The sequence below is a fragment of the Lethenteron reissneri genome, chromosome 68 (assembly GCF_015708825.2).
Source record: "Lethenteron reissneri isolate LAM-NWPU_2019-01 chromosome 68, ASM1570882v1, whole genome shotgun sequence".
In the NCBI taxonomy this organism is placed as follows: domain Eukaryota; kingdom Metazoa; phylum Chordata; class Hyperoartia; order Petromyzontiformes; family Petromyzontidae; genus Lethenteron; species Lethenteron reissneri.
The window spans coordinates 6978007-7050095 of NC_083846.1; the positions used below are offsets into that span (position 1 = coordinate 6978007).

General features: G+C 50.3%; 2 protein-coding genes across 10 annotated transcripts; one reads left to right on the plus strand and one right to left on the minus strand.

Moving 5' to 3' along the window:
- Positions 1–11031: 11031 nt before the first annotated feature.
- On the minus strand, positions 11032–31931 carry SCT (secretin). Of its 3 annotated transcripts, none has more exons than XM_061578926.1 (5): positions 31658–31931; positions 22247–22354; positions 20085–20189; positions 12669–12809; positions 11032–11313 (listed from the first exon to the last, which is right to left on the minus strand). In XM_061578926.1, exons 2-5 carry the CDS (start codon positions 22345–22347, stop codon positions 11163–11165), a joined length of 498 nt encoding a protein of 165 aa, XP_061434910.1. In that variant the 5' UTR covers positions 22348–22354; positions 31658–31931; the 3' UTR covers positions 11032–11162. The 3 variants fall into 3 exon arrangements, with proteins under 3 accessions (XP_061434910.1, XP_061434911.1, XP_061434912.1); XM_061578927.1 differs by lacking the exon at positions 31658–31931 and adding an exon at positions 22622–22886; XM_061578928.1 differs by lacking the exon at positions 22247–22354.
- Positions 31932–39081: 7150 nt separating this feature from the next.
- On the plus strand, positions 39082–59423 carry LOC133360270 (uncharacterized). 7 transcript variants are annotated; one of them, XR_009757240.1, is made up of 13 exons: positions 39085–39422; positions 42163–43697; positions 46124–46196; positions 48064–48163; positions 49704–49814; positions 50982–51115; positions 51526–51681; positions 52924–52987; positions 53223–53326; positions 54891–55006; positions 56194–56293; positions 58382–59190; positions 59233–59423. XR_009757240.1 is itself a non-coding variant. In XM_061578902.1 (12 exons), exons 1-12 carry the CDS (start codon positions 39183–39185, stop codon positions 58427–58429), a joined length of 2763 nt encoding a protein of 920 aa, XP_061434886.1. In that variant the 5' UTR covers positions 39084–39182; the 3' UTR covers positions 58430–59423. The 7 variants fall into 7 exon arrangements, 5 of the variants coding, with proteins under 5 accessions (XP_061434887.1, XP_061434889.1, XP_061434886.1 ...); XM_061578902.1 differs by having other exon boundaries at positions 39084–39422; positions 46142–46196; positions 58382–59423; XM_061578901.1 differs by having other exon boundaries at positions 58382–59423.
- Positions 59424–72089: the final 12666 nt, after the last annotated feature.

Sequence of the window (72089 nt, forward strand, 5' to 3'; positions counted from 1 at the left end):
CTACACTATACACTACACTACACTATACACTACACTATACACTACACTATACACTACACTATACACTACACTACACTACACTATAATTGTAAATGTTGTAGTGGGTTTACTCTCCAACCACACAGCCGGTTAGTGGTGTACTAGTATACTACACTATACACTACACTATACACTACACTATAATTGTAAATGCTGTAGTGGGTTTACTCTCCAACACACAGCCGGTTCGTGCTGAACTCGTCAGTAATTGGCCACGTTTCGGTCACGGAACAAACCCTTCACTCGTTGGCTGAGTCGGGTGGTGGTGGCAGCGGCGGCTCTAACGACACAACGTTTATATGCACGCGTTTGAATGTTAGCGGGCGTCTTGTGTAACAGGTGCTATAGGCTGCGGGCCACGGGCGAATGCCTGGCACGTGAATCAAGAAAGAGAAACGACCCCACGCATGAAAGTTTCCAAAGTTTCCGATTGTGTTGAGTCAGCTGAGAACTCGGGAGTCCCGGCGCCAGGGCTCTTGATGGTGGCACGAGAGTCGGGCAGCCTGCTGCCAGTGGGGGACAAGCGGGTGGAGGGGTGGTAGGGGTGGTGATCGCTGCTGTGTCTGTGCGCGTACGTGTGTCTGTGCGTGCGTGTGTCTGTGTGCGTGTGTCTGTGTGCGTGTCTGTGTGTGTGGTTGTACGTGTGTGTGTGTGTGTGTCTGTGTGTGCGTGCGAACCCAATCGAGTAAAGTTTGCAGAGTCTATTTTCGATTTCGGTCCCAAAAGAAATAAAAAACGTGGACCTCTGACGCCGGTGGGACACGACGTGGTCTGGGTTTGAGTGGTGGTCACGATCAGCACCAGGGGGTCACGATCAGCACCAGGGGGTCACGATCAGCACCAGGGGGTCACGATCAGCACCAGGGGGTCACGATCAGCACCAGGGGGTCACGATCAGCACCAGGGGGTCACGATCAGCACCAGGGGGTCACGATCAGCACCGGTGGTTCTGTGCTCGCCCCAGCGAACTTTTACCTCTGGTTCAGGCGCGGACAAATGCGGGCTTTGCTGTTAAGAATATTTAGTTTCCCTTCCAGAATCAGAATATTGTACTTATACTGCGGGAGAGAATCCGATGAGCTGGAAAGCTCTTTTCCCCACAGATGTCCAGCAGTGGGCACGGGGTAAGAGCTTCACAACGACAATACACACAATACACACAAACACGAGAGCAGTGTTGCTGCTGCTAGTGCAGCAGCGACGACCATGATGATGACGACGATGATGACGATGAGGACGATGATGATGATGATGACATTTTTTTTTAGACCCAAGAGCCCCCCCCCCCCCCCGTAACGAATGTTCATTTAGTTGTTGTAGTGCTGTGATTGATGGTGGCTTTGTTTTTGAAATCTTAGAACGTTTTGCTTCTTTTTTTGCGTTGTTGTGAGTGGTTATTCAAGAGGAAACCACCACCACCACCACCTTGCTGTTTGTTTTGCTGGTGATGTCTCTTCCACTTGGCAAGGGGATTTGTGCCGATCCGGAACACGCAAAGTGTTTTTTTGCGTTGATTTTGAAATTGAATAAAAATCACGAAATATGAACGCTTCGCTCCGTGTGTGTGCGTACGTGTGTGTGTGCGTATGTGTGCATGTGTGTGCGTGTTTTTGTGTGCGTGCGCGTGTGCGCGTGTGCGTGCTTGCCAACTGTGCCAACTAGCACAGTAGGGGTACCGCTGGTGGTGCATCTACCGGTCATCTCAGTCAGCCAACCCATGGCACCTGCTGGGTCTGTCCCCGTGACCTCCACCTGCACCTAGCCTGGCACAGTAGGGGTACAGCTGGTGGTGCATCTACCGGTCATCTCAGTCAGCCAACCCATGGCACCTGTTGGGTCTGTCCCCGTGACCTCCACCTGCACCTAGCCTGGCACAGTAGGGGTACAGTTGGTGGTGCATCTACCGGTCAACTCAGTCAGCCAACCCATGGCACCTGCTGGGTCTGTCCCCGTGACCTCCCCCTGCACCTAGCCTGGCACAGTAGGGGTACCGCTGGTGGTGCATCTACCGGTCATCTCAGTCAGCCAACCCATGGCACCTGCTGGGTCTGTCCCCGTGACCTCCACCTGCACCTAGCCTGGCACACTAGGGGTACCGCTGGTGGTGCATCTACCGGTCATCTCAGTCAGCCAACCCATGGCACCTGCTGGGTCTGCCCCGAGACCTCCTCATGCACCTAGCCTGGCACAGTAGGGGGGTACAGCTGGTGGTGCATCTACCGGTCATCTCAGTCGGGCAACCCATGGCGCCTGCTGGGTCTGCCCCGAGATCTCTTACTGTCAGCATCGAGCCTTCGACACTTCACGTGGTAGCCTCAAAGTGCACCTAGCCTGGCACCGTAACTTAGTGGTGAACGGCGGCTGTTGGTGTTGTGCGTGTCGCGGTTAGGAACGGGCGACCCGAGATCGATTCCCACTCAGGGCCAACACCGGGGACGATTATCCGAACCGATCACGGGCCTCCCCTAGGTCGACTCAACCTCAAAATGAATTCCTGGTGCGGTGTGCACTAAACATCTCCACTGGGGAGACAAAGGTTGCCGCGCGTGGTGGTGTCCACCCACCCCTTCGTGTGCCGTGCCGGCCTTCATAGGTGCTGCGACTCGCGAACAGCACTTGCCCCTACAGTCTGTTCCAGGCTGCACGGGGGATCTTTGTCTGGCTTTCATAGGTACTGATTCTCGCTAACAGCACTTGCCCCAACAGTCTGTTCCAGACTGCACGGGGGATCTTTGTCTGGCTTTTATAGGTACTGATTCTCGCCAACAGCACTTGCCCCAACAGTCTGTTCCAGACTGCACGGGGGATCTTTGTCTGGCTTTCATAGGTACTGATTCTCGCCAACAGCACTTGCCCCTACAGTCTGTTCCAGGCTGCACGGGGGATCTTTGTGTGATCCACCAACCCCTCTCCGTTGGGGCACTGGGACAGAACGGCGAATCCGACTCGACGGAGTGCAGGGGAATATGCCGCCTCGTGGGAATGAGTTCACTTGTACATGTGTAATAAAAGACTCCGTCAGGCACTTCTGGTCTCCGCTTGTCTTTTATTTAGGTTCTTCTCCGCACCCCCCACTGGCCTCCTCTCGGACCAGTGTTGCCTCACGTGCGCCCCGCGCACGCTCCCTCTCGCGTGCCACGCACGCTCTCTCTCTCTCTCGCGTGCTCCACACGCTCCTGCGTTAGCTCCTCTATTCCTGCACTCCGCACACCGCTGGCCGATGGCATGCTGAGGTCCTTCGGCCACGTGGCCGATGGCGCGGATCTTTCCTCACCACCCAACGTGGCTCAGCCTCTTAACTTCCCCCGACTGCCCCAATCTCTTCCGGGCTCCCACTTATATACATTCCCCCCACGTGACCCTGACTCCTCCCCCTTCCGGATCCTCAGATCCGGCCTTCCCATACTACCCCGCTGGCTCCGCCCCCATTCAATTCGCCTCCCATTGGAGCCGAGGTGAACGGTGGTCCCTCCCACGCGCCCCGCAGACCAGGCTCCGCCCCCCAATACCCCGGGCCGTGTGATTGGACCCGAGCCCAGTAACAAGCCCATTTACGCTCGCATTACACATGTATTGCATCGATCACAGTCAAATAACAACACAGCAGCAGCAGTAGCCCCGTATCCGCCGTCAGCGGTGCAGCGGAGATCCGTGCACGGAGCCTTATGCCCCTCGGGTTTTTTTTTTGTGTTGTCTTAGTCTGGCTGTATGAGCCTCGGTGAGTGACACTAAACCCTTTGGGAGCCTTAGTGTGGCTCTATGAGCCTCTGTAACTGACACTGAACCCTAGGGGGGGCTTAGTGTGGCTCTATGAGCCTCGGTGATTGACACTGAACCCTAGTGGGGCCTTAGTCTGGCTCCATGAGCCTCGGTGTTTGACACTGAACTCTATGGGAGCCTTAGTGTGGCTCTATTAGCTTTTGTGATTAACACTGAACCCGAGGGGGGCCTTCGTCTGGTTCTATGAGCCTCTGTAAGTGACATTGAACCCGAGGGGAGCCTTAGGGTGGCTCTATGAGCCTCGGAGATTGACAATGAACCCTAGGGGAGCCTTAGTCTGGCTCCATGAGCCTCGGTGGAGCCACCTAGCACAGTGTGGATACAAATACATCAGCACCCGCGAGGGGAGAGACAAAGACGGCCGGGAGGGCCTCTCCGCACCTCCTCGAGGAGCTCTCCATTACAGGAGGTGGTCCCTGCCAACTTTCACAGCAGTCGTGCGGTGTTGCCGGCCGCTGTGTACGCACGTGTCGGTGTGTGTATGTGGTGAACTTCTTTTGCACCATACGTAGCCAAACCGTGCTTAGTCGGAGGACAACAAACTAAACACAACAACAAGGAGCAGTTCTAAAGAAATCCGTTCTCAATGTAGTATCGTGTAGTGTATCGTGTATTGTGTAGTAGTGTATAGCGTAGTGCATAGTTGTGTATAGTGTAATGTAGCATATAGTGTAGTGCATAGTGTATTGTACAGTTGTGTAATCTATAGTAGCGTACAGTGTAGTATATAGTAGTGTAGTGTGTATAGTGTAGCAGTTTAATGTATAGTGTAGCATATAGTGTAGCACATAGTGTAGCGTAAAGTGTATTGTGTCGTTGTGTAGTCTATATTAGTATACAGTAGTTTGTGTGCGTGTACGGTGAATTTCTTTCACACCGTACGCAGCTATACCGCACTCAGAAGGAGGTGACCAGGGGGGGGGGACAACAAACTAAACACAACATCAACGAAGTTACAAAGAAATTTGTTTACGATGTAGTATAGTGGTGTAGTGTATAGTGTAGTGTATAGTAGTATAGTATATAGTAGTGGAGTACGTAGTAGTGAAAAGTGTAAGGTAGCGTAGAGTGTAGCGTACAGTGTATTGTATAGATGTGTAGTCTACAGTAGTGTATAGTCGTGTGTAGTGTAGATTAGTGTATCTCATATAGTGCAATGTGTATAGTGTAGCAGTGTAATGTTTAGTGTAGCATATAGTGTTGTGTGTAGTGTATTTGTAGTTGATTCAACTGAGTCGCAGACATGCTTTTGGAGGCTAACACATTAATTTAACACCAACACACGGGATAACTGTCCCTTAACAGGAGAACAACCTATGGTGGTGACCACCAGGCTAACTACACTAATTACAACGTAACTGCTACTATGGACTAGGACCACAGCTCGGGTCCAAGTCCACGTGTTGGAGACTCGGAGAACGTAGGACGTAGACGAAGGTTTCTTCAGGATGAACAGCAGCAGCGCTCCCTCTGGGGGACCCGGCTGAGATCCTCTGCGGCGTGGCCGGCTCCGCCCTTGGCCACGCAGACATTCCAGAACCCTCTAGCAGGATCTCAACCCAGATCCCGTGACCACCCCTAGCCCCCACTTGGGGCCCCTGTGTAGTCTTAACTGGTCACGTGTCCCCTCGGGTCAACCAGAGTGCATGGCCCTCAATAACCCCTTCCCTCCGGTTGGCACTCTCACACATAGGCCTCGGCAAGGTAAGGTAATTTACCCTTTTTACTGGGTAAAAGGGTAAAGGGTAAATATGTCGACATGCCAAGGGGTAAGGTAAAGGGTAGGGTAAAGGTAGCTCGGAAGAAATACCCGGCAGGGTAAAGATAGCGCAAAGTATTACCCGGTAAATACGGTGCCTTGTTAACCGCTAAAAGCTCCGTCGCGCAGTCCGTGGCCTACATTTAATAAGTAATATTTTTAAAAACTTGATTAGAAACACGCTTTTATGAAATGTACGAGTAATGCCAGAACTCCACGACTCCAGGAAGTGGCCCCGAAGCTTGCCATAACGTAAGGGACCGTGGTGATTTAGAGCCAACGTGAGTTGACCGTGGATAATTATACCCAAGCTGAAACATAAAATATGCAAAATAGTTTTTTAAAAAATATATTTTTTATGATAGAATATAGTATTGTCATCAGTATGACATAAGTATACCAAGTTTGCAGTCGATACGACATTAGGAAGTGGTTTAAAATTGAGTTTCAAGATTTGAGGATACAACAACAATAACGACAGAGTGAGTTAAAAGAAAGAGTGTAAAATTGGAATAATCGAGAGTATTATATATATGCATGAAGCGCTCTACCTAGCATTTACCGCTATAAACCTTGTTCATGTGTAGTAGTTCCCCAGTAATTACCCTGTAATCGGGTAATGTGTATGGGGTAAGGGTAAAAGGTAGGGTAAAGGTAAGCTCGTTGCTTTTTACCTTTTACCTTACCTGCTAAAGGGTAAAAGGTAGGGTAGAGTGATTGTATTGTGGTAAGGTAAAAGGTAGGGTAAAGGTAGGCTCGTTGTTTTTACCTTTTAACTTTTACCTTACCTTGCCGAGGCCTACTCACACCCGATCCTCTAGGGCTGGCTTTGCACGCCAAGCGTGATGCCTTCCAGCGCTATCGATCAGCGCTCACCGAACCCATCTAGGGCCGGTACTGCACCCACATCCTCGTGGTGTCCGCGATGTCGCGACACCGCACGGCGTGCCTCTCTCGGGCCGGCATTGCACAGTGACATCCCGCGATGTCACTACATACTGTATAGTTGTGTAGTCTATAGTAGTGTAGTGCATAGTGCTTTGTATGTGTGTACGTTGGATTTATTTCGCACCACCATACGTAGCCAAACCACGCGCAGTCGGAGGTGCCCATGGGGAAGGACAACAAACTAAACACCACAACAACAAGTAGCAGTTCTAAAGAATTGAGTTCTCAATGTAGTAGCGTGGTGTAGTGTTATAGTGTAGTGTATTGTGTAGTGTATAGTGTAGTGTATAGTAGTGTAGTGTATAGTCGTGTAGTGTGTAATAGTGTATAGTGTAGCAGTGTATTGTGTAGTGTAATGTATAGTATCGTGTATAGTGTGCTGTTTAGTAGTGTAGTGTGTAGTGTAAAGCAGATTGCGTGTGTGTACATTGAACTTCTTTCGCACCACCGTACGTGCCGGGGGAGAAGGACAACAAACTAAACACAACAACAACAACATGTAGCACTTCTAAAGAAACGAGTTTGCGTGATCCCAAATGAAATTTATTTGCGATTCCATGTTTTCAGTATTGGGACGTGTTGGCCAAGAAGCCTGTTACCTATCTACCTAATGAGAAAGAGGTTCAACGTTCGGTCACGAAAATTATTCCACTAAAATGTCCCAAGACCGCGATGATCATGACAAACCCGGTCTCGGCGCACGCCATGGTGGCTGGGAGATGTTAACTCCCTCGCCTGATATACAGGAGGTCGTGGGTTCGATCCCGACCATGGCAATTCCTGCTGCTGTATATTTGGAGTTTGTATGTCTCTCTCCCTCTCATCATCATCACGGTGGCTAGGAGATGTTAACTACCTCGCCTGGTATACAGGAGGCCGTGGGTTCAATCCAGACCCTGACGATGCCTGCTGCTGTGTATTTGGAGTTTGCGTGTTTCTCGCTTTCTCTCCCCGTGGTGGCGTGGATTTTTCTCCGGTTTTTCCCTCCAGATTTAGAATCAATATCACGCGTTTAGCGTATTATGCCTGCTGTTATACATTTCCGCGTGATGATAAGCCACTTCATTGGGATATTACTTGTGATAGCCAAGTCGCTTCTGCGAAAGAACTACAAAGATAAATGCGGCCTTATCTGGTAAAATGAAATTCGTTTTAAATTTAGTTTTAAATGACAAAACGCCTACAATTATAAAAAAAAGAAAAACGATTTCACGCAAGCAGCTAATTGAAGTATAGTTGACACTCGATTATCTGCGTGCGCCATTTAACGATTTGTGGATTAACCACGCACGCAAAAAATTTTACATAAATTAACAACTCGTAGATTTTCCCTTTAGACCAAAAATAAGAATCTAAAAACAGTGATGCGTTGTTAGTCTTGGAAATGTTTACGACAAATCACGTGCTTAAACCGAACAAAATATGTGTGTACTCAAATTAATGCGACGTGATCGCCTCTACAGTACAGTGGTTGCAGTATCTTTACAATAGTGGGTGGGGTTTGATTGATGTCTCATTGGCTGTGGCTCTGCTGCTGTCATCCACTGAGTGGAGCCAGAGTCTTCTGCTGAGCGGGAGCCAAGAAAATATTTTATTCTAATAAAGCATTTTTATTATTAAAAAAATAGTTTATTCTAATAATGATCATCACTGAGGATGCGCATCATCATCGATCGGTCGATCGGTCGACGATCATTTCGTATCCGTTCTGAATCGAAAGAGTAACAATCGAGATCGTCGGCTGTGCTTCACTTTGAGCAATCCCTCCGATCGTTTATTTTTTGTGGTTTTTAACTTTACGAAACTGTGCGATGGCAGACAAAGGGAAGCGCCGTGTTGTTGCAACCTTAAAGCAGAAAATACACATTTTGCACACCTTTTTAGGTGAATGAGTGTGTTTGGACTTTTGTAATGAAACAAGATGAACGCATTCTTTACGACACATTTGTTTTGTACATTAACAAAGTAAATTTCCTTAACCTAAACATAATTTATGCCTATACAGTCGAACCCCCTTTAACGAACACCCCTGTTAACGACTAACGCTTAACGATGGGATTCCATAGAGCCCAATGTGTAGTGTATAGTGTAGTGTATAGTAGTGTATAGTGTAGTGTATAGTGTAGTGTATAGTGTAGTGTATAGTATAGTGTATAGTATTGTAGTGTATAGGAGTGTATAATAACGTAGTATATTAGTGTAGTGTATAGTAGTGTATATTAGTGTAGTGTATAGTGTAGTGTATAGTATTGTAGTGTAAAGTAGTATAGAGTAGAACCCCTGTTACCGAACACCACTGTTAACGAATAATCGCTTAACGACGGGCCTCTGTAGAGCCCAATGTGTTAACTTACTGACCATTCCCCTGTTAACAATGGGCTGTCGTAGGTACAGTAAATATTAATTAATACAGTGGTTAACCATCATTAGACCTCCTTTGCCAGTACCAAAATATAATAATAGGGTTTTCCCCCTTTTTTTCTGGAAACAAAACTGAAACCTTTTTACAAGGATTCATGTCTGCATTAACCACAATACTTGCAGTCAAATGCAAACAAAAACACACTATGATAATATATGCATTGTCCTTGAAGCTGATTGGTCCACACCAAGGAAAGCCGTCCCTTGGTGTGGACCAATCAGTTTCAAGGACAATGCATATATTATCATAGTGTGTTTCGATTTAAAGCTTACGTGACTGCAGGGATTCATCTTCTTGGTTCTTTCGGTAAAGTCACGTAGAAGGGAAGTACTAAATTAATAAAAATATTTTATTTTATTATGTTTTATTTTTATTATTTTATTACTTCCCTTCTACGTGACTTTACCGAAAGAACCAAGAAGATCATAGTGTGTTTTATTTGCATTTGACTGCAAGTATTGTGGTTAATGCAGACATGAATCCTTGTCAAAAGGTTTCAGTTTTGCTGCCAGAAAAAAAGGGGGAAAACCCTATTATTATTATAATAGTGATTAACCACTACATAATTGTGTCTATTAATAATGTTGTGAGTATAATTATGTATTGATAGCCATTAATGTAAATATTATATAGTACGTTTTTTTGGGTGAAAAGGGGTCACTTTCGATGCTATCGCAACGAAGTAAGCTTTTAACCGTGCATTTCCTCTACCTCGCTTAACGACCAAATCACTTAACAGGCGGTCCATCTCTAAACCTTCATACTCAGCTTGCCCTCAGAGGCTAACCTCCTTGTTTCTGATGACGTCCACTTGTGTTGCGATCGAAACGTCGTGATATTTGTATTCACTTCATTCTATTATTTAATGATTATTATTTTTTCTATCTACGTGACTTTACCGAAAGAACCATAGAATAAGAAGGTAAATCATAAAAAAACACAAATTAACCAAGGGGCACGTGCAGTTTCAAATTACGTCATTTCATCAGCCCCCTGTGTGTTTATGAACATCAAACATAAACAATGTTTAAGATGACCACCGGTGTAGGGCGATTTCACCGAAGTTGCCGTGTCACCCGTGTAGCTCCTGCCGGGCGAGAGCCGCGGCCGCCTGGCTCACCACGAGTCTCTCTCTCTCTGTGCCGCCACTGCCTCCAACAACAGCGCCATGCTCACGAAACTTTCCGCCTAACGCAATTTCACCCCTCCACCAAAATGTAAATCATCATCAAGAGTGGAGACTAAATTTGAATTAACGATTCGTCTTGACGACGACCCCTCTCATCCTCCTCCCCCACCCCGTAACATCCGTGACCTTTGTGACAAAACTTTTGATGGTGGTGGTTGGTGGTGGTGGTGATTGGTGGTAGTTGGTGGTGGTTGGTGGTGGTGGTGGTTGGTGGTAGTGGTGGTGGTGGTTGGTGGTGGTGGTGATTGGTGGTAGTTGGTGGTGGTGGTGGTGGCTGGTGGTGGTGGTGATTGGTGGTAGTTGGTGGTGGTGGTGGTGGTTGGTGGTAGTGGTGGTGGTGGTGGTTGGTGGTGGTGGTGATTGGTGGTAGTTGGTGGTGGTGGTGGTGGCTGGTGGTGGTGGTGATTGGTGGTAGTTGGTGGTGGTGGTGGTGGCTGGTGGTGGTGGTGATTGGTGGTAGTTGGTGGTGGTGGTGGCTGGTGGTGGTGGTGATTGGTGGTAGTTGGTGGTGGTGGTGGTGGCTGGTGGTGATTGGTGGTAGTTGGTGGTGGTGGTGGTGGCTGGTGGTGGTGGTGATTGGTGGTTGGTGATTGGTGGTGGTGTGTGATTGGTGGTGGTTTGTGATTGGTGGTGGTGGTTGGTGGTGATTGGTGTTGGTTGGTGGTGGTATTTGGTGGTGGTTGGTGGTGGTTGGTGATTGGTGGTGGTTTGTGATTGGTGGTTGGTGGTGATTGGTGATTGGTGGTTGGTGATTGGTGGTGGTTGGTGGTGGTATTTGGTTGTGGTTGGTGGTGGTGGTTGGTGATTGGTGATTGGTTGTGGTGGTTGGTGGTGGTGGTGGTTGGTGGTGGTGGTGGTTGGTGGTTGTGGTGGTTGGTGGTGGTGGTTGGTGGTGGTGGTTGGTGGTGGTGGTTGGTGGTGGTGGTTGGTGGTGGTTGGTGGTGGTGGTGGTTGGTGGTGGTGATTGGTGGTGGTGGTTAAGTTGCAAGCGGAAGCTGCGGTGACTGTTTCTCTTGCTTGGGGCTCTACACGTGGCCCCGCGCGGCGGGGGAGGCTGCCCCGGGCGCCGCAGCCTCACGGGCCCCGCGGAGCGGCTCGCCGCCTCCCGCGTGGCGCCCCTCGAGCGAGGCGAGCACCTGGCGGGACAAGCCGTCGGCAAATACCGCCACAAAATCCCTGTGGGGGGGGGGCACGGTGGGGGGGGGGACACGGTGGGGGGGGGGGACACGGTGGGGGGGGGGGACACGGTGGGGGGGGGGACACGGTGGGGGGGGGGGGACATGGTGGGGGGGGGACACGGTGGGGGACACGGTGGGGGGGGGGACATGGTGGGGGGGGGACACGGTGGGGGGGGGGGATACGGTGGAGGGGGGGGACACGGTGGGGGGGGGGGGACACGATGGGGGGGGGACACGGTGGGGGGGGGGGGACACGGTGGGGGGGGGGTCACGGTGGGGGGGGGGGACGGTGGGGGGGGGGGACACGGTGGGGGGGGGGGGACACGGTGGGGGGGGGGGACGGTGGGGGGGGGGGACACGGTGGGGGGGGGGACGGTGGGGGGGGGGGACACGGTGGGGGGGGGACACGGTGGGGGTGGGGACACGGTGGGGGGGGGGGGATACGGTGGGGGGGGGGGACACGGTGGGGGGGGGATACGGTGGGGGGGGGGGGACACGGTGGGGGGGGGGACACGGTGGGGGGGACACGGTGGGGGGGGGGACACGGTGGGGGGGGACACGGTGGGGGGGGGGGGGACACGGTGGGGGGGACACGGTGGGGGGGGGACACGGTGGGGGGGGACACGGTGGGGGGGGACACGGTGGGGGGGGGGGGGGGCGGTGGGGGTCTAAGTGGAGTGGTGGTGCAGTGGTTAGCGCGCCGCTGCGCACAGCACCCGTCCATGACCGAGGCTCCATTCACGCCTCACGGTCAGCAACAACTGGTGACGATTCTCTGAACCGGTCCCTGGGCCTCTTCCCCTAGGTCGACTCGGCCTCAAATGAGTACCCGGTGCGGTGTGTGTAGTAAACATCGCTACCGGGAAGACAAAGGCGGCCGGGCGTGGTGCTGCCCCCCCCTCCCCTCGTGTGGCGTTCCGGCCTTCATCGGTGCTGCTGCTCGCTAACAGCACTCGCCCCTACAGTCTTGTAAGGGGCCGTCCATAAATGACGTCACGCGATTTTTGACCCCCCCCCCCCTCGTCACACGGCGTCACAAAAAGTCAGGCCCCCCCCCCCTCTCAAATATGACGTCACAAAGCTCTTCCCCCCCCCGCCCCCCAAAATATAAAACTGCTTCAAATCGCTGTAAACTCTCGTCATTGTAGTGCGTCTCTAATGTGGCGCTGCACTCTGATGTTGTCGGAGAACACATTCAAAGTTGCGCATTTTCAATGTGACGTCACATTTCTCAAACCCACCCCCTCCCTCGTCACACATCGTCACAAATGCCTGACCCCCCCCCCTCCCTAAGTGCGTGACGTCATTTATGGACGGTCCCTAAGGCTACACGGGGGATCTTTGTCCGCTTACCCGTCTCGGCTGGGCTCATCGTTGAGTACCACGTCTGTCCGTGGGGGCACCTGGCCCCCACCCTTCCAGCCCCCCCCTTCCCCTCTTCGTGCCGCGTGGCCCAGAGGCTCCTCCTCATCCTCATCATCGTCCATGCCCTTTCTGTGTGGAGGAAAACACACAGCAGAGAGACGGAGGAGGAGTGCGTGAGCTGCGAGTGATTGAGTGTGTGAGCTGTGAGTGTGTGAGCTGTGAGTGTGTGTGAGTGTGTGTGAGATGTGAGTGTGTGAGTGTGTGAGTGTGAGATGTAAGTGTGTGAGTGTGTGTGTGAGTGTGTGAGATGTGAGTGTGTGAGTGTGTGTGTGAGTGTGTGAGATGTGAGTGTGTGAGATGTGAGTGTGTGAGCTGTGAGTGTGTGAGTGAGTGTGTGTGAGTGTGTGAGTGAGTGTGTGAGTGAGTGAGCTGTGAGTGTGTGAGCTGTGAGTGTGTGAGCTGTGAGTGTGAGATGTGAGTGTGTGAGCTGTGAGTGTGTGAGTGAGTGTGTGAGATGTGAGTGTGTGAGATGTGAGTGTGTGAGTGAGTGTGTGAGTGTGTGTGCGGCAAAACAACCTCCTACCTCCTTGCGGTGCCGGACGGGCAACACTGTCGTGGGCAGTGCTGTGGGGGGAGGGCCAATGCCCATTGGCCTTTCCCCTCATGGCGTCTGTGTCCACCACAGTGGCTAAACGGGGGCTCTGGACGGGTGCGAGGGGCTGGTAACCCCTCCACCTTCAATTAATTACCACGAAACCACGAATTAAACATAAACCTGTAACTAATAAGCTTGTGCCGGAGGCCCCGGAAGGTCAGGCTTTTATGACGTCTCCTGGCCAAACCCCATTTGGCGGAGCCAGGAGATTGAATCTTCACCCTCGGGGCTCCTCCAGAAACAACGAAAAACCATTGCGGATGGCCACGTGGAATGTTCGAACGCTCACTGCGGAGGAGAGGCTCCTTTGTCGGGAGCTGGACCGGTACCGCCTGGATCTCTGTGGCATTCAGGAGGTCCGGTGGACCGGTTCTGGTTCCTGCCACCATGAGGGGTGGACAGTCCTCCACTCGGGGCAGGAGACTGCCAAACAACAGGGTGTGGCTCGTCTTCTGAACAAAAGAATGAAGGGGGCGTGGGAGCGTGGCGGTGAGGTGTGGGAAGTTGTAGGCCCCAGGATACTTTGGGCTCGCCTTCCCATCAACCGGAGGCGAGGAGTGGTGGTCGTGGTTGCTTATGCCCCCACCAAAGAAGAACATCTGTGGAGGGATGCAGGCAAAGCCGATGAGTCAGATGCCTTCTATGACCTCCTGTCACAGGTGCTGGCTAAAGTGGCCACTCGGGACAGAGTCATCTTGTTGGGTGACTTCAATGCCCGAGTTGGTCATGATGCTGGCACCTGGTCTGGAGTGATTGGAAGGCATGGGCCAGATCAGCTCAATACCAACGGTAGGAGGCTGCTAGATTTTTGAGCAGCCCATGGGCTTGTAATTACCAACACGCTCTTCCGGCATCGGCGCATCCACACAACATCATGGATGCATGCCGGGTCCAAGCAAGAACATCTGCTGGACTACATAGTGACGGACCAGCGGATGCGAGCCCATGTCCTTGACACCAGGACCTACCGTGGAGCTGATCTGCCCTCTGACCATCGACTAGTCATCTGTAAGATGCGCCTGCCATTCTTCCACTCCGGTGGTGGGTGTACACCCAGGACCCCATTCCAACCAAAAGTGGCCTGGTCTCAGTTAGCTGATGAAAGTTGCAAGTGAGAATTTCATCATCGCTTGCAGCTGGGGTTGGCATTGTCCCCCACTCCACCTGATGTCGAGGGTAGGTTTAAGACTGTGACTCATGCAGCTGCAATGGCTGCTTTGGGTACGCGGTCCAGACCTCCCCAGAAACCCTTGCTGACAGAGGAGGTGTTCAGGTTTATTGAGAAAAAGCGACAAGCCCACTCTCATCGGCTACAGCATTCCACGTCAGAGAATGAGGAGGTTTACCGCAGCCGTCGCTCAGAGGTTCGGAGAGCCGTAAGGCGCTACAAGGATGGGTGGTGGTCGCGGGTTGCTAAAGAGATGGAGTCTGCCTCAGTGGCCAGCGATCACAAATCACTATTTAACTCCATCAAAAAAGTAACCTGCAGCGCCACACCTATTACCATCATTAGGGGAAAAAACGGTGATCCAATCTCCGACCCCCAGGAACAGGTTTGCAGATTTGCTGAGCATTTCTGTGAGGTCCTGGGGGAGGGAAAATCTCTCAGCCAGGAAAACATCATGGCACAAAGTGGGGATAACCCTGCTGAGGCTGCGGTGCCTGAAATATTAGAAGAGGTCACCCCCTGTGAGTGACTGGCTGAGGTGCCATCTGTTGAGGAAGTACTGAAGGCGATCCGGAGTCTGAGACCAGGAAAGGCACCGGGCAGAGATGATCTCCCAAGCGAAATGCTGAGGGAGGGTGGCGTTTGTGCACAGACTGCCCTATATTACATCATAACAACAGTCTGGACCACTGGAGGGGTACCGCAGGATTGGAAGGATGCCCTGGTGGTCCCCCTCTTTAAGAAGGGGGACCGCACAGACTGTAACAACTACAGGGGCATCTCACTCCTCAGTGTGCCGGGAAAGATCCTGGCAAGGATTATTCAACATCGCCTTGCTAGGCACGCTGAGGAGAGGCTTGCGGAACCCGAATGCGGTTTCAGGAAAGGGCGGTCCTGCACAGATGCCATATTTTCTGTCCGTCTGCTACAGCAGAGGTGTAGGGAATTCCAACAAGACCTACATCTCTGCTTTATTGACCTGGTCAAGGCCTATGATACCATCAGTAGGCCTAGGCTCTGGGTTGTTCTTCGTGCTTTCGGAGTCCCTGACCCTCTGCTCACGATCATTAAGGACCTTCATGATGGTGAGCGGGCCCGGGTAAAACTACGTGGCCGGGAGTCGGAGCCTTTCCCTGTACACCTTGGGGTGCGACAGGGATGTCCTCTGGCTCCCACATTATTTTACATCTCTTTCGACTGCGTAGTTCGTGAAGCCTTCAATAGCTGTACTGGGGGAATTTCCATTTGGTACAGATATAATGGGAGGCTGATCGACGCCCGGGTGTGATCAAGGGATGGCTCCCTATTGGTCAACCACGTTATGTATGCCGATGATTTGGTAATAGCTGCTCATTCAGAAGAGGAGTTGGAGACGCTGCTGCTGAGACTGGAGCGTGCCAATAAGAGGTGGGGCCTTATCATCAGCCCTACCAAATTAAGCACCTGCCTGGGTATTTTGTACCATCGGACACTCCACCCCCACAACTCCCAATCGGTGATGGGGCAGTTGTGGAGAGAGTGGAGAGTTTCCCATACCTGGGCAGTGTGCTTATGACCGGCTCCAGTTTATCAGCAGAGGTCTCACTCCGAATCAGTCGAGCGGCAATATCTTTTCATCGGTTGTGTAACGCTGTGTGGAAGCTACCTGGTCTATCTCGCCGCACGAAGCTTCAGGTCTTCTCGGCCACGGTCATTCCCTCCCTTCTCTACGCTTGCGAAATGTGGACCCGCCTAATGGAGCATGTTCGCCGGTTGGAAACATTTAGGCTGGCCTGCCTAAGATCCATCATGGGTTTGACCAGGCTGGATTGTGTGAAGAGCTCACAGATCCTTGAAAGATCTGGGCAAAGTCCCATCGGTGAGCTCCTCCGGCAGGCAAGGCTGCGTTGGCTGGGTCATGTAGCCCGCATGCCCAGCCACCGCATGCCTAAACAGCTTTTGTTTGGCCGGATTGAGGGGGCTAAACGGGCGCGGCACGGGCTAGAGAAAAAGATGGAGTAATGTGGTACAGGAGGACGTGGAGTTGAGTGGACTTGCCGATGACTGGTACCAGCGGTGTCAAGATCGGCCTCAGTGGAGGAGGTTCGTGAAGGACGCTACTGGGCAGTTGGAGGCAGTCGCCCTCCAACAACAATGGAGGGCGGAGGAGCGAGGCTCACAACAACGAGCGGAGCGCCGGGTGGCTAAAGCACAGCAAGTTGGCACAGTAGGGGGCACAGGTGGTGCATCAACCAGTCATCTCAGTCAGTCGACCCGTGGCACCTGCTGGGTCTGCCCCGTGACCTCCTGCCAGCGGGCGTTCGACACTTCACGTGGCCTCAAGGTGCACTTGGCCTGGCACAAGCATCGTGGTGACGTCACCGCCACTTAGTGGCGAATGACGGTTGTTGTTGTTGTGTGAGTGTGTGAATGTGTAAGTGTGTGAGCTGGGAGTGTGTGTGTGTGTGAGCGTGTGAGTGAGTGTGTGAGTGAGTGAGCTGTGAGTGTGTGTGTGTGAGCTGTGAGTGTGTGAGTGTGTGAGCTGTGAATGTGTGAGCTGTGAGTGTGTGAGATATGAGTGTGTGAGTGTGTGAGATGTGAGTGTGAGTGTGTGAGATGTGAGTGAGTGAGTGTGTGAGTGTATGACCGTGTGAGTGTGTTAGTAGAGTGTGTGTGAGTGAGTGAATGTGTGTGTGTGTGAGCTGTGAGTGTGTGTGAGTGTGTGTGAGTGAGTGTGTGAGCTGTGAGTGTGTGTGTGAGTGTGTGAGTTAGTGTGTGTGTGAGTGAGTGTGTAGGGGTGTTAAAGAGAGGGTCCGTTATGCATGGCAGCCTATGGAAAACAAACACAGTGGGCGGGGCTACGTAAGTGCACGAGGAGGTGCCCTCTACGACGTCCGAGCCAGACACCCTGGGGGGGGCTGGTTCGAACGTTATGATCCCCCGGGGCCCCACCCCTCAGGGAGGGGTTGGGTATAAAAGGGGATGTTCAAAGGGCTCAAGTTAGTTATGTTTAAGCTAAGGGAAGAAGACTGAAGACGTCTTAGATAGAGCCCTGGACTCCCCTGGTTCGATGTCCTTTTCAGGGCCGGACAGGACTGAGCCAGCGGCGTGGTCCCGAAAGCCAGAGCCGGTGCTCTTGTAAGAGCTGGTCTGGAACTCCGGGTACCGGGCCCGACTTACCAGTGTCGGGCCAGTTAGCCTCCCCTAGCCCATTAGTGGAGGATTCGGGGCTAGGACAGAGTTAGCTAGGGGTGTATCCCGAGTTATACGGGTGAGGGGGCCGATACCCCCTCGAGTGTGTATATGCCCACTGTCGTATTGTGAATAAATATACGTGTGCCTCAACCTCGGCGTCAAGCGTCCTCACCGGTACTTCAAGTGTGTGTGTGAGTGTTTGTGTGTGAGTGTGTAAGTGAGTGTGTGAGTGTGTGAGCTGTGAGTGTGTGTGTGAGTGTGTAAGTGTGTGAGTGTGTGAGTGTGTGTGTGAGCATGTGAGTGTGTGAGTGAGTGTGAGTGAGCTGTGAGTGTGTGAGTGAGTGAGTGTGTGAGTGAGCTGTGTGAGTTGTGAGTGAGCGAGTGAGTGTGTGTGTGTGAGTGAGTGTGAGTGAGCTGTGAGTGTGTGATTGAATGTGTGAGTGAGCTGTGAGTGTGTGTGTGAGTGTGAGTGAGTGTGTGAGTGAGTGAGTGTGTGAGTGAGTGTGTGAGCTTTGAGTGTGTGAGCGTGTGAGTGTGTGTGCTGTGAGTGTGTAAGTGTGTGAGTGAGTGTGTGAGCTGTGAGTGTGTGAGTGAGTGTGTGAGTGTGTAAATGTGTGAGTGTGAGCTGTGAGTGTGTGAGTGTATTAGTAGAGTGTGTGAGCTATGAGTGTGTGAGTGAGTGTGAGTGAGTGAGTGTGTGAGCTGTGAGTGTGTGAGTGTATTAGTAGAGTGAGTGAGTGTGAGTGAGTGTGTGAGCTGTGCGTGTGTGAGTGAGTGTGAGTGAGTGTGTGTGAGTGTGTTAGTAGAGTGTGTGTGAGCTGTGAGTGTGTGAGTGAGTGTGTGTGTGAGTGAGTGTGTGAGTTGTGTGAGTGAGTGTGTGAGCTGTGAGTGTGTGAGTGAGTGTGAGCTATGAGTGTGTAAGTGTGTGAGTGAGTGTGTGAGTGTGTTAGTAGAGTGTGTGTGAGTGAGTGTGTGTGAGTGTGTGAGTGAGTGTGAGTGAGTGTGTGAGTTGTGTGAGTGTGTGAGTGAGTGTGTGTGAGTGTGTTAGTAGAGTGTGTGAGCTGTGAGTGTGTGTGTGAGTGTGTGAGTGAGTGTGTGAGTTGTGTGAGTGTGTGAGTTGTGTGAGTGTGTGAGTGAGTGAGTGTGAGAGTGTGTGAGTGAGTGTGTGAGCTGTGAGTGTGTGAGCTGTGAGTGTGTGAGCTGTGAGTGTGTGAGTGAGTGTGTGAGTGTGAGTGTGTGAGTGAGTGTGTGAGTGAGTGTGTGTGAGTGAGTGAGTGAGTGTGAGTGAGTGTGTGTGTGAGTGAGTGAGTGTGAGTGTGTTAGTAGAGTGTGTGTGAGCTGTGAGTGTGTGAGTGTGTGAGAGTGTGAGTGAGTGTGTGAGTGTGTGAGTTTGTGAGTGAGTGAGTGTGTGAGTGTGTTAGTAGAGTGTGTGTGAGTGAGTGTGAGTGAGTGTGTGAGCTGTGCGTGTGTGAGTGAGTGTGTGTGTGAGTGAGTGTGAGTGTGTTAGTAGAGTGTGTGTGAGCTGTGAGTGTGTGAGTGAGTGTGTGAGCTGTGCGTGTGAGTGTGTGTGTGAGCTGTGAGTGTGTGAGTGTTAGTAGAGTGAGTGTGAGTGAGTGTGTGAGCTGTGCGTGTGTGAGTGAGTGTGAGTGAGTGAGTGTGTGTGTGAGTGAGTGTGAGTGTGTTAGTAGAGTGTGTGTGAGCTGTGAGTGAGTGTGTGAGTGAGTGAGTGTGAGTGAGTGTGTGTGTGTGAGTGTGTGAGTGAGTGTGTGTGAGTGTGTGAGTGAGTGTGTTAGTGAGTGTGTGAGCTATGAGTGAGTGTGAGTGTGTTAGTAGAGTGTGTGTGAGCTGTGAGTGTGAGTGAGTGAGTGAGCTGTGAGTGTGTGTGTGAGTGAGTGTGAGTGTGTTAGTAGAGTGTGTGTGAGCTGTGAGTGTGTGAGTGAGTGTGTGAGTGTGAGTGAGTGTGTGAGTGTGTGTGAGAGTGTGTGAGTGAGTGAGTGTGTGAGTGTGTGAGTGAGTGAGTGTGTGAGTGAGTGTGTGAGTGTGTGAGTGTGAGTGAGTGTGTGTGAGAGTGTGTGAGTGTGTGAGTGAGTGTGTGTGAGCTGTGAGTGTGTGAGTGAGTGTGAGTGAGTGAGTGTGAGTGAGTGTGTGAGCTGTGAGTGAGTGTGTGTGAGTGTGTGAGTGAGTGTGTGAGTGAGTGTGTGAGTGTGTGAGTGAGTGTGAGTGAGTGAGTGTGAGTGAGTGAGTGTGTGAGCTGTGAGTGAGTGTGTGTGTGAGTGTGTGAGTGAGTGTGTGTGTGAGTGAGTAAGTGTGTGAGCTGTGAGTGAGTGAGTGTGTGAGTGAGTGTGTGAGTGTGTGAGCTGTGTGTGTGTGTGAGTGTGTGAGCCTTGACCAGGGAGGGGAGTCTCACTCGGGTCTCATCCTCATGATGTCCATCGCGTATCTCTGGACGAGTCGAGCGCTCTGCAGGCGGCTCAGCTCGCTCGTGAACATCCCGTCCACGTGTCTCTGTGGCCTGAACAACAACAACAACCACAACATCAACCACAACAACCACATCAACCACTGGCCTGAACAACAACAACAACCACAACATCAACCACAACAACCTCAACCACAACCACAAATATACATCAACAACAACCACGAGAAAACATCAACAACCACAAGAAAACATCAACAACAACCACAACAACAGTCGCACACAGATGCGTGGGAGAGAAATCAAGGTACCAGGATCGTCTCACATGCAAGAGTGAGTGAATGAATGGGTGGGTGGGTGAGTTAGTGGGTGAGTGAGTGAGATGGTGGGTGGGTGAGTTAGTGGGTGGGTGATAGAGATGGTGGGTTAGTGAATGCGTGGGTTGGTGGGTGAGTTAGTGGGTGAGTGAGTGAGATGGTGGGTGGGTGAATGAGTGGGTGGGTGATAGAGATGGTGGGTTAGTGAATGCGTGGGTTGGTGGGTGAGTTAGTGGGTGAGTGAGATGATGGCTGAGTGAGATGGTGGGTGGGTGAATGAGTGGGTGGGTGATAGAGATGGTGGGTGAGTGAATGAGTGGGTGGGTGGGTGAGTTAGTGGGTGAGTGAGATGGTGGCTGAGTGAGATGGTGGGTGAATGAGTGGGTGGTAGACAGAGTGGGTGGGTGAGTTAGTGGGTGAGAGAGATGGTGGGTGAGTGAATGAATGGGTGGGTGAGAGAGATGGTGGGTGAGAGAGATGGTGGGTGAGTGAGTCAATGGCTGAGTGAGATGGTGGGCGACTGAATGAGTGGGTGGGTGGGTGAGATGGTGTTGGGTGAATGAGTTGAGCGAGATGGTGGGTGAGTGAGATGGTGGGGGAGTGAATGAGTGGGTAGGTGGTGAGTAAGTGGGTGAGAAATATGGTCGGTGGGAGAATGAGTTTGTGGGTGGATGAGTTAGTGGGCGAGATAAACGGTGGGTGGTTCGGTGAATGAGTTGAGTGAGATGGTGGGTGAGTGAATGAGTGGCTGGGTGGGTAAATGATTGAGTGCGGCGATGATTGAATGAGTTAACGTTTATTTTGTTTAACCGGTTGTGAGAATTCAAGAGAGCAGGGTCGAGTCCCGTTCACCAGAGTGACTGAGGGCGGCCTTGAAATGCTGCCCTGCGTGTGGCACAATCCCCAACTGAGTGAAATGTCGGTGTCATTTAAAAAAAAAACCCCACAATGATGACAAATTTGGGACCTCAATGCCGGCACACAATGGCCTGCATGCTCGTGACAATGACGAATGGCGCAAACACTGAGAACTTCGCGAGCGTCACTCGCTCCCAGCGCTTGCCCCAGCAGTCCGGTGGAGGCCCCACGGGCGATCTTTGTGAGCGCCACGCTGCACTACGAACCCGGCGACCAGAAGTTCGATTCCCACTCACGGCCACCAACACCGGTGACGATTATCTGAACCAGTCTTGCGCCTCCCCTAGGTCGACTCAGCCTCAATTGAGTACCAGGTGTTGTGTGCAAACATCGCCACTGGGGAGACAAAGGCGGCCGGGCGTGGTGATGGCCACCCATCCCCCCTCGTGTGCCGTGCCGTGCTCCGGCGCGGAGGTGCTCGCTAACAGCACTTGCCCCAAACATTCTATCTAAGGCTATACGGGGATCGTTGTCTTTGTGTGTTCGTGGGAGGGGTGGCGCAATGGTTAGCGCGCTGCGCTTAGAATCCAGTGACACGAGTTAAATTCCCGTTCACGGCCAACATCAGTGACGAATATCTGAACCGGTTTTGGACCTCCCATAGGTCGACTCAGCCTCGAATAAGTACCCTGTGCGGTGTGTAAAACGTCGCCACTGGGGAGACAAAGGCGGCCGGGCGTAGTGTTGGCCACCCACCTCCGTGTGTTGCAGTGCCGCCCACCTCCGTGTGTTGCAGTGCCGCCCTTCATAGGTGCTGCTCCTCGCTAGCAGCACTTACCCCAACAGTTTGTTCAGGCTACACGGGGGGATCTTTGTCTGGCTTTCATAGGTACTGATTCTCGCTAATAGCACTTGCCCCAATAGTCTGTTGAGGCTACACGGGGGATCTTTATCTTTGTTGTGTTCGCACGTTACCGCTCAGCTCCAGGAATGGCTGCTGAGTCTCCCGTCTGGTTCACAATCATCAGCATCATCAGCAGCATCGTCATCACCAGGCCAGCCGGGCGTCTTGCCATACTTCACCTAAAAGGGAGAGAGGAAAGAGAGAGAAGGGGGGAGGTGTAGTTATGGGTGTCTCTATTGGCTGAATGGAGAAGTTACTTATTGAAGTCTCTATCTGTAGTGAGTCCAACTTTAGAGGCAACACTTTTATTGTAACATCAACCCGTTCACACAAAGGGGAAACTGCCCCTTCACCAGATACAGCCCAGGGTGGTGACCACCCAGCTAACTACGCCATACTGAGGGGTTACAGCTACGAAGGGTCAGACCCTCACTCGGGTCCCCCACCACGTGTTGATGCCTCGTAGGACGTGGAGCTTCCAGCTTGTAGACGTGGAGCTTCCAGCTTGTAGGTGTTGAGCTGCAGCTGGTGGACGTGGAGCTTCCAGCTTGTAGACGTGGAGCTGCAACTTGTAGACGTGGAGCTTCCAGCTTGTAGACGTGGAGCTGCAGCTGGTGGACGTGGAGCTTCAGCTGGTAGACGTGGAGCTGCAGCTGGTGGACGTGGAGCTGCAGCTTGTAGACGTGGAGCTGCAGCTGGTGGACGTGGAGCTTCAACTTGTAGAATGCGGCGACCCCGTCCCTCTCAGGGACCCGCCTTTTATCCTCCTGGTCGGGGCTACTCCGCCCTCGGCCCCGCCCACCTTCTCGAGCCTTCCAGCTTCCTCTCGATCCCCCTCCAGAGCTCTCCCTGGACACGTGATCAACCCCTAGCCCCCCCCCCCCCCACCTGGGGCCTTCTCTGTGGACACTCCAGATCACGTGTCTACGGGGTCGACCAGAGTGCCATGGCCCGGGGCAGCCCTGCCCCTGGGCTGACACCAGAGGTGTGGACTCGAGTCATGTGACTTGGACTCGAGTCAGACTCGAGTCATGAATTTGATGACTTCAGACTCGACTTGGACTTGCATAACAATGACTTTGTCCCACCTCTGGCTGACACTCTCCCGCTCCCCCGGTGGGAGCCCGCACCGCACGCCGTGCGTGGTGCCCGCGCTTTCCCAGCGCTCACCAAGCCCCACTAGGGCCGGCACGACACCCGCCTACGGGGTGCACGCGATGACGGCGCGTCGCACGCCGCGCTAGAGCCGGCCTCACGCAGCAACCCACCCAGTGCTGCCCGCGACGTAGGAACATCACACAGTGACATCCCCGATGTCACTACACATCACTACACATCACTACACACCACTACACATCACTACACATCACTACATATCTGTAGTGACATGAAATGTTGTCTCTCTATAGTCAGCGCCAGCCGCGATTTCACACGTGCTGCTGAGCGCCGGGTAATGGAGGGACACGTGACTGGGAGCCGGGGACACGTGACTGGGAGCCCGGGACACGTGACTGGGAGCCGGGGGCTCCGAACTTGATGCATCAGGGGGCGGGGGGAGGGGCGAGCCCACGTCCAGGGAATGAAGGGGGAGCCCTGACTGGGATCGGGGTCCGTTGTGGGGATCGGCCTGGAGTCCCGCGTCTCTTCGTCTTCGCTCGTCGCTCCTCGTTCGTGGGTTGAGTGTCGCCTGACATCGTGTGTCAGGCAGCTGCGTGCCGGCTGGCCCGTTCGCTACACTAACGCGCACGTACATAGCGAACAGATAGACAGCTAGCTATAGAACCCGAGTTGTAAGGGTTGTGTTTATTAAAAGTATTGCCTCCAACTACATTGTGTGAGCCTCTGTATAAAACACACTACATACATTTGCATGTGAAATGTGGTGCTATTGGTTTGCTATACGGTGTATGCGCTGAGGTAAAGTGCGGATAATCTCTTCCAAGAGGTTACGGTGGCTAGGAGATGTTGACTACCTCGCCTGGTATACAGGAGGTCGTGGGTTCGATCCCGACCCTGACGCCTGCTGCTGTATATTTGGAGTCTGCGTCTCTCTCTCTCATCATCATCACGGTGGCTAGGAGATGTTAACTACCTCGCCTGGTATACAGGAGGTCGTGGGTTCGATCCCGACCCTGACGCCTGCTGCTGTATATTTGGAGTCTGCGTCTCTCTCTCTCATCATCACGGTGGCTAGGAGATGTTAACTACCTCGCCTGGTACACAGGAGATCGTGGGTTCGATCCCGACCCTGACGCCTGCTGCTGTATATTTGGAGTCTGCGTCTCTCTCTATCCCCGTGGCCGCGTGGATTTTTCTCCGGGTCCTCCGGTTTTCCCCCTCCGCATCTCGAGTCAACGTCACTGCGTCTAGAGTATTTTGGCTGCTGCTGCTGCTATAAATTCCCACGTGGTGGTGGTCATGATGATGGTAAGCCCACTTTGTTGAGCTGCAATACTTTGTGATCTAGCCTGTGTATCTTCTGAAGAACAGCTACACAGCTCAGTAGGGCCTTACAACTGGTAAAACATACATTTAAAAATCTTAGTTTTACATCCGGGCAACGTTGGGCGAAACTCCTCTCCACAGGGTCTCTCCGGAGCTGCCCTCTTCCTTCTGACAGCAGTGGCGTGGGCCCAGCAATTGCGGGGCTGCGCCCTCACCGGTCACCCAGTGAGCATGGGGACCACCACCATGTATGGGGCTTTGTTTGGATGATGTAACATTCATTGCTTACGTCAGACACCAGATGAGATCATCTCTACCGTTTAGTTTGAAATCAAACCATATACGGGCAGATTACTTAATATCCTCTCGAGGAGAGGGGGTAGAGAGAGAGGGGGGTAAGGAGAGCAGAGCGTGAAATGTTTTGTGAAATATTTCATTTAAAAGAGGAGGGGGGAGGTTACATAAAGCAAAGCATAAAAAAACGAAATGATGAATGAAGCAAAGTGCCGACTACACCGAGCATCTTCTTGTTTCCTCTGATCTTACGGAGAGCGAGGAGGGGGTGGGTATAAAGAGAGAGGGGGGGGGGGGAGAGATGGGAGAGAGAGGGAGGGAGAGATGGGACAGCCAGAGAGAGAGTGGCGAGAACGAGACGGGGGGAGGGGGAGAACGAGATGGGGAGAGAGATGAGTGAGGGATAAATAATGATTGGAGACTGATAGATGGGAGAGAGAGGGAGGGGAGAGAGATGGGACAGCGAGAAACAGGAGATGAAGGGGAGAGGTGGGAGAAATATAGAGACGGCGGAGAGATGAGAGAGGAGAGTGGTGGGAGGGATCGTGATGGCAGACTAATAGATACTTTAATTGGTAGGAACCTCCTGGTTACACCAGCCCGCAGGGGATTATTGTGTTCGTCCGTCCGTCGTGCATCCAAAAATTGGAGGGGTGGGGCTGGGTGGAGAGGGGAGGGTGGGGAGGGGCTGGGTGGGGCTGGGTGGGGGTGGGAGGGGTGGGGCTGGGTGGGGAGGGGCTGGTCACCCCGTGGTGCCCTTATACAACTCAACGTTTAACCTACTCACGCCGGCTTGTGCCCGCCCTCACAGTCGGGCATATTGCGGAATACACCACGCCGCTGTTGACCCTGCAGGCCATTGACCGAGCAACCCAACGTTCCTACCAGCTCCCTCCGCAGGAATGTGTTAGAGCTGACGATACTGATTATACAGATGATGATGACGATGAAGAAGATACAGATTATTAAATATTCTTATGCTACTACTGATTATACAGATGCTGATTATGATGATACGGATGATGCTACTGATGATCACACAGATGATGCTTATACAGTAATGATGATACCAATGATTACACAGATGAAGATAGCGATGATTACACCGGCGATACTGACGATAATGATGACACACGTGATGCTATTGTGAAGATGTACAAAAACTAAACTAAGCTATTTTTAATTTTGCCAGGCAAGGCTCCACTGAGCTTTGTAATTCTTTTTCAGAAGCAACTTGGCCACATATGATAGCTCAACGAATTGGGGGCTTATCATCATCATCACGTGGAAATCTATAGCAGCCAAATATTATCAACAAGCGTTGATTCTACATGTGGATACAATAACTGGAGGAACTTGAGAACAATCCAAGCGACCATGGAGAGAGAGAGCAAGAGAGACGCAATCTCCAAATATAAGCGCGCAACTTTATCTATCTATGATGAGAGAACGAGGCGATTCGGTGTTGATTCGCAGAACCGACAAGGCCCCTACCGACACGACTTTGCCATTTGTTTTGCGATGTTTTGCTACAACGACAATTTCCTATTATCCCCGTACACGCTATCACATAATACATAATATAATAAAATACAATATAAATACTCTTATATAAGCGCACAACTTTATCTATCTGTGATGAACGCTGCACTTCCCGTCGTTTTCATGCAGGGGGCGCTGCAAACCTACGCGCCCCCTGCATGAATGACGGAGGCGCAGGGACAGACGTTCGATTACGTTGGAATCGATCTGCAGACGGCGGTCTTCTCGCACGGCCAGCAGATCTACGTCGCCTTATCTCGATCCCGCAATGCCAACCAGGTGAAAGTCCGCATCGAACCGAACCCCCAGCAAGGCCATCTACTTAACGACGAGAGAAAATTCACACGAAATGTCCTTTTCAATTAAGTTTTCCCGATGTAAAATTAAATAAGCTTTTAATGAAGAAATTAAAGTATCTAATTTAAAACATTAATTTTAAAACTTCTAAATGGAACATCGGGTGCTTGCGTGAATGCGTCGTTCGTGTGCAATCTTTTTTGTAACTTTCCTCGCCAAAGGCTTAAATGGTTCCGAGGGGCGCCGCAGGCGTCTCCGAACAAGCCCGAGTCTCCAAACATGCAGCAGCAGTAGCAGCAGCAGCAGTAGTAGCAGCAGCAGTAGCAGCAGCAGCAATAGTAGCAGCAGTAGCAGCAGTAGCAGCAGCAGCAGGAGCAGTAGCAGGAGCAGCAGTAGCAGCAGCAGCAGGAGCAGCAGTAGCAGTAGGAGCAGCAGTAGCAGCAGTAGCAGCAGCAGCAGTAGCAGCAGTAGCAGCAGTAGCAGCAGCAGTAGCAGCAGCAGGAGCAGTAGCAGGAGCAGCAGCAGCAGCAGTAGCAGCAGTAGCAGCAGTAGCAGCAGCAGTAGCAGTAGGAGCAGCACCAGCAGCAGGAGCAGCAGTAGCAGTAGGAGCAGCAGCAGCAGCAGGAGCAGCAGTAGCAGCAGCAGTAGCAGTAGGAGCAGCAGGAGCAGGAGCAGCAGTAGCAGCAGCAGTAGCAGCAACAGTAGCAGCAGGAGCAGCAGCAGCAATAGCAGCAGTAGCAGCAGCAGTAGCAGCAGTAGCAGCAGCAGGAGCAGCAGCAGCAGCAGTAGTAGCAGCAGTAGCAGCAGCAGCAGGAGCAGCAGCAGCAGTAGCAGCGGTAGCAGCAGCAGTAGCAGCAGCAGCAGTAGCAGCAGCAGCAGGCGTCAGGGTCGGGGTAGAACCCACGACCACCTGTAGACCAGGCGAGGTAGTTGACATCTCCTAGCCACCGTGATGATGATGATGAGAGAGAGACACAAACTACAAATATACAGCAGCAGGCGTCAGGGTCAGGATCGAACCCACAATCTCCTGTATACCAGGCGAGGTAGTTAACATATCCTAGCCATTGTGATGATGATGATGATGAGAGAGACGCAAACTCAAAATATACAGCAGCAGGCGTCAGGGTCGAGATCGAACCCACGCCCTCCTGTATACCAGGCGAGGTAGTTAACATCTAGATTTGAAGTTTTGGTGACTGCAAGGATCCATACTCTTTGTTTTTTTCCGGTACAGTCACGTAGATGAAAACAAAATAAAATACAAATAAAACAACTAAATTAAAACTTTAGTCGTACAGTCATAATACTCACACTCACCCTCCCATACCCTGGCATCACAAAGAAAAAAGATGTTTATCTATCGGCTTAACTCAGCTAATCCCCTGCCCAACCGCCCGCGACGCCACACGGCCTGCCACATGCCCCCCCCCGACCCCTTGGCCCCTCCCCCCCCAGCCCCCTATATAAACACGTGTCTCTAAAAATCTCTCTTCAGACGCTACAGTAATTTTGCTGGAGCAGTCACACCTGATGACGCATGCTTGTGTTGCTTCCGAACGTCGTTATTGAATTTAGTTGTTTTATTTTTATTTATTTGTTTTCACCTACGTGACTTTACCGAAAACACCAAAGAGTATGTGGTTAACATCCCCTAGACACTGTGATGATGATGAGAGAGAGACATGCAGACTCTAAACACACAGCAGGCGTCAGGATCGGTATCGAATCCACGACCTCATGCATATCAGGCGAGGTCGTCAACATCTCCTAGCCTACCGCGGCGCGCCCACAATATCTCCGATTAGCATGATTGACTACGTAGAGTGCGAAAGAAGTTCAACATACAAACATACATACAGACGGTGATGCGGACGACGACGATGATGATTGATGAAGACGATGAGCATGATGATGATTGATGAAGACGATGAGCATGATGATGATTGATGAAGACGATGATGATGATGATTGATGAAGACGATGATGATGATGATTTATGAAGACGATGATGATGATGATTGATGAAGACGATGATGATGATGATAGACGATGATGATGAAGACGATGATGATGATGAAGACGATGATGATGATGAAGACGATGATGATGATGAAGACGATAATGATGAAGATGATGATTGATGAAGACGATGATGATGATGATGAAGACGATGATGATGAAGACGATGATGATGATGATTGATGAAGACGATGAGCATGAGGATGATGAAGACGATGATGATGAAGAGGATGAGGAGGATGATGATTGATGAAGACGATGGTGGTGATTGATGAAGACGACGATGTTCCATGATGAAGTCAATGACCTCCACCACAACTCAACCTCGAGACGAACTCAACGAGGTTGGGGCGCCGTCATCGCCCGAACCAACTTTGTTGTTTGTTTTAATGAAAGACGTCACCACAGCCGATGATGATCAAGAGAGAGAGAGTAAGGAGAGGGAGACAAAGGCAAAGGTCCCCTGTATAGCCTCTAACAGACTGTCGGGGGCAAGTGCTGTTAGCGGGCAGCACCTAGGAAGGCCGGTACAGCGCACGAAGGGGTGGCCAGCATCCACGCCCGGCCGCCTTTGTCTCTCCCCAGTGGCGATGTTTACTACACACTGTAACAGGTACTTATTTGAGGCTGAGTCGACCTAGGGGAGACCCAGGACCTGTTCAGTAAATCGTCACTGATGTTGGCCGTGAGCGAAAATCGAACTCGAGTCGCTGGGTTCGTAGCGCAGCGTAGCGCTAACCGCTGCACCACCGCTCCCAATACACACACGCAGACATACACCTAGACACACACCTAGACACACACCTAGACGCACACCTAGACACACACCTAGACACACACAGACACACACCTAGACACACACAGACACACACCTAGACACACACACAGACACACACCTAGACACACACCTAGACACACACCTAGACACACACACTAGACACACACCTAGACACACACCTAGACACACACTAGACACACACCTAGACACACACCTAGACACACACCTAGACACACACCTAGACACACACACAGACACACACCTAGACACACACACAGACACACACCTAGACACACACCTAGACACACACCTAGACACACACCTAGACACACACACAGACACACACCTAGACACACACACAGACACACACCTAGACACACACCTAGACACACACACAGACACACACCTAGACACACACAGACACACACCTACACACACCTAGACACATATCTAGACACACACAGACACACACCTAGACACACACCTAGACACACCCCTAGACACACACAGACACACACCTAGACACACACCTAGACACACACCTAGACATACACACACACCTAGACACACACACCTAGACAGACACCTAGACATACACAGATACACACCTAGACACACACCTAGACACACACCTAGACACACACCTAGACACACACACAGACACACACCTAGACACACACACAGACACACACCTAGACACACACACAGACACACACCTAGACACACATCTAGACACACACCTAGACACACACACCTAGACACACACCTAGACACACACCTAGACACACACCTAGACACACACCTAGACACACACAGACCTAGACACACACAGACACACACCTAGACACACACCTAGACACACACACAGACACACACCTAGACACACACCTAGACACACACCTAGACACACACCTAGACACACACCTAGACACACACCTAGACACACACCTAGACACACACCTAGACACACACCTAGACACACACACAGACACACACCTAGACACACACACAGACACACACCTAGACACACACACAGACACACACCTAGACACACACCTAAACACACACCTAGACACACACCTAAACTCACACAAAGACACACACAGATACACACCTAGACACACACCTAGACACACACCTAGACACACACACAGACACACACCTAGAAACACACACAGACACACACCTAGACACACATCTAGACACACCCCTAGACACACACAGACACACACCCAGAAACACACCTAGACACACACACCTAGACACACACACAGACACACACCTAGACACACCCCTAGACACACACCTAGACACACACACAGACACACACACAGACACACACCTAGACACACACACAGACACACACACAGACACACACCTAGACACACACCTAGACACACACCTAGACACACACACAGACACACACACAGACACACACCTAGACACACACACAGACACACACCTAGACACACACCTAGACACACACCTAGACACACAAACAGACACACACCTAGACACACACCTAGACACAAACCTAGACACACACACAGACACACACACAGACAAACACCTAGACACACACCTAGACACACACCTAGACACACACCTAGACACACACACACCTAGACACACACACCTAGACACACACCTAGACACACACAGACACACACCTAGACACACACAGACACACAGACAGACACACACACAGACACACACACAGACACACACCTAGACACACACAGAGACACACACACCTAGACACACACACAGACACACACCTAGACACAGACCTAGACACACACCTAGACACACACCTAGACACACACCTAGACACACACAGACACACATCTAGACACACACCTAGACACACACACCTAGACACACACCTAGACACACACAGAGACACACACCTAGACACACACCTAGACACACACACAGACACACACACAGACACACACCTAGACACACACACCTAGACACGCACACAGACACACACACAGACACACACCTAGACACACACAGAGACACACACACAGACACACACACAGACACACACCTAGACACACACACAGACACACACACCTAGACACACACAGACACACACCTCAAAGAGATCTTCGCGCGACCTTGATCTGTATTCGCCAGATCCGGTGTCAAAGGCGGTCGTGTGGAAACAGACGGAGAAAGTCGCCACCACCACCACCACCAGCAGCGCTGGTATCTCTCTTTTCTCTCTCTCTGTGTCTCTGTCCCTCTCTGTCTCTCTGTCTGTCTGTCTCTCTTTCTCTCCCTCTGTATTTCTCTGTCTCTGTCTCTGCCTCTCTCTTTCTCTCTGTCTGTCTGTCTCTCTTTCTCTCCGTCTGTATTTCTCTGTCTCTATGTCTCTGCATCTCTCTCTGTCTCTGCCTCTCTCTTTCTCTCCGTCTCCCTCTGCCTCTCTTCTCGCTGATGATTTACTCTGCCGATCTTGGACTTGAGACTCCGCCCCCCCCCCCCCGCCCCCCGCTGGATGCCCGTCGCCGAACTCTGCCGCAGCCTCCTCGGAGCGCCGTCGCCTCTGTGACGTCGCCTGTGACGTCTCTGTGACGTGTCTGTGACGTCTCTGTGACGTGTCTGTGATGCCTCGTGCCAAGTCCGCCTGGCGTGCAGTCAACTGGGGCGTACGCCCCAGCAGCCTCCTCGTCATCTTCCTCCTCCTCCCTCCTCCTCCTCCCTCCTACGTTCGTCCTCCTCCTTCTCTTTTTGTTAGGTGAAAAGCCTCGGATTTATTTAGCGCGAACGGGTGCAATTGTTTTGTATAGAATAGACAATACAAATCTCGCGTTCGCACATGGTGGAAGAGCTCATCAATACGGAGGATGGATGATCGAAAACCCCACGACTGGATTTAAAGGAGGTTGGTCCTATACGTGAGTCACGGGCATTAAAATTCAACTCACGCGAGAAAAGAAATCCATTCCTGCTCTGATAGGTGAGTAACAATCCTTCAGCAGACGTCATTGGGTTGTGACACGTATACATTTGTCCAGAAGACGAATGGCTATCCAAAACATAGGGCAAAGTGTCCCTGGAATGCTCTATTTACGAACAAACCTATTCATGTTATTCTCCTCCTTCTCATCCCCATCGTCAACAAACAACATCCGCAGAGAGACACACTGGGAAGTTCCGAAAAGAGGCTCTGTATGTTGTATGTATGTTGTATGTATGTTACCATCTCGCCACGGTGGCTAGGAGATGTTCGCTCCCTTGTCTGCTGTACAGGGAGTTCATGGGTTCGATCCCGACCCTCACTACGCCTGCTGTATATTTGGAGTTTGCGTCTCTCTCTCATCATCATCACGGTGGCTAGGAGATGTTGACTACCTCGCCTGGTATACAGGAGGTCGTGGGTTCGATCCTGACCCTCACTACGCCTGCTGTATATTTGGAGTTTGCGTCTCTCTCTCATCATCATCACGGTGGCTAAGAGGTGTTAACTACCTCGCCCGGTATACAGGAGGTCGTGGGTTCGATCCTGACCCTCACTACGCCTGGTCTATATTTGGAGTCTGCGCGTCTCTCTCTCTCTCTCTCTGCGTGGTCGCGTGGATTTTTCACTGCGTCTTCCGGTTTCTCTCTCCATGTTTAGAATAAAAGTCACGCGTTTATTTGGCTGCTATACATTTCCACATGATAAGCCACTTCGTTGGGCCATCATTTGTGGCCAGGTCACTTCTGAAAAAGAGTCGTATAGCTCAGTGGGGCCCTTACCTGAGTAGCGACGTACGATGGGTCACTACGGTGCGTAGCGCTGGTTGCTGACAGAGAGGGGAATTGTGGATGTCGCAGCCGATCTGCTAGCAGAGCATGCAATGCCATAGTATGGCTCACTAGGGTGCGTAGCGCTGGTTGCTGGCAGAGAGAGGGCATCTGAGGACATAGCAGCAGCCTGGCCTGCTAACAGGGCACGTGATAGGCCGGGGTAAGGGATGTAGGGCAAAGGTGACAGAGGGGACACGTGGGGTATAGCCCAGAACCTTCTAGTAGGTTCCAAAAGGAGGCGTGGCTGAGGGCGGAGCCAAGCCATGTTGGGGGCATAAAAGGGAGGTCCCGAGGCTGGATCGAGGCTGTCGTTTGGAATGGACCTGTTGTGCTACCTCTACGTCTTCGTCTCCTCGTTTGTAGTTATCCTGTGTGTGAACAGAAGTGTTTAAGTGTAGAATAAACAACGTATGTGCCTCCTACTATTAGTGTCTCCAAAGTGACTCACTACACCTGCTAAATTAAATTATACATTAGTTGTTTTTATAGTTTAACAAACAACATCCGCGAAGACAAATATTGGGAAGTTCCTATAGGAGGATGTGTATGTTGTGCGTAAGTTGTTCACATCTCGCCACGGTGGCGAGATGTGAACAACTTACGTACAACTCCCTCGCCTGGTATACAGGAGGTCATGGTGGGTTCGATCCCGACCCTGACGCCTGCTGTATATTTGGAGTTTGCGTGTCTCTCTCTCCCCATGGTCGCGTGGATTGTGTCAGCTGAGTGGGGCCTTACACCGGGTAAAATATATTAACAAAAATAGCCATTAAGTCAATCAGAATCTTTAATTTTCCTGCAGGAGGAATCCGATGAGCTATAAAGCTTTTTTGTCGCAGATGTCTAGAAAGGGCACGGGCTAAGAACGTTACAACAACAAGAAACACAGCACACGAACACGATAGGAGTGCAAAGTACAGGATCGCATGGATCCCAACTGACCCTCCCTGTCAATCGCCCTCCAGTCTCCCGCCCTTTTCAACGTGTCCCTGCCTCGAACTGAAATCCTTTCAGGCACCAATCACAGGGAGCTTTGTTTATTACTCCCTAATGTATCCGTGTCTGCCTGCACGCGGTGTCCAGCACGTCAGGTGAGTACCGTCGGTGGTGAGTATCGTCGGTGGTGATAATCGTCGGTGGTGATGATCTTAATAATATTGACATGTGTAGAGGACGTTCGGGACATCTCCACACACAACCACGGGTTAAAGGTCAGGGGTCACGTGAGCACTGCCGTGCACGACAGCAATCTGATGTCTGAGTGGAGGACACTGATCGGATTGGTGCGGGGAAGGATTGCAAAAGAGTGGGAAATCCAGAGGTGATTGGCGGGAAAGGGGGGGAGACGGAGTTGGCTTTTGGGATGACGAGTGAAGTGGGGAGTGAGTTGGCGTCCAAATAAGGACCCTTCTTCGACCAGATCGAGTCTCCTCTTCACATTGATATCGCGGCTTCTGATCAAGGATCTCAAAGCGATGTACAGGACACAGCAGCAGCAGACACTCAGCATAAAAATAATTTTTCAATACATTTTAAGAATCCCATTTACGAACTGAACTAACAGTTTAACAAGCAGAAGCATGTATAAATACGTTTTAACATGCATTTTTTTTAATGACTCAGAGCGATTCCTCTGATGTATCGTGGAAGAGCGTTCCATAGCCTGGGGGCTACGCGGAGAAACATCTCGGTCACGCACAGAGCGAAGACGCCTCGACCTGGGAATGCAGAGAGATCTGCACCCCCCACATCTTATGGACCTTGAGGGGGACGTATGGGTGCGGCTTGTCAATGATGTAGGCTGGGGCATCAAGATGGTCCACCGCTTTGTTGAGGTAACAAGAAGATTTTAAACTGGATTTTACGTGAGTTTGGAAGGCAATACAGGGAGAGTCAACATGGGCGTAATACGATGTGAAGGAGTTCTGGTTACAAACAACAACCGCCATTCACCAATAATTGGCGGTGACGCTACCACGGCGCTTGTGCCAGGCTAAGTGCACGTTAAGGCCACTGGAAGTGTTGAATGCCCGCCGGCAGGAGGTCACGGGGCAGACCCAGCAGGTGCCACGTATCGACTGAGATGACTGAGATGAGTGGCCGGTGCACCACCTGTGCCCCCGACTGTGCCAACTCGCTGTGTTTCGGCTGCCCGGCGCTCCGCTCGTTGTTGTGAGCGTCGCTCCTCTGGCCCTCCGCTGTTGCTGAAGAGCGACTGCCTCCAACTGCCCGCCCCTTCAGCAGGTTTCAACCTCTACGCGTGTCACGGGATAGGGAGGGCTGGGAGGGAACATCCTGGAGTGGCCTTTCTGCCAAACCCCTGTTGGCCAAAGAACCGTTCGAGACAATGTTCCTCACTCAACCAGGTGGGATATAAGTCATCATCAGCAGCCGCGATCAAACCAATGCTGGATGAAGGCCTCCCCAACACAGTAAATGTGGAACGTTGGGTCGCCAACGTTGGGTCGCCAACGTTGGGCCGACCGATTCAACTACGGTTTGGTTCTTTCGGTAAAGTCATGTAGGTATAAAATAAATTAAATCACCACCTGATGATGGATGCTTGTGTTGCGCCCGAAACGTCGTGATTTAATTTATTTTATACCTACGTGACTTTGCCGAAAGAACCAAAGAGTATGCGTATATATTATTACTATTGGAGCATGTTTGTTTGCATGTTCACCACAAGTACTGTGTGGTTAATGCAGACTTGATTCCTTGCACAATATATCTATTTGGTGTTTGAATATCTTAACACAACTCCTGTTTTATTGCCAAAAAGAGTAAAAACTATCGTTATTTTTCATACTTTGATATTGGCAAACAAGGTCACATGATTAAACAAGGTAAGTTGTAACTTATGCTTCATTTGTTTTTTCGATGATTTGCCTTCTTAAAAAAAATCTGCCCATGTCTCGTTGTCTCATTACCCCCCAGAAAGGGCATTTCGCACCCCCTGGGGGTGCAGCGTGAACCCCAGGTTAAGAAGAACAACTGGTTTAGTGTATAGTGTAGTGTATAGTAGTGTATAGTGAAGTGTATAGTGTTGTATACTTGTTCAAAACTAACCGGTTGCATGTTGGGCAGTAAACCCACCACAACATTTTCACTGGTAATGATTTAATGGCGCGTTTGACGACACATTTATGATTACGCGATCTAAAAAAAAACCTCGATTGTGGATAACATTGGTCGCGGAAGGCTGTTGCATGTTGAGCTAATTTGTCATGAATGTGGCGCCAATTTTTCACACTGCTGGACGTTTGCTGAGCAATCTGGAATCTCACTCAATCGCACACACGCACTCTGTCTCATTTGACTCACTCATTCATTCCTCCATGGTGATGGTGAGACGTTATCTCCCTCGCCTGGTATACAAGAGGTCGGGGGTTTGATCCCTACCCTGACGCCTGCTGCTGTATATTTGGAGTCTGCGTCTCTCTCCCATCATCATCACGGTGGCTAGGAGATGTTAACTACCACGCCTGGTATACAGGTGGTCGTGGGTTCGATCACAACCTTGACGCCTGCTGCATATTTTGAGTTTGTCTGTCTCTCTCTCTCCCTATGGTCGCGTGGGTTTTTTCTCCGGCTCCTCTGGTTTTTTCCCCCCTCCACATTTGGAAACATGTATGGAGATTATTTAAATCACGACGTTTCGATTGCAACACAATCAATCATCATCAGGTGGGAAAACCACTGCAAGAACATTGTTTGCTGAAGTGGGAGAGAGAGTTGCTCCTCCCCCTTTCTTACCGATGTCGGAGTGATTGTCACTCGCCATTCAACAGCCCTGCAGTGCCACTTACTGTCAATAGAGGGCAGAGGCGTTACCTCGCCAGGGCAAATGCTATGGGCCAGAGAGGGGCCAACGGCGGATCCCGGTACACGGATCCTAGGACGCATTCCTTAGGCCCCTGGGTGGGGGGGACCGGGGGGATGATATCACCTTCCAGGATGGCCCAGAATGTTCCAGAAGGAAGGCGTGGCCAGGGCGGAGCCGGCCACGAACGGGTATATAAGCCAGAGCTCTCAGAGCTCTGAGAGCTCTGGCTCAGTTATCTACACGCCGAAGACAGAAAACCTGGCTGGAGAATATGACCCTGGACCCCACGCTCTGCAGCCCTTCTAAGGGTTGGAGCTCAGAGAGGCCAGTGGTCAGGACCCACGGACCAGGAGGTCAGGGTCAGTTAGCCTCCCCTAGGTCCCAGCCGGAGGACGAAAGGGAACGGGTCACCAGAATTAGGTCCCATATATTTCGGAGGCCATATCGCCGAGGTATCGGGTGAAAGGACTGATATACCCTTCATGCTAGGGACCCTGTAGTGAAAGACGATAAACAACGTGTGCCTCATAAAGAAGTTTATTCGTCATAATTGCAACACTACACCTATATAGCCTCTTACCATGGCAACTCTCTCTCCCACTTCAGCAAAACATTTTCTTGCGGTGGTGTTCCCACCTGATGATGATTGCTTATGTTGCAATCGAAACGTCGTGATTTAATTTATTTTATACCTACGTGACTTTACCAAAAGAACCAAAGAGTATGGATTCCTGCAGTCACGAAAACTTTAAATCAAGATTACAACTACGGTTATTCATCTGAAGGCGGTATATAGAAATTGTCTTCTGAAAACAGACGCTGGTCATCTGAAATCGGAAGTTGGTCTGAAAACAGAAATTCATCTTCTGAAAACGGAGATAGATCTTTTGAAAACGTAAATGTATCTTCTGAAAACGGACGCTTGGCTTCCGGAAAACGGAAGTTGGCCTTCTGAAAACAGGAAGAACATCTTCTGGAAACAGGATGAACATCTTCTGAAAACAGGAAGAACATCTTCTGAAAACAGGAAGAACATCTTCTGAAAACAGGAAGAACATCTTCTGAAAACAGGAAGAACATCTTCTGGAAACAGGAAGAACATCTTCTGAAAACAGGAAGAACATCTTCTCAAAACAGGAAGAACATCTTCTGGAAATGGAAGATCATCTTCTGGAAACAGCAAGAACATCAATTCTAGATTTGAAGCTTTCATGACTGCAAGGATTCATATTCTTAGGTTTTTTCGGTAAAGTCACGTAGGTAAAACATCAAAATTAATAAAAACGTCGTGATTTTTCGTTTTATTTTATTTTTATTAATTTTGATGTTTTACCTACGTGACTTTACCGAAAAAACCTAAGAATATAGCAAGAACATCTTCTGGAAACAGCAAGAACATCTTCTGGAAACAGCAAGAACATCTTCTGGAAATGGAAGAACATCTTCTGGAAACAGAAGAGCATCTTCTGGAAATGGAAGAACGTCTTCTGAAATCTGGAAGAACGTCTTCTGAAATCTGGAAGAACATCTTCTGGAAAAAGGAAGAACGTCTTTTGGAAACAGCAAGAACATCTTCTGGAAATGGAAGAACATCTTCTGGAAACAGCAAGAACATCTTCTGGAAATGGAAGAACATCTTCTGGAAACAGAAGAACATCTTCTGGAAATGGAAGAACGTCTTCTGAAATCTGGAAGAACGTCTTCTGAAATCTGGAAGAACATCTTCTGGAAAAAGGAAGAACGTCTTTTGGAAACAGCAAGAACGTCTTCTGAAATCAGGAAGAACATCTTCTGAAAACGGAAGATCATCTTCTGAAAACGGAAGATCATCTTCTGAAACCGGAAGATCATCTTCTGGAAACGGAAGATCATCTTCTGAAACCGGAAGTTTATCTTCTGAAACCGGAAGATAATCTTCTGAAACCGGAAGATAATCTTCTGAAACCGGAAGATCATCTTCTGGAAACGGAAGACCTCCTTCTGGATTCGGCAGCGAAACATGTTTCGACTCGAAGTGAAACCCGCCAATGAAAACGAGGGCGCCTCGTCACGTGACGGCGCTCGGAGCCAATCGGGGATCGCGGCGATTCTGGGGCGACAGTTGGCGGTGACCCGGCGGGAAAAGTCGCTTGAGGGCTTCGTCATCTTCATCGTCATCTTCATCATCTTCGTCGTCGTCGTCGCCGGTGGCGGCGGCTTCCTTGCGAGACGCCGCTCGCTACATTCTCAACAAGACGACGCGAGTAACGTCTTTCGCATTCACCTGCAAACCACCACCCGTCGTGCTTTATTTGAACCGCGCGAGATGAATATCGAGGTCGTGCTGCATCACGCTACAACCACACTGTACCACAACTATTATACTGTATCACGCTACAACCACACTGTACCACAACTATTATACTGTATCACACTACAACCACACTGTACCACAACTATTATACTGTATCACACCACAACCACACTGTACCACAACTATTATACTGTATCACGCTACAACCACAATGTACCACAACTATTATACTGTATCACGCTACAACCACACTGTACCACAACTATTATACTGTATCACACTACAACCACACTGTACCACAACTATTATACTGTATCACGCTACAACCACACTGTACCACAACTATTATACTGTATCACACTACAACCACACTGTACCACAACTATTATACTATCACACTACAACCACACTGTACCACAACTATTATACTGTATCACACTACAACCACACTGTACCACAACTATTATACTATCACACTACAACCACACTGTACCACAACTATTATACTGTATCACACTACAACCACACTGTACCACAACTATTATACTGTATCACGCTACAACCACACTGTACCACAACTATTATACTGTATCACACTACAACCACACTGTACCACAACTATTATACTGTATCACACCACAACCACACTGTACCACAACTATTATACTGTATCACGCTACAACCACAATGTACCACAACTATTATACTGTATCACGCTACAACCACACTGTACCACAACTATTATACTGTATCACACTACAACCACACTGTACCACAACTATTATACTGTATCACGCTACAACCACACTGTACCACAACTATTATACTGTATCACACTACAACCACACTGTACCACAACTATTATACTATCACACTACAACCACACTGTACCACAACTATTATACTGTATCACACTACAACCACACTGTACCACAACTATTATACTGTATCACGCTACAACCACACTGTACCACAACTATTATACTGTATCACGCTACAACCACACTGTACCACAACTATTATACTGTATCACGCTACAACCACACTGTACCACAACTATTATACTGCATCACGCTACAACCACACTGTACCACAACTATTATACTGTATCACGCTACAACCACACTGTACCACAACTATTATACTGTATCACGCTACAACCACACTGTACCACAACTATTATACTGCATCACGCTACAACCACACTGTACCGCAACTATTATACTGTATCACGCTACAACCACACTGTACCACAACTATTATACTGCATCACGCTACAACCACACTGTACCACAACTATTATACTGCATCACGCTACAACCACACTGTACCACAACTATTATACTGTATCACACTACAACCACACTGTACCACAACTATTATACTGCATCACGCTACAACCACACTGTACCACAACTATTATACTGTATCACACTACAACCACACTGTACCACAACTATTATACTGCATCACGCTACAACCACACTGTACCACAACTATTATACTGTATCACGCTACAACCACACTGTACCACAACTAGTATACTGTATCACGCTACAACCACACTGTACCACAACTATTATACTGTATCACGCTACAACCACACTGTACCACAACTATTATACTGTATCACGCTACAACCACACTGTACCACAACTATTATACTGTATCACACTACAACCACACTGTACCACAACTATTATACTGTATCACGCTACAACTACACTGTACCACAACTATTATACTGTATCACGCTACAACCATACTGTACCACAACTATTATACTGTATCACGCTACAACCACACTGTACCACAACTATTATACTGTATCACGCTACAACCACACTGTACCACAACTATTATACTGTATCACGCTACAACCATACTGTACCACAACTATTATACTGTATCACGCTACAACCACACTGTACCACAACTATTATACTGTATCACACTACAACCACACTGTACCACAACTATTATACTGTATCACGCTACAACCACACTGTACCACAACTATTATACTGTATCACACTACAACCACACTGTACCACAACTATTATACTGTATCACACTACAACCACACTGTACCACAACTATTATACTGTATCACACTACAACCACACTGTACCACAACTATTATACTGTATCACACTACAACCACACTGTACCACAACGACTATACTGTATCACGCTACGTTCATACTGTATCACAACGATTATACTGTCACATTACGTTTATAACGTATCAAACTATACGCTTATACTGTTGCACATTGTACGCTTATATTGTATTACACTATACGCTTATACTGTATCACTCTATGCTTATGCTGTATCGCTCACTGGGGAGACAAAGGCGACCGTGCGGGCGTGGTGCTGGCCACCCACCCCCCTCGTGTGTTGACACAGTGCCGGCCTTAATAGGTGCTACTCGCTAACAGCACTTACCCCAACAGTCTGTTAAGGTTATTGGGGATCTTTGTCTTTGATGGTGTTTCTGGGTATTACACTGTACGCGTATACTGTATTGCTCACTGGGGAGACAAAGGTGCCCGGGCGTGGTGCCGGCCACCCATCCCCTCATGTGCCACAGCGGCCGGCCTTCATAGGTGCTACTCGCTAACAGCACTTGCCCCAACAGTCTGTTGAAACTATTTCTGTGGGATCTTTGTCTTTGGTGTAGTTTCTGGCGGTTCCTGCCAAGCCCACCAGCTGCAGGATGATGGCTTCAGACGAGGGCAGTGGTGCGCGACTGTGCTGCCGTCCCCGGACCAGGTCGGGCTCCGCCGTCTCGCCAGCCCCGCTCGCCCCGCTCGCCGCTCCCCACGCGGCCACGATGTCGACGGTGCGGCTCCGTGACGAGGCCGGCGAGCCGACGGGTAGAAGGCATCGCCGGCCCGACGCTGCTCTGTCACGCAAACGCCACGACAACGATGATGACCACGCCGCCTCCGTCTCACGACGGCCGCCCGACGTCGCCATCGGCAACGCTCGCAAGAGACGAGCGCTTGCCGGCGATGACGAGTCTGCTGGCGGCTCCGGTTGGCCGCCGTCTCCGGCCGCGGCGAGAGGCGCCGCCTGCGGTGTTGACGATGACGACTCCGACGGCGAGTGTTCTCTGCTCTCTCACTTGTTGGCCAAAGGTGGCAAAACCGGCGTGGGCAAATTAAACGGCAAAAGACGCAAGGACGGTGCCATCGAAGACGTCCTTTGCTTCCTCCCTGTCGCTAAAAGCGATGCTCGCAGAGACAGAGACGGTGCGAGCGGCGGCGTTGTAAGAGAGTGCGCCCGGCGTTCCCGCCAATCAGCAGAGTGGCACAGCCCCGACACTGCAGGGACAGTCGCTTCTGGCATAGGCGGTGGTGGTGGTGCCGTTGCCGCCGCCGCTGCTGCCGCTATCCCCGCTGGGCACATCGGCGCTCGGAAATTGGACGGTGACGATGCGCGACGTATTCGCCACAGTCGCAAGGGACGGCTAGCAAACGGCCGGCGGAGTGCCGACGGCATCTGTAAGAACAGCAGCGGCGGCAGCGGCACCAACAGCATCGCCAATATTGACAACAGCAGGAACAGCACCAACATCGACAGCAGCAGGAACAGCACCAACATGGACAGCAGCAGGAACAGCAATATCGACAGCAGTAGGAACAGCACCAACATGGACAGCAGCAGGAACAGCACCAACATGGACAGCAGCAGGAACAGCAATATCGACAGCAGTAGGAACAGCACCAATATCGACAGCAGCAGCACCAACATCGACAGCAGCAGCACCAACATCGACAGCAGCAGCACCAACATCAACAGCAGCAGCACCAACATCGACAGCAGTGATGATCGCGGCTCTATCGCCGACGTGCCACCGCCGTTGTGGTCCGGTGAGTGGCCGAGCGCGGCCCGTGTGGGTGCCGTCGCCGCGGAGGCAAAGGGGGACGGCGATCCCGTCCCGGGTGGCTCTCTCGGCATTTGCCGTGGCGTGAGCGGCGACGGCGACAATGGCGGAGCCGACGACGACGATGGTGTTGCCGGTGTTGGGTTGATGGACGCCGCGTTTGTGGAGACCTCCGGGCACTTTTCCGACTCCAGCCCCTCCGCCGTCCCGGAAACGCCGGAGCCGGCGCGCAAGCGGCGGCGCAGTGGACTCCTCCTGCACCGCCGCCGGCGCTGTCGCCGCGTGAGTGTCACGCGTAGCCCCAACTTCGTGCCAGTCACGCCGAGGTGCGTCTGTGTGTACGTGTTTCTGTACGTCTGTGTGTGGGTGTGTGTACGTCTGGATGTATGTCTCTGTGTATGTAGTACTTGTAAGCAGCAGTACTTGTAGGCCGAGCGCGAGAAACGTCTTGCCGCACTCGTCACACATGCACGGCCTATCGCCCGTGTGCTAAAGTTTTTGGAGATGGGCACCGCCCTCAAATTGACATCAGAGCAAGAGATCACTGTTGGTCACAGCATTGGAGGTGGCATGCTCATTGATGGCCTTTAGCTTCTCGCTGCACTCGGGCAGCAGCTTAAGGTTTTCCAGGTCGTTGAGCGAACGCTGGAGGGCGGCTCCGTGCTTGCCGATCAGGTCGTTGCATGTGCTCATATCCTCGAGCTTAGAGGACAGCGAGCGGAGCGTGGTCTGCAGTTCCCTCGTTGTCGGCCTGTGCGCCTGATTTCTCATCGCCCCAGTCATATACTTGCAGCACGCTTGTAGAGCCAGCCCTCCTTCACCACCGTCACCTGCCGTGGCTCTCTCGGTCTGCTCAAGCGCTCCACCACAGACTCTCCGTGCACTTCACACGAGCATGAGCGACGCGTCACTCCTCGCCACCACGACCACGGCGGTCCGCAGGGCCCTTGGGTGCTGCTCCCTGTGACTTCGGGAGACAAAGGCGGCCGGGCCAGGTGCTACCCACCCACACACCTCCTCCTGTGCCATGCCGGCCCCCATTTATACTGCTCGAAAACAGCACTTGCCCCAAAATCACGTTAAGGCTAAATGGGGGTCTTCGTCTGAGTGTGGTTGTGTGTCAGTCGACCCGTGGCACCTTGATCGTGCGCATAGCCTGGCACAAGCGTCGTGGTGACGTCATCGCCACTCAGCGGCAAATTGCGGTTGTTGTCACCGTTTGTGTGTTTGTGTGTTTGTGAGTGAGTTGAATATCTGTGCTTTTTTTTAACGTCCCGGGAGGCCTGCCTACGACTCGCCCTGGGTGTCACCAGGCCGTCTCGTGTGGGCAGCTCACAAACCTACGTTGAACTTCTTTCGCACTGTACACAGCCGACTGCGGTAATCAGAGGTGCGGGGAAAGGACAACAAACTAAACACACAAAAAAATTGTTCTAAAGAAAATAGTTTTCAATCTGCCCCAGTGGCTTCCTCATTAATTCATAAACCGTAAAGGATAATAAATACACAATATGAAAAGCCTGAAGTCTAGGGCTTTAGACGAGGCAATGGCGAACTAGGCCTTGATAAAAAAAAATTACTCTAAACAAAGATAAACCCTAGATTTGAATAAATATCCTTGTATTTGTATTATAATAAATATAGACACGTACATTTATATTCGAAAGTGCATAAATGTACCCAATTTAACAGAAACTAAAAACAATACAAAAAGCTGAGGGCTGTAGTCAAGGTGCTGATGGACTAGGCCTTTATCACATTTAAACTCGATAGACACAGTGAATACATCTTAAATTAGAATAAATCTACGTGTATTTGTATCTTGTTGCATTATGAACCTGGTGACCCGAGTACGATGTATTGTGCATAAATTTACACAAATGAACAAACTCTTTAAAGTAATATACAAAAAGCCGTGGGCTTGAGGCAAGGCGCTAACGGACTAGGCCTTAATCACATTCAAACTCATTAACATTAAATAAACGTAGTTAATAAACCTTAACATTAGAATAAATAAACATTCATTTGTGTTGTAATGAATACAGACACGTACATTTATATTGACACTCACGAGAGAGATGAAGGAAAGTGATGATTACGAACAAATGGAGAAAGAACACACGATTAAACCCGAGTAAAACGATTAAACCCCCTTGCACCCGCCACTCTCAATATAAACACACACAGCTCACTCGCACACACACACGCAGCTCACTCGCACACACACAACTCACTCACTCACACTCACACACGCAGCTCACTCGCACACACACAACTCACTCACACTCACTCACACATGCTCACACGCAGCTCACATGCAGCTCATTCTCACCCATTCTCACGTACAGCTCGTACTCGTGCAGCACAATTCACACGCCGCCGCACACGCCGCCGCCATCTTGGGGGGGGATCCAACAGGTGAGGTGAGCCGAAAAACAGGGCGTGGGTGAGTGACAACGATTGTGAGTCTCGGTGCCGGCGAGTATCACTGTTGGTCAGTGTCGGTGTGCGTGTTGGTGAGCGTCACTGTTGGTGAGCGTCAGTGTGGGTGAACGTGTTGGTCAGTGTCACTTTTGGTGCGTGTCACTGTTGGTGAGCGTCAGTGTGGGTTAGCGTTTTGGTGAGTGTCAGTGTGGGTGAGCGTGTTGGTGAGTGTTACATTGGTGAGTGTCAGTGTTGGCGAGTGTCGGTGAGCGTGTTGGCGAGTGTTGGTGAGCGTGTTGGTGAGTGTCACCATGGTTACTACCCACAGCCCCATCCTTGTCAGCAGAAAGAGGCGGCAGCCACTGCCAGAGCTCAACGCAGAGCCACCGGCGTGCTCACAGGTGAGTGTGTCTCAGTGTGTGTGTGTCAGTTACCTGGTCAAGGCCTATTATACCATCAGTAGCCCTGGGCTCTGGGTAGTTCTTCGTGCTTTCAGAATCCCTGACCCTCTGCTCACGATCATTAAGGACCTTCATAATGGTGTGCGGGCCCAGGTAAAACTATGTTGCCGGGAGTCGGAGCCATTCGCTGTACACCTTGGGGTGCGACAGGGATGTCCTCTGGCTCCCACATTATTTAACATCTATTTCGATCACGTAGTTCGTGAAGCCTTTAATAGCTGTACCGGAGGAATTCCCATCTGGTACAGATACAATGGGAGGCTGATCGATGCCCGGGTGCGGTCAAGGGATGGCTCCCTATTGCTCAACCACGTTATGTATGCCAACGATCTGGTAATTGCTGCTCACTCGGTGGAGGAGTTGGAGGCGCTGCTGCTGAACCTGGAGCTTGCCACTAAGCGGTTGGGGCATTACCATCAGCCCCACCAAAACTAAGCACCTGCCTGGGTATTTTGTACCATCGGACACCCCACCCCCAAAACTCCCAATTGATGAAAAGGCAGTTGTGAAGAGAGTGGAGGGTTCCCATACTTGGGCAGTGTGCTCATGACTGGATCCGGTTTAACAGCAGAGGCCTCACTCCGAATCAATCGAGCGACATTATCTTTCATCAGTTGCTTAACGCTGTGTGGAAGCTACCTGGTCTGACGCTCCGCACGAAGCTTCAGGTCTTCTCGCCCACGGTCATTCCCTCCCTTCTCTACGCTTGCGCAACGTGAACCCCCCGAATGGAACATCTACGCCGGTTAAAAAATTTAGGATGGCCTGCCTACGATCCATCCTGGGTTTAACCAGGCTGGATGGTGTGAGGAGCTCACAAATCCTTCAAAGGTCTAGACAAAGTCCCATCAGTGAGCTCCGGCAGGAGCGTCGCTCACTACGACTAGCGGAGCACCGGGTGGATAAAGCACAGCAAGTTGGCACAGTAGGGGGCACAGGTGGTGCATCAGCCAGTCATCTCAGTCAGTCGACCCGTGGCAGCTGGGTCTGCCCCATGACCTCCTGCCAGCGGGCGTTCAACACTTCACGTGGCCTCAAGGTGCACATAGCCTGGCACAAGCGTCGTGGTGACGTCACCGCCACTTTGGGGGCGAATGGCGATTGTTGTGTGTGGGGAGCCGGTAGTGTAGCGTTTAGCATGCTGCGCTACGAACCCGGCGACACGAATTTGATTCCTCCTCACAGCCAACACCAGTGACGATTATCTGAACCGGTCCTGGGCCTCCCACCCCCTCGTGTGCCGTGCCGGCCTTTATAGGTGCTCGCTAATAGCCCTTCCCACAACAGTGTTAAGCCTATATGGGGGATATTTGTCTTTGTGTGTGTTTCCTATCCATACTTCTGTCCATCCGCGTATACCCAACAAAGATGAGGGGTAGTGTAGCAGTCAGTGCTACTCCCTGCTACGAACCCGGCGGCCCGAGTTCGATTCCCGCTCTCGGCCATCACCAGTGGCGATTATTATCACTGTTGGTGAGCGTCTGTGTGGCGGAGCGTGTTGGTGGTGAGTGTCACTATTGGTGAGCGTCAGTGGTGGTGCGTGTGCATGTTTGCGAGTGTTATAATCGCCACTGGTGATGGGAGCCCCAGAACTTGTTATCTGAACTAGTTCTGGGACTCCCCTAGGTCGACTCGGCTTCAAATGAGTTCCCGTGTGGCATTGTTGTTCTGACCGCCCCCCACCCAACCCATCCCACCCCACTCACCCCACCACACCCACTCCACCTCATCCACCCCACGTCAACCACCCCACCCCACGTCAACCACCCCACACCCACCCCTGCTACGGGTATGCGCGTGGCCACAGGCTCCCATGAGCCACCACCACCCCCCCACGACCCAGGCGAGGAGACGGCTCGGGCTGCGATGTTCTCCCGGTCGCGACGTCTGCCCGAGAGGACTCGCCGGTGAGACCCCCCCCCCCAACTCGTCCACCCGTTCTGCCTAGCACTGGAAGCAGTAGTGATTCTACTGGCATCAGTACTCGCAGCAGTGGTAGTAATCTTACTGACATCAATACTTTCAGCAGTAGCGGTAGTAATCTTATTCGCATCAGCACTGGTAGCAGCAGCAGTGATCTTACTGGCAATCAGCACTGGCAGCAGCAGCGGTAGTTATCTTACTGGCATCAATACTTGCAGTAGTATTAATCTTACTGGCATCAGCAATGGTAGCAGCAGCGGTAGTAATCTTACTGACATCAATACTTGCAGCAGCAGTAGTAATCTTACTGGCAGCAGTGCTGGCAGCAGCAGTGGTAGTAATCTTACTGGCATCAATACTTGCAGCAGCAGTAGTAATCTTACTGGCAGCAGTGCTGGCAGCAGTGCTGGCAGCAGCAGTGGTAGTAATCTTACTGGCATCAATACTTGCAGCAGCAGTAGTAATCTTATTGGCATCAGCATTGGCAGCAGCGGTAAAATAGCTTCAGAGCTCATCGGATTACTCCAGTCTAACTACAGATTCTGACAGAGCCCACCGGAGATGTTGACTCCCTCGCCTGGTATACAGGAGGTCACGGATTCGATCCCGACCCTGACGCCTGCTGCTGTATATTTGTAGTCTGCGTCTCTCCATCTCCCAGTGGTCGCGTGGATTTTTATCCGGGTCCCCTCCGGTTTTCCCTTCACATTTTTTTAAATCAACATCACGCGTTTTTGGCCGCTGTGAATTTCCATGCTATAAGCCACTTGAATGGGCTTTCTCATTTATTGCCAGGTCGCTTCTGAACAAGAGCTACATAGCTCAGTGGGCCTTCTCTAGTGAAATTAAAATAGTTTAAAATAGTTTTAAATCGCAACAGCTTTTGCAGTACAAAGCAGCAGAACTAGCTTCAGCAGTAGAAGCGGTGCTAGCAACGGTATGAGCACCACTATCACCAGCAGCACCACTACAACCACCTCCAAATACCATCATCATCACAGCCACCACCATTGCCACTACAATTACTACCACTGACACCACAACCGCCATCAGCACCACCAATACCAACACCCGCCGTTCGCCACTAAGTGTCGGTGACTGTCACCACTGTGCTAGGCCCAGGCGCACTTTGAGGCCACGTGAAGTGTCATACCTGCTAGGTTGGCTGAGATGACCAGTAGATGCACACCAGCTGTACCCCCTACTGTGCCAACTTGCTGTATTTTAGCCACCCGGCGCTCTGCTTGTTGTTGTGAGCATTGATCCTCTGCCCTCCGTTGTTGCTGGAGGGCGACTGCCTCAAACTGCCCAGTAGCAGCGTCCTTCACGAGCCTCCACTACACCACCACTACCACCACCACTACCACCATCACTACCACCATCACTGTCACCACTACCATCACCACAGCCACCACCGTTACCACCACTGCCATCACCACTGTTACCACCACCGCTGCACGCCCACGCGTTATGAGGCTCCGTCCCTGGCGGTGCCGTCTCACCTGAGATCTTGCACCGGTGCAGGTGGCGTGAGCCGGGCTTCGCCGCCGGCGTCGTCGTCCTCACCGCCGTCACCGCGGTGCCGCCGGCCCCGCCACTCCTTCAGCGACGCTGCGCCAGGTCCCAGCAGCACCGGTGAGAGGCCGCGACCGGCCGACTGAGACCATTGGCACGGTGAACGTCCGATCAAACCATTGTAATACCGCCAGCGAAACACTTGAGGGAGTACCGCTGAACTAAAATGATAAACTAAAACTAGTTTGTGTTACCAGGTGTAAGGGCCCCCGAGCTGTGTAGCTCTTTCTCAGAAGTGACCCTGGGTATATCACAAATGATGGCTCAACGAAGAGGCTTAATCATCATGTGGCAATGTATAGCATCCAAATACAGTGGGACCTCGGTATACGACCGCTTTGGAATAAGTCGAATTTGGTACACGTCGTGTTTTCTTGAGAAAAAAATGTCTTGGGATACGACGACCTCTTGCTTGGGATACGACGCGTTTGCTAGAACTTGTATGGGGCGGGATGAGTCACTGCGTACAATACCCGCGTATGCCCCGTTCACGACTGAAACAAAGCGAGAGGGATGGGGTGGCATGGGGGAGAGGGGCGGGGGGCGTGGGGGAGAGGGGCGGGGGGCGTGGGGGAGAGGGGCGGGGGGCGTGGGGGAGAGGGGCGGGGGGCGTGGGGGAGAGGGGCGGGGGGCGTGGGGGAGAGGGGCGGGGGGCGTGGGGGAGAGGGGCGGGGGGCGTTGGGGGGCGGGGCGGTGGGGTGCGGCGGGCTGCCCCCATGGAGGGTGGAGCCCCGGGTCGAGGCGCGCGTGACGTGGGGGGTTGAGGCACGCCACGTGACCAGCGCAGCTGGCAGCAGCGCGGTCACGTGGCTTCTGTATTCATTTTAGTAATTAGTGTCTAAATTGTTTTATACAACCCCATTAATGTATAATATGCCACATTAAATATCATTTATTTACCTCTGGAACGGATTATTTCCTTTCCCTTTATTTCTTATGGGAAAAATTCGTTTGGTATACATAATTTTTGGTATAAGTCCTACCTACCTTCTGGAACGAATTAACGACATATACCGAGGTACCACTGTACAAACTTTTTATTTTACCAGTTGTAAGGCTCCACTGAGCTGACGACAATGATGACGACAATGATGACGACAATGATGACGACAATGATGACGATGATGATGACGACTACGATAATGATGATGACGTTGATGGCGATGGCCGTGGTTTTGGTGAGAACAATGGGTGACGGTGGGCTCTGCGTTGGTCCCGCGCTTGCAGGGGAATGGGTTCGGATCCCACCCAACTTCATAGTGATCAACAGCGACGACGACGATGAGGTCGGGGGGGACGCCGTCTTTGCGCAGCAGCAGGTGCAGATGGACGAGGACGAGGCGCTGGCTCGGGCGCTGCAGGTGAGCGCAGCGGAGGTCAGCGTTGGGGTAGCCGTACGCACACGCATGCATGCATGCACGCACACGCACGTATGCACGTACACGTATGCACGCACACGCACGTATACACACATACGTACGTATACACACAAGTATGCACGCACACACACGTGTCAGGGTCTGGCTCAAACAAACGACTTCCTGCATGTCAGGCGAGGTAGTCAACATCTCCTGGCCACAAACCGTTGCCCGCAGAGTAACGCCACCGAAGCCCGCTGGTCAACGTCGTTCAGAGACGTTTACCACGACGCCACGCTCCCGAAGCCGTAGATATGCTCGCTCGCTCGCCAGGCTCGTCGTACGCAAGAAAGAGGGGGAGTTGTCTGTACTCCCTCGGGCGTCCAGCAAGTAACCGCCGCCGCCTTCTGTAGATCCAGTTTGACGAGGAGGAAGCGGAGAGGCTGGCGGGCTCTGAAGGTCACGGCGGTGGCGGTGGTGGCGGTGGTGGCGGTGGTGGCGGTGGTGGCGGTGACACGGAAGAGTTTTGGCACCGCCCCCCGACTCGCTCGTCGAATCACCAAGAAGAGGTGAGGGTCACCGTGGACAGGAGTCGATCATCGATAATTATCCAGGGAAGAAGGGGACACTGAATTTTCAAAAACGCCAGATAATGGCTCAATCATTGTTCTATGGTTCTTCCGTTAAAGTCACGTAGATCGCAACACAAGCTTGTGTGTTGCGATCGAAACATCGTGATATTTTTATTATTTTTTATTTACTTTATTTTTATTACTTTATTGTTATTGATTTTTTTTATCTACGTGACTTTACTGAGAAAACCATAGAATATGAATTCCTGCAGGCACGAAAGTTTTAAGTCTAAATTAAATCATTATTATTTAGAATAGCTTATGTTTCCGCATTCTTGCATGGCATGTTTGTAGGTGTTGGTAATCTCGAAGACTCTGCATCATGGGGTGATGTACGTAGCGCGCCTCTGCTCTTGTTTCAACAACCATGATGTGTTTGGCGATCGCACAGCCTTCAGAGGGGTTTTGCCGGTTACGCCGGATCGGCCCGGGAAGCAGCCGGAATAATCGCGCAGTGCCGGATGATCTGTGATTGACTGCATGTGCGTGTTCAACTTCTTTCGCACCGTGCGTAGCCGGCCGTGCTAATCTAATTGAAGGTGCCGGGAGGAAGGACAACAAACTAAACACAACAACAGGAAGCAGTTCTAAAGAAATTAGTTTTCAATTTTGTATAGTGGTTTAGTGGAGTGTATAATAGTGCACTGTCTAGTGTAGTGTAGTGTATAGCAGTGTAGTGTATAGTCGTGTAGTGTATTACGGAGTGTATAGTATTGTAGTGTACGTCCGTTGAACTTCTTTTGCACCGTACTTAGACAATCGTGCTAATCTGTGGATCTCTGTGGGTCTGGGTGTCTGGGTCTCTGTGTGTGCGTGTTGAACTTCTTTCGCACCGTACGTAGCCGGCCGTGCTGATCGGAGGTGCGATTGCGGTGCCACGGGATTACATTTTGATTGAAAAGATTGTAGACCAAACTAAAACATGTCACATCAAAAAAAATTACAGAACACATTTAAAGTGATGCACATAGGAGTATAGTGCTTCCATTGCAGTCTTGGTTGTAAAGTGGCTTTTGGGTTTACAGTGCAATTAATCTTGCGAGTAGTTGTTAGATGTTTGTGGGCAAATCCAGACTGATCGAACCCACGACCTCCTCCATACCAGGTGAGGTAGTCAACATCTGCCTGGCCACCGCGCTCACCCCAATCTCAACGTCTCCCCTCCGCCGCCCTCCCCAGATGCCGCGCAGCCAGCGCAGGAGGAGGAACCCGTCGCAGCACCAGCACAGGGACACGTACCCGGGTGAGTTCTCCCTCCCCGGGGTGTCCCCATGGTGCCCCCGTGCGTCTCCCGCAGGTGTCTGCTGTCTCTGCTGACCTACAGTGTGCCCCATGTGTCTCTGTTCTCCCGTCGTGTCTCCGCATCCTTCCTTCGTGTCTCCGTGTTGCACGCACGCACCATCAACTTCCCACACGCCGTGCGTAACTGACCGTGCTCACCGGAGGCGTTGTCCCCCACCCCCCCATGCCCTCTTCAGGGTGGACGTGCTGCGGCATCCCCCCCAATTTTCTGCGCGCCATCGCCATGACCTCGATGCACACGCAGCAGCAGAGCCCCAGCAACAACGGCGATGACTACGAGGTGAAGACCGTGCACGCGTGTGTGTTGGCACAGTAGGGGGCACGGGTGGTACATCGGCCAGTTATCTCAGTCGGTCGACCCATGGCACCTGAGTCTGTCCCGTGACCTCCTGCCAGCAGGCATTCAACGCTTCACGTGGCCTTAACGTGCACATGGCTTGGCACAAGCGTCGTGGTGACGTCACCGCCACTTAGTGGCGAAGGGCGGTTGTTGTTGATATGTGCGGGGAGCGGTAGTGTAGCGGTTAGCACGCTGCGCTATGAACCTGGCGACCCGGGTTCGATTCTTGCGCACGGCCAGCACCAGTGACGATTATCTGAACCGGTCCAGGGCCTCCCCTAGGTTGACTCGGCCTCAAATGAGTATCTGGTGCAATGTGTGAGCATCACCCCTAGGAAGACAAAGGCGGCCGGGCGTGGTGTTGGTCACCCACCCCCTCGTGTGCCGTGCCGGCCTTCATAGGTGCTCGCTAACAGCACTTGCCCCAACAGTCTGTTGAGGCTAGAGACTGAATCCTTACTCTCGGAGTCCCTCCAGAAACAGCAAAAAGCCATTGCGGGTGGCCACGTGGAATGTTTGAACGCTCACTGCGGACGAGAGGCTGCCAATCCTCTGTCGGGAGCTGGACCATTACCGCCTGGATCTCTGCGGTATTCAGGAGGTCTGGTGGACTGGCTCTGACTCCTGCCACCATGAGGGGTGGACTGTCCTCTACTATGGACAGGAGACTGCCAAACAACAAGAAATGAAGGGGGTGTGGGAGCATGGCGGTGAAGTGTGGGAAGCTGTAAGCCCCAGGCTACTGTGGGCTCGCCTTCCCATCCAGAGGCGAGGAGTGGTGGTCGTGGTTACTTATGCATCCACCGAAGATGAACATCAGTGGAGGGATGCAGGCAAGGCTGACGTGGCACAGGTGCTAGCTAAAGTGGCATCTCAGGGTTGCACTCTCGCTCCCACATTGCGAGGCTGATCGATGCCCAGGTGCGTCAAGGGATGGCGCCCTATTGATCAACCATATTATGTATGCTGATGATCTGGTGATGGCTGCTCACTCAGAGGAGGAGTTGGAGGCGTTGCTGCTGAACCTGGAGCTTGCCACTAACAGGTGGGGCCTTACCATCAGCCCCACCAAAACTAAGCATCTGCCTGGGTATTTTGTGCAATCAGACACTCAACCCCCACAACTCCCAATTAGTGATGGGGCAGTTGTAGAGAGAGTGGAGAGTTTTCCATACCTGGGCAGTGTGCTCATGACCAGCTCCAGTTTGTCAGCAGAGGTCTCACTACGAATCAGTCAAGCGGCATGATCTTTTCATCAGCTGTGTAAGCCTTCTGGACGAACGAGTGATGGTGACGATGGTGACGATGCGAGTCCAGTACTCGTGAGCTCGTGGATGGTGACGATCGTGATGATGGTGATAATGGTGACGATGATGGTGAAGATGGTGATGATGATGATGGTGACGATGGTGATGACGATGATGGGAACGGTTATGATAGTAAGTCCTGTACACAAGAGTTCAGGGATTGTGATGACGATGGTGACGATGACGACGCTGTTCAGGAGCTGCTGCGGCTGGATGAGCAGCTTGGCGTCCGAGCGCATCGCCTCAGCGCCGCAGACATACACCGGCTGCCCACCCAGGTCTTCTCGGCCGACCTGCGCAAGCCAAACTCCCAGTACGTTTTACCGTCATCATCGTCCAACATTCACACCTTCGCAACTCCGATTAGCACGGTTGGGTAGGTACGCTGTGTGAAATAACTCTTTGGTTCTTTTGGTAAAGTCACGTAGAAAGAAAATAAAAGAAATTAAATAATGGAATACGACGTTTCGATTGCAACAAAAGCAATCGTCATCAGGTATAAAACAAACCAGTAAAATTAGAAATACAATGCAATACAACACAGAGTTGGCTAACACAACAGTCAACACCCTACCTGGTTGATTACAGTCTTCCAAAGATTGTTACATTTGAGAGAGAGACAAAACACAGACACGGAGACACAGACAGACACACAAGCAGAGCGAGAGACACACAAGAGAGAGAGACACACATAGACACACAGAGACACACACATAGACACACAGAGACACAACGCCTCTGTGTCGAGGCCTTAACTAGAGAGAGAAGGGGAGGGGTGGGGCAGAGAGAGGTGGGGGTGCTGGAGCAGAGAAATGAGCATGTCAATGAGAGAGCTGTGTGGAAATCCACCTTGTGGCGGCCCGGGGGAGAGAAAGACCCATACAAGTCTGGTAAAATTTAGAGAGAGTTGTGTGGAAATCTGCTCCGACCTTGGGGGGGGGGGGGGGGTGGGGGTGGGAGAAAGGGCAAATGGACCTATGCAAGCCTGGTAGAAATGGGAAGTATATTCTTAGGTTTATTCGGTAAAGTCTTTTAATTTTTTACCTACATGACTTTACCAAAACCTAAGAATATGAATCCTTGCAGTCACGAAAGCTTCAAATCCAGAAGAAATAGGAAGTGTTAGGTCCTCCAGTTTTTCCCCTCCACGTGGTTTAGAGCATTCGGGCTGCTGCTATTATTTTCCACCTGATGGTGATGATGCTAATCCCACTTCATTGAGCTATCGTTTGTGATGATTAGGGTCGCTTCTGATAAAGAGCTACTACATGGCTTAGTGGGGCCCTTACACCTGGTTTTTAGTTTTAAATGATGAGACACCTAAAATTATCGCTTGAAATAAGGAGGAAGAAGAAAAAACCTGTCCCATAAAGTAAGCGGCTCATTGAAGTAATTCACTGAAGTTGTATCGACACCTTTTGTGTTATAGCTCAGTGGGCCTTACCTGGGAAAAATACAAAATTAGTTTCACCACCATCCCCCCCCCCCACCACTCTGCAGGTGCAGCATCTGCACGGAGGCATACGAGGAGGGGGAGGTGATGCGGACCTTGCCCTGCTTGCACGCCTTCCACGCTGCCTGCATCGACAGGTGGCTACAGGTGAGCGTGGTGGTGGTGGGTGGGTGGGTGGTGGTGATGGTGGTGGTGGTGATGATGGTGGTGGTGGTGGTGGTGGTGATGATGGTGGTGGGTGGTGGTGGTGGGTGGTGGTGATGGTGGTGGTGGGTGGTGGTGGTGGTGGTGGTGTGGGTGGTGGTGGTGGTGTGGGTGGTAGTGGTGTGGGTGGTGGTGGTGGTGGTGATGGTGGTGGTGATGGTGGTGGTGGGTGGTGGTGGTGGTAGTGTGGGTGGTGGTGGTGGTGTGGGTGGTGGTGGTTGTGTGGGTGGTGGGTGGTGAGCCAATCAGATGGGATGGCCCGAGGGGGGGGGGGAGGTTAATTTATGCATATAAATTACAATGGATACCAATTACCGGTTCGGTTGATCATATGGTAAACAGCGGATATTATGCATGCACTCCGTGCCTTTGACACCCTTCCGTTTTGTGGATGCACGAAATCACACGACCTGTTGTTGTCCGCTCACAGTTAATCACCATCGGCGTATGGTCGCGAGGGCCTACGTGTTAAAGCAAATATCCTCTTGCCTTATTATTTTCTTTCTTTTAAATCGGGCCGTTGCTATATTTGAATGGCGTGCATCATTGTCAGCGTTGCAAGTAAATAATAATACTGATGGTGATGGTGACGACGTGTGTTACTGTGACCGACAGAATGTGCGCACGTAACGGTTTTGAGGTTCGGTGGCATGCTCTCTTGCGCTCGCTTTCCGCAAACCGCTTCCCTTTTATAATAGAAGTTTGTTTTGGTGTTAGATCGCGTAAATATAAATGTGTCGTTAAAACCGCCACCACCCGACAGTCCATTTAACAAGTTTTGTCACGTAAACAGAATATGCCAATACATTCAGAGTACAGCACACCGTGTTGTGTATTGGAGAGCAAATCCACAGCATTTACAATCTGAGTATGATGTTTTGCCAGTAATTACAACTATTATTTGGGTCTTTCGGTAAAGTCACGTAGATGGGTTCAATGAAAATAACAAAAATAATCTAAAAAACTACGACGTTTCGATCGCAACGCAAGCGGTCGTCATCAGGCTGAATAAAGAGAGGAAAGCTGCCGAGGCAGGCTGTTTTAAAGGTTTCAAATGGGTGTAGCCCAAGGGTCAGAAACTAAGTGGGCGGGGATATTTATGTTAATGTGATAAATTAGCATGTTAATGTAAGATCGCAGAGCCGCAGCCACGTCGGCACACGAGGTGGCTGGGAAATGTAACCTGATTATGTAGAATCAGAGAGCCGCAAATAACAACTAACATCCAAAGGCAGGATGGAAACATCACAGCCAGTTATGACTTAAACTGGTTAATAACGTCCTTCCACTGATTGCTCAGTTTGTACCCATCTTGTCGGTTGAAATTGTGTCCCTGCCTATAAATATGGATGGCTTCGTGAACGAATCTTTGTTGATAAGCCAGTGGGTTTGCAAAGTACCTTCGTCTTGGAGAAATCAATTACGTGTTCCAGTTCACTGGCGAGGTGATGATGGTCGGAAATACATTGAGCTCTATGGTGTAGAGTTTTGATGAGGGAATTAATCAAATTCACCATGGAGGTGGAAAAGGCTGGCAAGTTACCATTCTTGGATGTTTTAATCTAAAAGAGACCAGATGGCTCAATGGGACACTACAGGATAGCCACCCATATGGATGCCTCCCTAACTCTAGTTATGAAGTAATAAAAAACAATGTATATGTATATATACGTGTAGAATTGTCATTGTCTATGTTGCATGATGTCTATGATGTACCGTACAAATATAATATTTGAACACTGAAATGAAGCGTAGCTACTTTGTTTTTATCACGTACACATGGTGATGGTGCCGATAGCCAAACTCTGTTACAGCCTTTGGAGTGGCTTGGCCGGTTTCTCTGGATTGGTCCCAGGAACCGCCAGATAATGTTGGAAGCAGCCAGATAATAGAAGATCTAATGTATATTGTCCCTAGGCAGAGAGTGGGCTTAAAACTCTGTCATGAGTTCCCTACTCCTCCCACCTCGTCCAGCACTCTCCCCTTGTCTCACACTGCTACATTCATTCTCTCTCTCCTTCTCTCTCACAGCAAAGCGCCATATGCCCGGTGTGTCGCACAAACATCTTCTTGGACTGACGGACACGAAGAGGAAGATGAGGAGGAGGTGGAGGACTTTGGGGGGCTGAGAAGTTTTCTCAAGAGCCAAAGAGTCATGTTTAATGTGCAGTCGGCACGCTTTTCACGACCGATATTATCCTCGACAGAGGTTGGTTTATTTTGTTGGGGGGGAGTTAGGAACGTCACCGGCTAGTCGGGTTGTAAACGATCGACCGGTTGGTGCTGAACGAGTAACGAATTGGCCACGCGCTGTGTTACGTGACAAACCCCCTCGCCGATTGGCCACGTGTTGGAGGGTGGTGGTGGTGGTGGCAGCGGTTACCGATACGACATTGATATCGGCGCCATCTGTCACCAAAAACGAAACCATTATTTCGGAGCACAGTTCTGTTCTCACCCTCAAGTCATCCCCGCCACCCCCCCCCCCTCCCAAATTCCGGGATATATTGTACGCCACGGTGCAACGATCTGCCGCGGCGTTCGTTTTCTGGCGACTTTTACGTTTCGCATCGTTTTTTTGTCTTTAACGTTCCCATTGCAGACCAACCCCCTTGCGTACTACTCCGGTACGAACGAGGAGCTTCACTCACTCAACGTTCATTCAGTGGCTCAACGCGAGGCTGCTGCCAAGTTGCATAACCGTTGCAATAACGCCATGCGTGCGCATGTGCTTGCGTGTGTGTGAGACGCGGGTGCTCGTGTGTGTGACGCGGGTGCGCGTGTGTGAGACACGTGTGTGAGACGCATGTCTGAGACGCGTCTGTGTGTGTGTGACGCAGGTGCGCGCGTGTGTGACGCAGGTGCGCGCGTGTGTGACACAGGTGCGCGCGTGTGTGACGCAGGTGCTCGTGTGTGAGACGCGTCTGTGTGTGAGACGCAGGTGCGTGTATGTGTCTTTGTTGTCACGCGGGTGCTCGTGTGTTTGTGACGTGTCTGTGTGTATGAGGCGCAGGTGCATACGTGTGACAGTTTGGTTCGTTTTTGTTATGAATAAAAAAAAATTAGTTTTTTTTATGCTTGCCTCAGAGAATACTTTTTTTCCACAATATGTTCAACTCCTCTACTTACGAACGTTCGACGAACCAACTTTCAGAGATACGAACAAACCTGTCCTTATGTCCAGTTGCAGCTGTTCGGACCAAGAGTCGTAAGTTAAACCGCCACGTAATAGATGGCGGTGGTGGAACCCACATCTGCAGAATGTGAAGAACCAGTGGCATCTATATCTGCAGAATGTGAAGAACCAGTAGCATCTACATCTGCAGAACGTGAAGAACCACTGGCATCTATATCTGCAGAATGTGAAGAACCAGTGGCATCTATTTCTGCGTAACGTGAAGAACCAGTGGCATCTATATCTGCAGAATATGAAGAACCAGTGGCATCTACATCTGCAGAATGTGAAGAACCAGTGGCATCTATATCTGCGTAACGTGAAGAACCAGTGGCATCTACATCTTCAGAATATGAAGAACCAGTGGCATCTACATCTGCAGAACGTGAAGAACCAGTGGCATCTATATCTGCGTAACGTGAAGAACCAGTGGCATCTACATCTGCAGAGCATAAAGAACCGACGGCATCTCCAGAAGATTATCCAAATTTTAAAGCCATGCCCCATGTTTTAGTGAACACGCCATACAACGCGTTCGGAATCGACGGGAGTAAAGTTGGACTTGCGAGCAAATTGACTCCCGAACAGACCTCTAGAACCCAACTCATTCGTAAGTAGTGGAGTCCCTGTCGTCTTGGCTGACCCCTTTCAGATTACTTAAGTCGCTGTAGACTTTGAACAAAAACAAAAAAAATTAACCCGTAAAAACAAAGTTTTTCACTATAAATCCTTTATATGCGTGGCGGATAGAGTCCTCTCGTCCTCTGGCTTGAGATGGCTGCCACCTATGGGTCAGATGATTGCCTGGCAGCATTAAGCAATTGGTAATTAAATATAATTTTTTTTTTCCTAAAAAGTGTAAAATTTTGCAAAAATGTTTTCACGAAAATTAATTGTCACGCACAACGAGTCTGGAAAATGTCAGCTCGATTGGATCACGGGAAGTGGGTTAAAAAACGACCGAAAGATTTAAACGGTCGTAAGCGCGCAAGCAAGCAAGCGAACTTAATATAAAGGATGTAAATAAAAAACGACCGAAAGATTTGCACGGTCGTAAGCGCGCAAGCAAGCAAGCAAACTTAATATAAAGGATTTTAAAAGACCCAGACTCATTCATCTGCGGCCATTTGTGGCCTTAGAAGTTATACATGATAACAATGTAAGCCGGACGTTCTAGGGCAATGGCTATTATTCATAGCATCACTGGACCGTGTGCATCGCCGCTAATGTAGCAGCATCGCCAAATAACTTGTACGCTATAGTAATGCACAGACCGTGGTCTGGCTGTTGCTTAGAAATGTAAAATTAATTTCAATTAGAACTGCTTGTAGTTGTGTTTAGTTTGTCCACCCCGCACCACCAATTAGCGCAGTTGGTTACGTACGGTGCGAAAGAAGTTATACATACTAACTACTATACACTACATTATACACACTTCACGACTATACACTACACAATACACTGCTACACTACTACACACCACTACTATATATTACACTAATATACACCATACTATACATAACACTGCTACACTATGCACTGGTGCCACAGCAACGGAGCAACTCCGCCGGCGACACCATCCTCTCGCACCCCTCCACACGAACGCACGCACACCCCCACTAAACACACGCACGCACCCACGTAGGGTCTCGATGGGGGGGATGCCTGGCACCACGGGTTTTCATCCAAAGAGCCCCTAGCAGGGATGTCCCCCGGTTTCCTGTTGTCAGGAGATTGGCCGACCCCCCCCCCCCCCCCCCCCCCAGGCCGGATTCCATGGCGGCCCCCCTAAAATCAACTTAAAAAGTCGTAGGGGCGCATAGAGCTTTACAGGCTGGTCGCGATGAAGCATCCACAACACGGGAGGTCAGGCCTCGAAGGCAAACCCTCTACGGACAGTGCAAACAGTGGGGTGGGGGAAAAATCCCTGGGTGCCCTAGCAGGAGCGATTTAAGAGAGAGACTGGAAATTACCAGTGAATCAGAGATGAGGAACGCAGATATGGGGAGAATGGAAAGAGGGAGGGATGACGTGATGCTTCCCCCCCCCCCTAACGGCAGGTAAAGCGCTCTTGGCCGCGCAGGATGACATATCACCCGCAGATTAACGGGCTTTGAGGATTCTAGGGGAGGGAGAGAGCGAATTTAGATCAGAGTTGTGCGACCGTCAAGAATCCCAGCCGCTCTCAGCGTCCGCGTGTAGCTGCGAACCGTCGGCCAGGCAGAGTCTACGCTGTCCAGCGTCCTCCCCAACTCCCACCGTGTCCGTGCGACGCCGTGAGTTTGTCTGCGAGGTGAGTGATCGTTCAGTTGGTCGATTCAGCCCAGTTCGCTCGTTAGACCTCGCCCGAGATAGTCGCACATCACCAAGGGTGGTAAGTAAGAGGCCTGGCGCTACCCGGAGGCTGTTCGCTGGGGGCCATAAACGGGTTCACTTCACGCCGGGAATAAAACCTTCGTACAGATTGATGGTTGATGCGCTGTGCGTGTGTGTGTGAAGAGTGGTGGAACAGCAATTGGCGCACTGCGGTGTGGGTGAATAAGTCGGTGTGTGTGGGTGATATAAATCGTTGTGTGTATGACGCGCGCGCATATATTTTTCTTTTCTTTCTTTCTTCTTCTTATATATAAAAGTCTCCGTGCGCTCGCGCTTGCGGGGGATTTGGCTCTCGGACGGTGGGGTTTAAGACCAAAATAATTTGGCAGGCGGCACGCCCTAAGCCCCGTGGTGGGAATAGGCTATTCCGTTTTTCCATCCGTAAACTTTAAAGTAGTTTAATTAACACATTTGTGCCGTTTCTATTATTCATTATTTACTTATTGCACGACATCGACCGTACCAAGTGACGCCAATTGTGTGGGGGGGGGGGGGGCGGACCCTGCCAAGTCATGCGCGTTCGCTCCAGTTCACGGGGGACATTTTCTTTTACGCGTTTTACAGCCAACACATACAAACTTCACGCTGCGGATATTTATTCACAGTGTCATGTCCTCTTCGCCCCCCCCCCCCCAACACGATGCATCCAGTTTATACTACAGACTCCGTAGATAATACATTTTTACTGCTTACATAGCATTATTCTTGCACGGGCAGGGGATGCTTGGGAGGGGGGGGTAGCGGCCCAGCCCCTAGCCTGGCTACGTGCCAACTCCGCCGCCTCGCCAATGTAGGCCAGGACGGGGACTACTCATGGCACAAGGCCTCAGCACGCCTATGGTAAGTACAAAGTTCCTTGCTTCTTACGCTAACAACTCAAGTCCATTTTTTACTATTGTTAAACACATTAGTTGACAAACATTACAATAATAATGTTTGTGTGCAGATAAAAACTCAGCTTCATTGTTCAACATTATGAAACAAGTTCACAGATGTTACAATAATTATGTTTTTGTGAAGATAACAACTCAGGTTCATTGTTTACCATTATGAAACAAGTTGACATGTTACAATAATAATGTTTGTGTACACAAAACTCTTTTTGGATTTTTGGGTTGCTCAATTTCCCCTTTTTTTGCTGCGCTTTTATAACGCTGCCACGGTCTACTGCCAGTCTGTGATTTCTGCTTATTTCTTAAATGCATTTCTATTGTTTCCATCGCTCACGTCACGCTATTTACTCATACGTAGTACTGCGATACTGATAGCTGTGCCATCATCAGGGATTGCTGTGCCCGTCGATGTGTGTGTGTGAGTCCATGTGTGTGTCTTTGAGTCCATATGTGTGTGCGTGTAGAGCCATGCGTGTCTTTAACTCCATGAGGGTGTCTTTTTCGAACGGACAATGTCAAAGTGTTTATGTGTGTGTTAGTCCATGTGTGTGTGTCAGTCGATCTGTGTGCGTGTACGTCGATGTGTATGTCGGTCTATATGTGTGTGTGTGTTAGTCCACATGTGTGTGCAAGTCTATACATGTGAAGTATGGGAATTGACGGCAGGAACTTCTTGACGGGAACACACTTTTTATTAAATCTTTACGTGTCAAAATACAACGTGTGGTCTCCTTTCTTCCGACTTCACACTCCACTACTCTCCTGTAAACTCTAGGCCTCTAGCTACACACGATACCCTTCACTCGTGTAGACCCTATGCCTCTGGCTACACAATACACTCGACTCGTGTAGACCCTATGTCCCTGGCTACACACACTGCATTCGGCTCGTGTAGACCTTATGCCTATGGCTACACACACTACACTCGCCTCTGGGTTACACAGAGCCCCGGTCCCGTTAGGACAGCGGGACTAGGTACCGCAGGGCCCTAGGTCTTCATCCCCGTCTTCATTCTTCGCTGGTTACACACTGCCCTTACGCCTGTGTGCATCCCCTTTTATAGCCCCTGCTCACGAGAGACGGAGCTGATTCGGACGTCGACGTGAGCATCGTTCCTTAGTGAACCAATCACGACGCACTCTCTCTACGATCCGTTTTCCCCAGCGCGTGTTAACACTACTCCACCATTTCGATTTAAAGCTTTCGTGACTGCAGGGATTCATCTTCTTGGTTCTTTCGGTAAAGTCACGTAGAAGGGAAGTAATAAAATAATAAAAATAAAACATAATAAAACAATTCTCACGACGTTTCGGCCACAACGCAAGCAGCCGTCCTCAGGTGAAAACCAGGTCCGTCGAGGCGACAGAGTCTGAATGAAACAGCACACGAGCTTGGAGCATATATATAAGCTGGGCACATTGACAAAGGAATTTGCATATCAAAAGGAATTTAGCATATTTATGGGAAATGCAGGAATGTGATTAGTACTGCATATGCATGTGCATTATGCAGGATTAACAGCATCAAAGGGAGCTGCAGTTACTGCTGCTGCAGCAGTTGCTGCTGCTGCAGTTTCTGCTGCAGTTGCTGCTGCTGCTGCACTTGCTGCTGCTGCTGCACTTGCTGCTGCTGCTGCACTTGCTGCTGCTGCTGCACTTTCTGCTGCTGCTGCACTTGCTGCTGCTGCTGCACTTGCTGCTGCTGCTGCAGTTGCTGCCTTATCCATTTTAATATAACACTATGTATTATTCTACCCACCCTAATGTGTATCATACTGCTATATGTTTACTGTACAATTACGACACCATACATTACTCTGCACACTGCACCATGCCAGTGAGTGGAACGCGGTCTGAAAGTCACCGTAAACGTGAACACAATCAGTTAAGATCCGAAATGGTTTATTACGTCCTTCCAATGATTGCTAAGCCAGAATCCATCTTCTCGGTTGAAATTGTCTCTGTGTTTCTATATGTGAATCGCCTCATGAACGAATCTCTCATGATAGCCAGATGGCTTGCAGAGAACCTCTGTCTTGGAGAAGTCAATGTCATGTGAGCCCACTGAATTGTAACAGTGATCTGCCACGGCTGAGGTGTTTGTCCTACCGTGTTTCAGGTCTGCCTTATGTTCACGGATGCGGTCCGAGACATGTCGTTTGGTTTCTCCAATGTAACTGCTACCACAGAGGCAACTTAGTTTGTAGACGCCAGGGTACTGTATGTCTGGAACCACATCTTTTACAGACGGGACCAGATCACGGATTTTATGTACTGTGTTGAATCGGACCTGGATCTTGTGTTTAATCAGGATTTTGGAGATCTTTTTTGTGACCCCAGCAATGTAGGGTAAGGTGATGGTCTTGAAAGGCTCCTCAACAGGATCCTTCTTGATGGTTGGAGTGATGGCTTTGCGGATTGTGTAGTCGGAGTAACCATTAGCCTTAAGAGCTTGGCGTACGTGTTTGAGTTCACTGGAAATGTGTTCATGGTCGGAGATGCATTGGGCTCTATGATATAGAGTCTTGATGAGGGAATTCTTCTGGGATGGATGGTGGTGGGAATCCGGTTTTAGATAAGCATCCGTGTGGGTGGCTTTCCTGTAGACAGAGTGGCTCATTGAACCATCAGGTCTCCTTTTGATTAGGACATCCAAAAAGGGTAGCTTGCCATCATTTTCGACTTCCATGGTGAATCTGATGGCTGGGTGTATGGAATTGATGTGGTCGAGAAATTGGTCTAGAGCAGGCCGGCCATGTGGCCAGATGACAAAAGTGTCGTCTACGTACCTCTTCCATAAGGTCGGGCGTAGAGTGGCAGTCTGGATGGCGTCCGTCTCAAATTTCTCCATGAAGATGTTGGCTACAACCGGAGATAGGGGGGAGCCCATTGGGGTGCCCTCAATTTGCTTGTAGAAGGTTCCATTCCAGGTGAAGTATGTATTGGTTAAGCAGTGTCTCACCAGGGGGGGTACCCCAGCATTCAGTCCTTGATGAACCAAGTCTTCAATGATTGCGATGGTGTCAGGCACAGGCACCTTGGTGAACAAGGAAACCACATCAAAACTGACAAGCAGGTCGTCTGGGGACAGAGCAATCCCCTTGATTGTCGATACCAGGTCAGTAGAGTTTAGTACTGCAGAGGTGGTTTTTCCAGTGAAAGGCCGTAGGATTTCGGACAAAAAACGAGCCAGTTTGTAAGTGGGGGAGTTGATAGTAGAGACAATGGGACGAAGAGGTGTATCTTCTTTATGTATCTTTGGCAAGCCGTACAATCTTGGTGGCCTGGCTGCAGAAGGTTTCAACGAGAACTGTTTGGTCTGATCAATTAATGCGGTTGAAGCAGAAATGATGTTGTTGGTTTTGGAGACGAGGCTGTTGGTGGGGTCTCTTTTTATTTTTGTATAGCTGCCATCGTTGAGTAGTTCTTGAATTTTGTTGTTGTATTCTATTTTGTCCATGATGACAGTGGCATTGCCTTTGTCGGCTGAGAGGATGACAATGTCATCCCTCTTTTTTAATTGAGCTAATTCAAAGCGCTCATCTTTGCTGATGTTGCTAGCTGGCATCTTAGCGTTTTTGAGGGTTACAGAGATTTCAGATCTTGCTACGTCTGCAGCGATGTGACTCAAGCCCTTGAGAGCTACATCTACTCGAGCAATTATATCATTAACTGGTAAGTGTCTAGGTGTGACTGCAAAGTTTAGTCCTTTAGCTAAAACGGATTTCAGACCTTCAGAAATAGGACTGTTACTACGATTAATTACGACTTTGTTAACATCTAGCTTTTCAATGTGTGGGTCCGGTTTCTTGTTTGAGAGGCGGTTGAATTTGGAAATCAAGTTGTCCTTACATTTAGTCGACATAGCGGCAGCTGAAGAGGCAGTCATTTTTTCCACATGTTCCCAATCCGATGTGGACATTGTTACACTCAAAGATAAGTGTGATTTGTAGAGTGTCTTGTCTAACTGATCTAGTTCGGTGCGCGTAAGTCTGATTTTCTCTGAGATAAGAGCTAAGCTAGTTCTAGACAGAATTCGTTTCGCATTAGAAGAAGTTACAGCAGCAGATGTTAGTGTAAATGCGTTTGGTATTACCTTAGAGTCGCGGCATCTCTTCAGAAAGGTGAGAGACTCGATTAGCTGAGCCTTCTTATCCCGGAGCTTGTTGAAGGATCTCAAAGTTATGTGGAAACCCTCCCCGTAGAGGCGGTTAAATTTCGATTTAAAGCTTTCGTGACTGCAGGGATTCATCTTCTTGGTTCTTTCGGTAAAGTCACATGGCCGGCCTGCTCTAGACCAATTTCTCGACCACATCAATTCCATACACCCAGCCATCAGATTCACCATGGAAGTCGAAAATGATGGCAAGCTACCCTTTTTGGATGTCCTAATCAAAAGGAGACCTGATGGTTCAATGAGCCACTCTGTCTACAGGAAAGCCACCCACACGGATGCTTATCTAAAACCGGATTCCCACCACCATCCATCCCAGAAGAATTCCCTCATCAAGACTCTATATCATAGAGCCCAATGCATCTCCGACCATGAACACATTTCCAGTGAACTCAAACACGTACGCCAAGCTCTTAAGGCTAATGGTTACTCCGACTACACAATCCGCAAAGCCATCACTCCAACCATCAAGAAGGATCCTGTTGAGGAGCCTTTCAAGACCATCACCTTACCCTACATTGCTGGGGTCACAAAAAAGATCTCCAAAATCCTGATTAAACACAAGATCCAGGTCCGATTCAACACAGTACATAAAATCCGTGATCTGGTCCCGTCTGTAAAATATGTGGTTCCAGACATACAGTACCCTGGCGTCTACAAACTAAGTTTCCTCTGTGGTAGCAGTTACATTGGAGAAACCAAACGACATGTCTCGGACCGCATCCGTGAACATAAGGCAGACCTGAAACACGGTAGGACAAACACCTCAGCCGTGGCAGATCACTGTTACAATTCAGTGGGCTCACATGACATTGACTTCTCCAAGACAGAGGTTCTCTGCAAGCCATCTGGCTATCATGAGAGATTCGTTCATGAGGCGATCCACATATACAAACACAGAGACAATTTCAACCGAGAAGATGGATTCTGGCTTAGCAATCATTGGAAGGACGTAATAAACCATTTCGGATCTTAACTGATTGTGTTCACGTTTACGGTGACTTTCAGACCGCGTTCCACTCACTGGCATGGTGCAGTGTGCAGAGTAATGTATGGTGTCGTAATTGTACAGTAAACATATAGCAGTATGATACACATTAGGGTGGGTAGAATAATACATAGTGTTATATTAAAATGGATAAGGCAGCAACTGCAGCAGCAGCAGCAAGTGCAGCAGCAGCAGCAAGTGCAGCAGCAGCAGCAAGTGCAGCAGCAGCAGCAAGTGCAGCAGCAGCAGCAAGTGCAGCAGCAGCAGCAACTGCTGCAGCAGCAGAAACTGCAGCAGCAGCAACTGCTGCAGCAGCAGTAACTGCAGCTCCCTTTGATGCTGTTAATCCTGCATAATGCACATGCATATGCAGTACTAATCACATTCCTGCATTTCCCATAAATATGCTAAATTCCTTTTGATATGCAAATTCCTTTGTCAATGCGCCCAGCTTATATATATGCTCCAAGCTCGTGTGCTGTTTCATTCAGACTCTTGTCGCCTCGACGGACCTGGTTTTCACCTGAGGACGGCTGCTTGCGTTGTGGCCGAAACGTCGTGAGAATTGTTTTATTATGTTTTATTTTTATTATTTTATTACTTCCCTTCTACGTGACTTTACCGAAAGAAACAAGAAGATGAATCCCTGCAGTCACGAAAGCTTTAAATCGAAATTTAACCGCCTCTACGGGGAGGGTTTCCACATAACTTTGAGATCCTTCAACAAGCTCCGGGATAAGAAGGCTCAGCTAATCGAGTCTCTCACCTTTCTGAAGAGATGCCGCGACTCTAAGGTAATACCAAACGCATTTACACTAACATCTGCTGCTGTAACTTCTTCTAATGCGAAACGAATTCTGTCTAGAACTAGCTTAGCTCTTATCTCAGAGAAAATCAGACTTACGCGCACCGAACTAGATCAGTTAGACAAGACACTCTACAAATCACACTTATCTTTGAGTGTAACAATGTCCACATCGGATTGGGAACATGTGGAAAAAATGACTGCCTCTTCAGCTGCCGCTATGTCGACTAAATGTAAGGACAACTTGATTTCCAAATTCAACCGCCTCTCAAACAAGAAACCGGACCCACACATTGAAAAGCTAGATGTTAACAAAGTCGTAATTAATCGTAGTAACAGTCCTATTTCTGAAGGTCTGAAATCCGTTTTAGCTAAAGGACTAAACTTTGCAGTCACACCTAGACACTTACCAGTTAATGATATAATTGCTCGAGTAGATGTAGCTCTCAAGGGCTTGAGTCACATCGCTGCAGACGTAGCAAGATCTGAAATCTCTGTAACCCTCAAAAACGCTAAGATGCCAGCTAGCAACATCAGCAAAGATGAGCGTTTTGAATTAGCTCAATTAAAAAAGAGGGATGACATTGTCATCCTCTCAGCCGACAAAGGCAATGCCACTGTCATCATGGACAAAATAGAATACAACAACAAAATTCAAGAACTACTCAACGATGGCAGCTATACAAAAATAAAAAGAGACCCCACCAACAGCCTCGTCTCCAAAACCAACAACATCATTTCTGCTTCAACCGCATTAATTGATCAGACCAAACAGTTCTCGTTGAAACCTTCTGCAGCCAGGCCACCAAGATTGTACGGCTTGCCAAAGATACATAAAGAAGATACACCTCTTCGTCCCATTGTCTCTACTATCAACTCCCCCACTTACAAACTGGCTCGTTTTTTGTCCGAAATCCTACGGCCTTTCACTGGAAAAACCACCTCTGCAGTACTAAACTCTACTGACCTGGTATCGACAATCAAGGGGATTGCCCTGTCCCCAGACGACCTGCTTGTCAGTTTTGATGTGGTTTCCTTGTTCACCAAGGTGCCTGTGCCTGACACCATCGCAATCATTGAAGACTTGGTTCATCAAGGACTGAATGCTGGGGTACCCCCCCTGGTGAGACACTGCTTAACCAATACATACTTCACCTGGAATGGAACCTTCTACAAGCAAATTGAGGGCACCCCAATGGGCTCCCCCCTATCTCCGGTTGTAGCCAACATCTTCATGGAGAAATTTGAGACGGACGCCATCCAGACTGCCACTCTACGCCCGACCTTATGGAAGAGGTACGTAGACGACACTTTTGTCATCTGGCCACATGGCCGGCCTGCTCTAGACCAATTTCTCGACCACATCAATTCCATACACCCAGCCATCAGATTCACCATGGAAGTCGAAAATGATGGCAAGCTACCCTTTTTGGATGTCCTAATCAAAAGGAGACCTGATGGTTCAATGAGCCACTCTGTCTACAGGAAAGCCACCCACACGGATGCTTATCTAAAACCGGATTCCCACCACCATCCATCCCAGAAGAATTCCCTCATCAAGACTCTATATCATAGAGCCCAATGCATCTCCGACCATGAACACATTTCCAGTGAACTCAAACACGTACGCCAAGCTCTTAAGGCTAATGGTTACTCCGACTACACAATCCGCAAAGCCATCACTCCAACCATCAAGAAGGATCCTGTTGAGGAGCCTTTCAAGACCATCACCTTACCCTACATTGCTGGGGTCACAAAAAAGATCTCCAAAATCCTGATTAAACACAAGATCCAGGTCCGATTCAACACAGTACATAAAATCCGTGATCTGGTCCCGTCTGTAAAAGATGTGGTTCCAGACATACAGTACCCTGGCGTCTACAAACTAAGTTGCCTCTGTGGTAGCAGTTACATTGGAGAAACCAAACGACATGTCTCGGACCGCATCCGTGAACATAAGGCAGACCTGAAACACGGTAGGACAAACACCTCAGCCGTGGCAGATCACTGTTACAATTCAGTGGGCTCACATGACATTGACTTCTCCAAGACAGAGGTTCTCTGCAAGCCATCTGGCTATCATGAGAGATTCGTTCATGAGGCGATCCACATATACAAACACAGAGACAATTTCAACCGAGAAGATGGATTCTGGCTTAGCAATCATTGGAAGGACGTAATAAACCATTTCGGATCTTAACTGATTGTGTTCACGTTTACGGTGACTTTCAGACTGCGTTCCACTCACTGGCATGGTGCAGTGTGCAGAGTAATGTATGGTGTCGTAATTGTACAGTAAACATATAGCAGTATGATACACATTAGGGTGGGTAGAATAATACATCTATATATATAAAATCGTTCATGTCTGTCTGTCTGTGTGTGTGTGTGTGGACTTTGGCCCATACGCACTTTCATTGGACGGCGGTTGCCCCTGGCAACGGCTAGCCACGCCTTCGCCGCTTTCATTGGACCTGGCAACGGCTAGCCACGCCTTCGCCAAGGGCTGCAGTTTCATTGGACGGCGGTTGCCCCTGCCAACGGCTAGCCACGCCTTCGCCACTTTCATAAGCTCCGTATTTAATTAAATAATAGCCATTACACAGTATTGTTGGAGCGCTAGGGGGGGGGGAAGGAACGCCACCCGTACCCTGCCTCTTCCAAGCCGACAATTTTAGGCGAGGCCGCAGGCTTTGCACGCTACTAGGCCTCGACACCCACCACGCCACTCTGAGGTAAATTCATCAAAGTTTTTCCTACTCTTCACTACACCCCCACCACAATGTGTGCTATTAATATTACTTTTAAACCCAACGCGCCAACAATCGATTACTTTAATGTTCACTGTACAAATACTCATTAAGCTGGGTGAGCGTACTGCCAGTCTATCATGTACACTGTAGCCTGCTTATTAAGCTCGGTGAGCGTACTGCCACTCTATCATGTACACTCTAGCCTGCTTATGAAGCTGAGTGCGTGTACTGGCAGTCTATAATGTGGACTCTTGCCTGGTTATTATAATCGATTCTTTACATGTTCTTTGTACAAACAGTCATTAAGCTGCTTGAGCGACCCCAGTTCGATTCCAACTCACGCCCACCACCGCTGACGATTATTTGAAACGGACCTGGCCCTCCCCTAGGTCCACTCAGCCTCAAAAGCGTAACTGCTGTCGTGTGTGAACATCGTCACTGGGGAGACAAAGGCGGCGGGGCATCGTGGATCCAAGTCCCGGGCGAAGCCGGGTCATGTGTATGTGTGTTTGTGTTTATGTGTATGTCTGTGTGTCTCTATGTATGTGTGTATGTATGTGTATGTATGTGTTTGTG

Excerpts from the sequence above, each read along its gene's own strand:
- SCT (XM_061578926.1), bottom strand. The coding sequence starts at position 22,347 with ATGGCAAGACGCCCGGCTGGCCTGGTGATGACGATGCTGCTGATGATG. Across the intron at positions 20,190-22,246 it reads GCCATTCCTGGAGCTGAGCG|GCCACAGAGACACGTGGACG; the intron begins GTAACGTGCGAA and ends GTTGTTGTTCAG. Across the intron at positions 12,810-20,084 it reads ATCATGAGGATGAGACCCGA|AAAGGGCATGGACGATGATG; the intron begins GTGAGACTCCCC and ends TCCTCCACACAG.
- LOC133360270 (XM_061578901.1), top strand. The coding sequence starts at position 39,183 with ATGTTTCGACTCGAAGTGAAACCCGCCAATGAAAACGAGGGCGCCTCG. Across the intron at positions 43,698-46,123 it reads TTCGTGCCAGTCACGCCGAG|CCCCATCCTTGTCAGCAGAA; the intron begins GTGCGTCTGTGT and ends TACTACCCACAG. Across the intron at positions 51,682-52,923 it reads CGTCGAATCACCAAGAAGAG|ATGCCGCGCAGCCAGCGCAG; the intron begins GTGAGGGTCACC and ends CGCCCTCCCCAG.